The sequence below is a fragment of the Hypanus sabinus genome, chromosome 11 (assembly GCF_030144855.1).
Source record: "Hypanus sabinus isolate sHypSab1 chromosome 11, sHypSab1.hap1, whole genome shotgun sequence".
NCBI lineage: Eukaryota > Metazoa > Chordata > Chondrichthyes > Myliobatiformes > Dasyatidae > Hypanus > Hypanus sabinus.
This window is the reverse complement of record NC_082716.1, coordinates 112,797,679-112,869,767: the sequence shown is the minus strand read 5'-3', so window position 1 is coordinate 112,869,767 and position 72,089 is coordinate 112,797,679. Positions and strand designations below refer to the sequence as shown.

General features: G+C 44.3%; 1 protein-coding gene and 1 long non-coding RNA gene across 2 annotated transcripts; one reads left to right on the top strand and one right to left on the bottom strand.

Annotated features, from left to right (window-relative positions):
- Positions 1-12,372: 12,372 nt before the first annotated feature.
- Positions 12,373-15,539, bottom strand: LOC132402301 (uncharacterized). Its single transcript, XR_009514876.1, has 2 exons — positions 15,401-15,539; positions 12,373-13,911 (listed from the first exon to the last, which is right to left on the bottom strand). It is a non-coding gene; the product is annotated as an uncharacterized LOC132402301 (long non-coding RNA).
- Positions 15,540-15,559: 20 nt separating this feature from the next.
- LOC132402300 (NF-kappa-B inhibitor beta-like) lies at positions 15,560-67,516 on the top strand. Its single transcript, XM_059985164.1, has 6 exons — positions 15,560-16,072; positions 39,738-39,843; positions 40,030-40,270; positions 43,695-43,783; positions 46,154-46,399; positions 63,446-67,516. Exons 1-6 carry the CDS (start codon positions 15,702-15,704, stop codon positions 63,479-63,481), a joined length of 1,089 nt encoding a protein of 362 aa, XP_059841147.1. The 5' UTR covers positions 15,560-15,701; the 3' UTR covers positions 63,482-67,516.
- The last annotated feature ends 4,573 nt before the right edge of the window (positions 67,517-72,089 follow it).

The following is a 72,089-nucleotide window of genomic DNA, read 5'->3' as shown; positions in this document are numbered from 1 at the left end:
TTAAGATACAGTTAGATAGGTTTTTACTTAGTGGGAAAATTATGGGTTATGGGGAAAAGGCAGGTAGATGGAGCTGGGTTTACGGACAGATCAGCCATGATCTTATTGAATGGCAGAGCAGGCTTGATGGGCCAGATGGCCTACTCCTGCTCCTATTTCTTATGTTCTTATGTAGACAAACAACCCCCACAGAATGCTGGAGGAACTGAGCAGGTCAGGCAGCATCTACGGAGATAAATAAACAGTCGACCTTTCAAGCAGAGATCCTTCTTCAGGACTGAGAAGGAAGGGAGAATATGCAAGAATAAAAAGGGTAGGGGGAGGGGAAGAGGATGGCTGGAAGGTGATTGGTGAAGCCAGGTGAGTGGAAAAGGTCAAGGGCTGTAGAGGAAGGAATCTGATTGCATAGGAAAGTGGCCCTAGGAGAAAGAGGAGGTGGAGGGGACTGGGGGAGGTGATAGGCAGGTGAGAAAAAGTGAAAGGTCAGAGAGGAAAATAGGGGAGGGAGAAAGTGATGTTCATGCCCTCAAGTTGGAAGTTACCCAGACCGAATATAAGGTATTGCTTCTCCACCCTGAGGCTGGCCTCATCTTGGCACAAGAGGAGGTCACGGACCAACATACTGGGAGTGGGAATGGAAGGTACGATGTTTGGCCACCGGGAATTCCCGCTTGGGTGGATGGTGCGGAAGTGCTTGACAAAGCGGTTCCCCAACTTACGACAGTCTCACCAACGTAAAGGAGGCTGTACCTGTAGAACGGACACAATAGAGGATCCCAGCAGGTTCGCAGGTGAGGTGCTACAAACAACCAATGTGCAAAAGCAGACAAATCATGCAAATGTAAAAAGAATAATATTGAGAACATGAGTTGTTGAGTCCTTGAAAGTGAGTCTGTAGGTTGTGGGATCAGTTATGGGTTGGTCAGGCCGTATCTGTGCAGGGTTTCTCTGAAGGAGCTGCTGGAAATTCTAGCATTTTCAGCTTCTACCTCAGATTTCCAGTATTTGCAGATTAGTTTCAGCTGTCACATACATCAAAACAGACATTGTAATCGGTCATTTGAGTCAACGACTGACACAATCCAAGGATTGTTTTGGGGGAAGGCTGCAAGTGTTGTTACCCTTCCGACACCAACGTTGCGTGCCTGTAACCCATTCATCCAGTTCTCCGTGGAGCCTCACCAGTGCCTTAGAAAGGCCCAATATTACATCCTTGCTTTTACATCCTCGTCCTCCTGAAATGAAACCTTACTCTGCTTGTGCCGTCCTCACCACCAACTCAACCTACAAATTAATCCTTAGGGAATCCTGCACAAGCACTCCCAAGTCCCCTTGCACCCCAACTTTTAAAATTTTCTCTCCATTTAGAAAGTACTCTACACTTTTATTTTTTCTACCAAAGCGCATGACCATGCAAGTCCCAACACTAGTCCATCTGCCACTTCTTTGCCCTTTCTCCTAATCTGCCGATGTCCTTCTGTAGCCTCTGTTTCCTCTACACTACCTGCCCCGCCACCTATCCTTATATTGTCACAAAGCCATCAATTCCATCATCCAGATCATTGACATATAATGTAGAAAGAATCGGTCCCAACACAGACTCCTGTGTAACACCACTAGTCACCAGCAGACAAACAGAGGAATAAACAACCCGAGACTCTTTATCAGGTCCTGGCAAAGGTTCGAGACCCAAAATGTCAACTGTGTTCCTCCAGCACTTTTTGTGCATTACCCTGGATTTCCAGCATCTGCAGAATCTTTTGTGTTGATGTGTCAGGAGAGTATTTGCCAGTTTCCGTGATGAGACAATGTGGAAATAACACACATGGAAGAGCAAACCATGTGCTCGGATCAATATTATCTGGTGGAAAAAAAAACGCAAATGCTAGAAAGCTGAAATAAAATCAGAGAGTGCTGGAAATGCTCATCACGTCAGGCAGCATCTGTGGGAAGTGAAATGTTTTAGGTGTGGGAACGTTTCAGAGTGTATTCTCAACTTACCATCTGATAAAGGTTCTGAAAGTTGAGACAGTAACTGTTTCTTCTTCCTCCGATGCTGCCTGACCTTTATTTTTTTATTTAATATGGCTCACGGTAGCTGGTTAGCATGACACTATTACAGTGCCTGTGACCCAGGTTCGATCCTTGTCGCTGTCTGTAAGGAGTTTGTATAGATACATTCTCCCCATAACCAAAGTTTAAAGTACATTCACTATCAAAGTATGTGTGCAGTATACAAACCTGAGATATGTCTTCTCACAGACAGCCAGGAAACAAAGAAGACACATGGGTTTCCTCTCAGTTTCCAAAGACGTAGCCATTAGTAGGCTAACTGGTCACAAGGGTATAATTGGGAGGTATGGGCTCATTGGGCCAGCATGTTCTGTATCTCTAAATAAATAAAAATACTAAGTGACCACTTATGGTTGGAGTGAGGTGACTTGGTGCCTTTATCAAATTCTTATGTATTTATTGATTGAGATACAGCACAGGACAGACCCTTCCAGCCCGTGGAGCTGTGCTGCCAGCAATGCCCCGATTGAACCGGAGCCCATTCTGGTCTTTGGACAGAGGAAGGAAGTAGAATACCCGGAGGAAACCTATGCAGTCATGGGGGTCTAACAGGCAGTGGTGGGAATCGAACACCGGTCACCTATACTGTTCACCGTTGTGCCAACCACTAGGCTACTGTGCCACTCCTTAGTTCAGGGTTTGCTTTGTTGTCTACATTCAAAACATTAAACTCTTCAAATGAAGACACGGAAGTCCAAAATGAGGGTCCAACTGTGAGTTTACTTGAAGCGAGGTGCGAACGTGTCACGTGGTAGCCTGATGAAATATGCAATTCATGGGTACAACCTGTAATGAATTATTTAAACAAACAAAAATGTCATATACCCTTCGGGAGGATCACAACCCTGTTGTAGGGATTGGAGTCTTCCGTGCCTCAATTACCCAGAGTCAGAGGCTGGAGTCGGGGCTTTATGCTTTGGCTCTTGCTAGAGTCACCCATTCCAAACAGGTCAAAGGGTAGAGGCTAGACTACGAGGGGTCCACCGGTCCTCCAGGTTCGGGGGTTTAGCTCAGGGTCAACAACCCTGACTGATCAAACAAAATCGTTACAGAAACAGCAATGAAGCATCCTTCTACATCTGAGTGTGACGGTATTCCCAAGTCTCCACCCGGGACTCGCATGGCTGAAAACCGAGAGGAAGCGACTGACACGATGGAGGATCTTCACTGCTGCCAGAGGCATAATGGGCAGTTAGGTTTTATATCGATATACATAGGCACAAGATTACTCAGACATTACTTAAATATTTTAGTGACTTTCTATGAATAAAATCTCACAGTGTGGAGTTCGCATGTTCTCTCGGCTTTCCCAGAGTTTTACTTTCCTCCTACATCCTAAAGAGTTGTGTGCCTGAGTGTTAATCGGCAACTGTAGATGGTGCTGAGTGGGTGGGTGAGTGAGGGGTAGAACTGGGGAGGGGTTGATGGTGAGACCAGGTGAGGGAGAAGGTGGAAAGAGGGAAGTTTGCAGGTGAGAGGTGAGACCAGGTGAGGGGGAAGGTGGGAAGAGGGAAGTTTGCAGGTGAGAGGTGAGACCAGGTGAAGGGGAAGGTGGGAAGAGGGAAGTTTGCAGGTGAGAGGTGAGACCAGGTGAGGGGGAAGGTGGAAAGAGGGAAGTTTGCAGGTGAGAGGTGAGACCAGGTGAGGGGGAAGGTGGAAAGAGGGAAGTTTGCAGGTGAGAGGTGAGACCAGGTGAGGGGGAAGGTGGGAAGAGGGAAGTTTGCAGGTGAGAGGTGAGACCAGGTGAGGGAGAAGGTGGGAAGAGGGAAGTTTGCAGGTGAGAGGTGAGACCAGGTGAGGGAGAAGGTGGGAAGAGGGAAGTTTGCAGGTGAGAGGTGAGACCAGGTGAGGGAGAAGGTGGGAAGAGGGAAGTTTGCAGGTGAGAGGTGAGACCAGGTGAGGAGGAAGGAGGGAAGAGGGAAGTTTGCAGGTGAGAGGTGAGACCAGGTGAGGGAGAAGGTGGGAAGAGGGAAGTTTTCAGGTGAGAGGTGAGACCAGGTGAGGGAGAAGGTGGGAAGAGGGAAGTTTTCAGGTGAGAGGTGAGACCAGGTGAGGGAGAAGGTGGGAAGAGGGAAGTTTGCAGGTGAGAGGTGAGACCAGGTGAGGGAGAAGGTGGGAAGAGGGAAGTTTGCAGGTGAGAGGTGAGACCAGGTGAGGGAGAAGGTGGGAAGAGGGAAGTTTGCAGGTGAGAGGTGAGACCAGGTGAGGGAGAAGGTGGGAAGAGTGGTTTTCAGGTGAGAGGTGAGACCAGGTGAGGGAGAAGGTGGGAAGAGGGAAGTTTGCAGGTGAGAGGTGAGACCAGGTGAGGCAGAAGGTGGGAAGAGGGAAGTTTGCAGGTGGGAGGTGAGACCAGGTGAGGGGGAAGGTGGAAAGAGGGAAGTTTGCAGGTGAGAGGTGAGACCAGGTGAGGGAGAAGGTGGGAAGAGGGAAGTTTGCAGGTGAGAGGTGAGACCAGGTGAGGGGGAAGGTGGAAAGAGGGAAGTTTGCAGGTGAGAGGTGAGACCAGGTGAGGGAGAAGGTGGAAAGAGGGAAGTTTGCAGGTGAGAGGTGAGACCAGGTGAGGGAGAAGGTGGGAAGAGGGAAGTTTGCAGGTGAGAGGTGAGACCAGGTGAGGGAGAAGGTGGGAAGAGGGAAGTTTGCAAGTGAGCGGTGAGACCAGGTGAGCGAGAAGGTGGGAAGAGGGAAGTTTGCAGGTGAGAGGTGAGGGAGAAGGTGTGTGGATGGAGGACAGGGCTTTTTACTTAATTATTTATTTGAGATACAGCATGGAATTTGCCCTTCCAGCGTTGAAGCTGTGCCGCCAGCAATCACCCGGTTTAATCCTGGCCTAATCACAGGACAGCTTACAGTGACCATTTAACCTATTGGGGTGGAGGGTGGAGATACGTCTCCACCAAAGGAGGTGTAAGGTGCTCCTCCCCTTTGCTGGCCTGCAGGTCACCCTTGGGCAAGGTGTAGCTCCAGCTCCCCCACCCCCCGATCAGGATCACTTGAAACCATGGGAGCAGGTGGTGGATGGTCGTTTGGGCAGCCAGTGTATATCACGGGTCCTGGTTATGCAACTACTGATGCCAGACAGACAATCTTGAAGAGTATGAATTATGGCACCCGTTTTGTAAAGACTCTGCCCCGAAGGAGGCAATGGCCAACCACTTCTGTAGAAAGGTTTGCCAAGAACAATCGTGGTCGTGGAAAGAGCATGATCGTCCACATCATACGACATGGCACATACGAACAAACTGATTAACCTATCAACCAGCACACCTTTGGACAGTGGGAGCACCAGAGGAAACCCACACGGTCATGGGGAGAATGTACAGGCAACAGCAGGAACTGAGCCCACGTCGGCCGTCCTGTTGACCGTGAAATCAGAAGCTGGCAGGTGACAGGCGGAAGAGGTAGAGAGCTGAAGAGGAAGGAATGAATGAAGAATGAAGAAGAAGTGGATACAATGGGGTCTTTTAAGAGACTCTTAGAAAGATACATGGATCTTACTAAAATAGGGGGCTATGTGCTGGGGAAGTTCTAGGCAGTTTCTAGAGTAGGTTACAGGGTTGGCACAACATTTTGGGCCAAAGGGCCTGTAATGTGCTGTAGATTTCTACATTCTATGAATCTGAAAGGAGAGGAGAGTGGACCATGGGAGAAAGGGAAGGAGGAGGGGAACCAGAGGGAATTGATGAATAGGTGAGGAGAAAAGAAGGAGTGAGAGGGGGTCCAGAATGGACTTTGCTTGCTTGGGCTATACCAAGTGTGCTGTGTGATCTTTGACAGTTGCGGTCTTCCCCTTCGGCCCTCCCCCCCCCCACCTTCTTGTTCTGGCTTCTTCACCCTTTCTTTCTAGTCCTGATGAAGGGTGTAGGCACAGATCCTCAATTGTTCATTCCCCTTTACAGATGCTGCCTGACCTGCTGAGTTCCTCCAGCATTCTGCGTATGCTGTTAGTGTAAATGGACACACATTGCAGTGATGCAGAATCTCAACCTAAAACGTGTACTACCCTTCTACCTTTGGCCCAGCAGAAGAGGAGGCCATTTGGCCCATCAGAGCAAAGGCAGCCCTTTTGAAGGTGTTCTGCAACCAGTGCCACACCAGCTGTCCACTGCCTCAGTTCCTGTTTGAGGATTCTTGTTGAATCTGCTTTCAGACAGCACTCTCTTGATCACTGTAGCTCAGAGTCTTATCTTCTTTCACCCCATCACTGTAGCTTTTGCAGAAAACCGCTGAGCGACGTCGAGCATCCTGCCTCAACAGCAAAAAGACCCTCAAGTCTTTTTATATCTGAAGTACGTGGGTGCACAACATCCATTTTGAGCTCCTCGCCCACGCAAGCTGAGTGGAAAGCTGTGCACCGATTCACCCAGCACACAAGGTCTTTGATGCAGGTGCCACAGAACCATGGCTGGGTGTGGGTTGAGGCAATGCTGTCTGTTCCTAGCACACTGCCTCACTCTTCTACCCATCCCAAAACTGGACTCCCTGAGAATTCAGGCTTTAAAGATCAAAGCCTGAAATGTACAGAGTGATGCATCGTCCACATCAATGATCAACACAGTCTGAGGGTGTAGATTCCAGGCCTGCTTCATCGAGCACCTTTACCCTGTCCACCACAAAAGACAGGATCTCCCAGTGGCCACCTGTTTTGATTCTATTTCCCATTCCCATTCAGAATTGTCCATAGATTCTCTATTGCCAGAGTGAGGCCAAACTCAAGATGGAGGAGCAATACTTCATATTCTGTCCAGGTAGCCTCTAGCCTGATGGCATAAACATCAATTTCTCTCAATTCTGGTGATCTCTCCCTCTTTCTTTTTCCATTCCTCATTCTGGCTTAACCCTTCTCTTCTCAACTGCCCATCACCTCCCTCTGGTTACTCTCCTCCCTTCCTTTTCCACTCTCCCTTCCATAGTCCACTCTTTTCTTCTATCACATTCCTTCTTCTTCAGCCCTTTAGCTCTTCCACCTATCACCTGCCAGCTTCTGACTTCACCCTCCACCCCCACCCACCTTCCCCCTCACCGAGTCTCACTATAACCTTGTCCTCCTTCCCCTAACCCCCACCTTCATATTCTGGCTCCTCCCCCCTTCCTTTCCAGTCCTGGAGAAGGGTCTCAGATTGAAATGTTGACTGTTTATTCCTCTCTGTAGATGCTGCCTGACCTGCTGAGTTCCTCTGGTGTTTTGTGTGTGTTGCTTGCCACATCAGCCTGTAATTGAATCTCGGACTTCCTTTCTAATCATACCCATTTGGAGAAACGTGTCAATCCCTCCCCCCGACCCTGACACCAGTACTCTTCTCTACTCTCTCTTCACCTCTTCACTCCTGCTTGAGCATCAGATTTGCAGATGACACAACAGCTTTGGCCTAATTGCAAACAATAACAAGTGTAAACACAGAGAGGTGCTGAAACTGTCTGATTGGTGCAGGAACCACAACCCACCACTCAACATGAAGAAGACAAAAGAAATTACTCTCCATCTCATGTTGGAGCTTCTGGACAGAATTTGTTCGATCTCCAGCCATCAGGCAGGAGGCACAGAAACATCTCAGCCAAGACGATAAGACTGAGAAACAATTTCTTCCCCAGGGTTGTTGTGCAACTGAATAATGCTACACCCCGGCTTGCCAATCGCCTTTGAGTGTTACGGACTACTGAAGTCATTCAATGTTGCATGTAAATCTGGATTTTAATAAAAATAAGCCGTATTGCATGCATTGTGAATGTCTGTTTTGCATGGACTGGAGTTGCACCATCAAGACAGCATCCATCATTGAGGACCCCCATCACCCAGGACATGCCCTCTTCTCACTGCTACCATCAGAAAGGAGGTACAGGAGCCTGAAGGCACACACTTGCCGTGGTTTGGAGGCTTGTGTGCCTCAATGACCTAAGCTGGCTGGAGTTAGGGTCACTCATGCCAATCAGGTCTAAGGGTAGAGGCCAGACTAAGAATAGTTCACCAGTCCTCCAGGTTCAGGAGTTCAGCTCAGGGCTAATAACCCTAACAGGCAAAACAGAATCCTTATGGAAACAGCAATGAAGAATCCTTAAGACCATAAGATATAGGAGCAGAATCCGGCCATTTGGCCCATCATTTTATCATGGCTGAATGTTTTCCCTCTCAGCCTCAATCTCCAGTCTTCTCCCTGTATCCCTTCATGCCCTGACTAATCAAGAATCTATCAACCTCTGTCTTATATATACCCAATGACTTGGCCCCCACAGCCGCCTGTGGCAATGAGTTCCACAGATTCACCTCCCTCTGGCTGAAGAAATTCCTTCTCATCTCCGTTCTAAAAGGACACCCATCTATTCTGAGGCTGTGCCCTCTGGTGTTATACATTCCCACCATAAGAAACATCTTCTCCACATCCACTCTATTGAGGACTTCCAATATTTGATTGGCTTCAATTAGATAACCCCTCATTCTTCTGAATTCTACTTAGTACAAGCCCCGAGCCATCAGACACTCTTCATAAGATAAGCCTTTCAATCTCATAATAAGTTTCCTGAACCTCCTTTGAATCCTCTCCAATGTCAGCACATCTTGTCTTGGACAAGGAGCCCAAAAATGCTCACTATACTCCAAGTGAAGCCTCACCAGTGCCTTATGAATCCTACATCCTACAGTTTCTGAGTGGCCAGAGACAGACAAAGATGGAGGACTTCCGTTGCAGCCCTAAAATGTAGTATCGGCCAGTAAGTCCTATTTTGTTCGATACATGTGCGGGAGGAAGTTGGAGCAACAGAGGAAACCCAGTGCAATGGGGAGAATGTGCAAACTCCTCACAGAAATTAAATCCTAATTGCTGGCTGGTTGTGCCAAAGCAGTGCGCTAACCAACTCTTCTCAGGAAGGTATGCACCGTTGCGGCCTAATTCATCTCCTCAGCCCACCAGCACGCGCACACAAAATGCTGGAGCAATTCAGCAGCTCCTGCAGCATCCGTGGAAATGAACAAGCAGCCACGGTTTCAGGACTGAGAAGGGGGTACATACCCGAATAAAAAGGTGGGGGGTGAAGGAAGGAGGATAGCTGGAAGGTGATAGGTGAAACCAGGTGGTGGGAAAGGCCAAGGGCTGAAGAATAAGGAATCTGATAGGAGAGGAGGGTGGACCATAGGAGAAAGGGCAGGAGGAGGGAATTATTTTTTAAACCAAATGGAGAAATCAATATTCATGCTATCAGTTTGGAGGCCACCGAGACAGAATATAAGGTGTTGCTCCTCCACCTTCAAAAGGTGGCCTTATCTCAGCACAAGAGACCACGGACTGAGACATCAGAATGGGAATTACAATGTTCGGCCACCGGGAATTCCGCTCGTGGCAGATGGATCGGATAAAACACACTTCCGTTCAGAGTCTGGGTGCTATTTATCACTGGCATACATATCTGAATTTTGATGTTATTTAGCAGCAGCACAGTGCAAAGATGTAAATTAACTGTAAATAAATAGTGCAAAAAAAAGGAATACAAAGCCATGCTCAGAAATGGACTGTTTAGAAATCCCAAGGCAAAGGGGAGAAGCTGTTTCTGAACCTATGTGTGTGTGGGTCTTCAGGCCCCAGATGGTAGAGGGCATGTCCCAGTGGTGAGGGTCCTTAATGGTGGATGCCACCTTTGAAGATGTCCTCGACGGTGGGGAGTGTTGAGCCCTGATGGAGCTGGTGGAGTCTACAACCTTCTACACCCAGGGTTCCCTGGACCAATATCATTAAGCAAGAGATCTGTGGAGCCCAGGCTGGAAACCCCTGCACCGCAGCGTCTTGCGATCCTGTACGTCGGAGTCTGTGGTACAGTCAGAACCTGGCCTCACACCACTGGGTCAGGGACCGTTATTACCCCTCCACTAATGGGCTCTTGAACTACTTTCCCCATTTCTGAAATGTTCTCACAACTTATAGATTCACTTTCAAAGACTCTTCATCTTATATTCTCGATATTTATTGTGGATCTATTGTATACACCCACAAGTAATGAATCTTGGGGTTGCATATAGTGATGTATATGTACTTTGATATTTAATTTACTTTGAACTTTGCACTGTACCGTACCTGTAGAAATTTGTAAGAGTCCTGGTGACAGTGAATCTCATGCAGTATTGCCACTGGGATGCACAATAGATCCTCTAAGATGCTGACATCCAAGAACATGAAGCTGCTCACCCCTCCCACTGCTGACCCCTCGGTGAGCAACTCCCCTTCTCCCCTTCCTCCTCAGCATATTTACCCATTCCGATGCACCTTTGCTATGTCAGAATCAGAATCAGGTCTAATACCACCGGCATAGGTCATGAAATTCGTGTGGCAGCAGTACAGTGCGATACATGATGATCGAGAGAAAAAGAAAACTTCGAACTACAGTAAATAAATATGTATAGAAAACATGGTTGAATTAAATATATATAGTTAAATGAGTAGTGCAAGAAATTAGAAATAAAAAAGTTGTCAGTACCTCCAGTTGAACTTTGTCTTTTTGTGCTCCACCTATCATCTGCCTCTCTGGTTATTGCTCAGTGTATTTCAGTCCTGTGTGTACACCGGTTTGTAGCTAGATTGTGCCAGTGAGTTTTCCTGACCCTTTCCAGCATTCGTATCTGTACTCTGTCTGTCTAAATATCGACTCTGCCTGTTTCCCGATTCTGGGTTTTGGATTTCTCTGGATGTGTTGATCTCTGCCTAAACTTTGAGAGAGTGCAGAAGAGATTTACAAGGATGTTGCCCGCATTGGAGATTGTACCTTATGAGAATAGGTTGAGTGAACTCGGCCTTTTCTTCTTGGAGTGATGGAGGATGAGAAGTGACCTGATAGAGGTGTGTAAGATGATGAAAGATATTGATTGTGTGGACAGCCAGAGGATTTTTCCCAGGGCTGAAATGGCTAACATGAGGGGGCACAGTTTTAAGGTGCTTGGAAATGGGTACCAAGGGGATGTCAGGGGTAAGTTTTTCACACAGTGGGGGATGAATGGAATACACTGTCAGTGGCAGTGGTAGAAATGGATGCAATAGGGTCTTTTAAGAGCCTCTTAGATACGTACATGCAGCTTAGGAAAATAGAGGGCTATGCGCTAGGGAAATTCTAGGCAGTTTCTAGAGTAGGTTACATAGTCGGCACAACATCATGGGCTGAAGGACCTGTAATATGCTGTCGATGTCTGTTCTATGAATTGCTTGAGTGTGTGCCTTTAGGCTTCTGTATCTCCTTCCTGATGGTAGCAAAGAGAAGAGGGCACGTCCTAGGTGATGGGGGTCCTTAATGATGGCCTTTTTGAGTCTTTGCTCTTAAAGATGTCTCTGATACTACAGAGACCAGTGTCTGTGATGGAGCTGAGTAATCTTACAAATTTCTGCAACTTCTCTGCTGTGCAGCAGCCGCCCCCGTACCAGATAGTGATGTCGCTGGTCAGAATGCTCTCAATATTACGCTTACTGAAGTTTTCAAGTGTTTTAGGTGACTTGCCAAATCCCCTCAAAGTCCTAATGAAATATAACTGCTGTCCAGCCTTCTTGATAGCTGCATCGATACATTGGGAGCAGGTTAGATCTTCAAAGATCTTGACACCCAGGAACTTGAAATTGCTCACTCTCTCTACTTCTGATCCCTCTGAAGACTGGTGTGTGTTTCCTCTGAAGTCCACAATCAGTTCTTTGGTCTCACTGACATTGAGTGCAAGGTCGTTGCTGTGACACCACTCAACTAGCTGGTATATCTTGTTCCTGTACGCCCTCTCGTCACCACCTGAGATTCTACCAACAATGGTTGTATTGTCAGCAAATTTATAGATGGTATTTGAGCTATGCCTAGCCACAGTCATGGATATATAGAGTAGAGCAGTGGGCAAAGCACATACCCCTGAGGTGCCCCAGTGTTGATCATCTGAGAGGTAGATAATATTTCCAATCACTTCTCTCCCCCACCCCCAATCAGGAAGATCTAAAAAGCCTGGACAGGCTCAAGGACAGCTTCTATGCCACTGTTATCAGACTCTTGAATGGCCCTCTTGTATGACAAGATGGGCTCTTGACCTCACAATCTACCCATTTCTGAACTGCCCATTATCATTCACCTGCACAGTTAATGTTTGACCTTGTTCTACCTCAATGCACTGAGTAATGATCTGATCAGTATGCAGAGATAGCTTTGCCATGTATCTCGGTACATGTGACAATAGACCAATTCGAATACTGTGATGTTGGTGGAAAATTTCTGTAACTGTGACCCCAGCACATTATTCTGTTATTTATTTCCCTTGTCCAATCTACCTTGATGAACCAATGTGTTGACGTTTTCATCTGAAGAGTCAAAGTACATTTACTATTAAAGTATGTATGCAATATACAACTCTGAGATTCATCTTCTCACAGACAGCCACGAAACAAAGAAACCCATGGAACCACCTGTGGAAAGAAAAACATCAACACCTCCACATGCAAAAAAACACCAAATCATGCAAACATCAACAAAAAAAAGTGAAAAACACAAAATCAAAAGAGTCCAGGTATATTCAGTTCAGTGTTATCTGCAGACCTCCCTGATTCAAAATCACCCAACACCAGTGAAAAGTAGCAACTAGAAACATATCATAACGTGAACTGGAGTCTAATCCGTCATTTAAACCTTGCTCAAAGCCCAAGACTCGGACACCATCCACCGACCATCGCACGCAGCCACCTCCTCAGAAGCAGCAGGTGAAAGGCTGGCATATGGCACTGAACACCTGCTCCCCTCGATGCTTTCAATCTTCCTCAGTGCAGGAATTGGTGAGAAATGGCATCAATCGTGGGCTTGCAACCCATCTCAAGGCTCCTTGGCCTCGAGGCCGTATGCCTCACGTAAAGGAGACAGCAAAGTGCCAGATTGCTCAGTTGGTCTGAAAACACACCACCAAAGTTCTTATTTATTTATTGATTGAGACAGAGTGTGGAACAGGCCCTACTGGCCCTTCAAGCTGTGTTGCCCAGCAACCCCAATTTAATCCTAGCTTGATTACGGGACAATTTACACCGACCAATTAACCCACCAACAGATACGTCTTTAGACCATGGGATGAAACCCCTGGGATCACAGGGAGAACGTATAAACTCCTTACAGGCAGAGGGTGGGAAATTAACCCTGGTTCACAATCTGTATGGAGAGTCTAGAACCAGAGGACACAGCTTCGGGATAAAGGGCTGCCCTTTTTGAAATGAGGTGAGAAGGAATTCATTCGGCCAAGGGTGGTGAATCTGTGCCACGTAGTGAAGGCCAAATATTTTTGTCTTCTTTTGCATATTGGTTGTTTGTCAGTCTTAATGTATGGTTTTTGGTAGATTCTATTTGTATTTCTTTATGGTTGGTCCTCTGATCTTGGCAATCCATTTGCAAAAGTTTCATCAGCATAAGAGCAGACATCACCAGTGAGCTGTTGATTGTGGCATGTCCTCTGAATGCTTGGCTTTCATTTAACGTTCAGCTGATTGGTCCTCATTATGGAGACTCAGTTGTGATGTAGGGAGGTGGTCTCATCACTGATTGTTTGCATGGCAAACTCTGGGTGTTGCAGCCTGGAATTTTGCCCGCATTGGTTCATAAATAGGACCAAGGTCTATGTATCTGCTTACAGAATTGTTTGTGGAAAACCACACTTCTAGGAATTCCTTTGCATGCCGCGTGTTTACTTGCACCGCGACTTTCTCTGATGCCCAGTTGAATTTGTGCCCCTCTTGATCTTCATGGGTAGAGACGAGGAAGAGTTGTTCATGTCGCTTTACAGCCGGGTGATGTTCATGTATCCTTGTGGATAGTTTACTCTCAGTTCATCAGTTTCTTTATTTGTGATGCAAAATTTGTTAACTTAGCAGCAGCATCAGTTCAATACATTACATAATCGAGCAGAGAGAGAGAAAAAATAATTATAATAAATAAAACAATAATAAATAAACAAATAAATCAATTACATATATTGAACAGATTTTTAAAAAAATGTGCAAAAGCAGAAATACTGTATATTAAAAAAGTGAGGTAGTGTCCAAGCTTCAATGTCCATTTAGGAATCGGATGGCAGAGGGGAAAAAGCTGTTTCTGAATCACTGAGTTTGTGCCTTCAGGCTTCTGTATCTCCTACCTGATGGTAACAGTGAGAAAAGGGCATGCTCTGGGTGCTGGAGGAGGTCCTTAATAATGGATGCTGTATTTCTGAGACACCGCTCCCTGAAGATGTCCTGGGTACTTTGTAGGCTAGTACCCAAGATGGAGCCGACTAAATTTACAACCCTCTGCAGCTTCTTTCAGTCCTGTGCAGTAGCCCCTCCATACCAGACAATGATGCTCTCCATGGTACATCCAAAAAAGCTTTTGAGATACCAAATCTCTTGAAGCTCCTAATAAATATAGCCGCTGTCTTGCCTGCTTTATAGCTGCATCAATATATTGGAATCAGGTTAGATCCTCAGAGATCTTGATCCCCAGAAACTTGAAGCTGTTCACTCTCTCCACTTCTGACCCCTCTGTGAGGATTGGTATGTGTTCCTTTGTCTTACCCTTCCTGAAGCCCACAATCAGCTCTTTTGTCTTACTGACATTGAGTGCCAGGTTGTTGCTGTGGCACCACTCCACTAGTTGGCATATCTTACTCCTGTACGCCCTCTCGTCACCACCTGAGATTCTACCAACAATGGTTGTATAATCTGCAAATTTGTAGATGGTATTTGAGCTATGCCTAGCCACATAGTCATATGTACAGAGAGTAGAGCAGTGGGCTAAGCACACACCCCTGAGGTGTGCCAGCGTTGATTGTCAGTGAGGAGGATATGTTATCACCAATCAGCACAGACTGTGGTCTTCTGGTTAGGAAATCGAGGATCCAATTGCAGAGAGAGGTACAGGTTCTGCAATTTCTCAATCAGGATTGTGGGGATGATGGTATTAAATGCTGAGCTATAGTCGATAAACAGCATCTCGACATAAGTTTTTATGTTGTCCAGGTGGTCTGAAGCCATGTGGAGAGCCATTGAGATTGATGCAATATTTGCTGCAGTCCCCAGTCTCGATTTTGTATTTCTTTATTTTTTCCTGTAAATGCCTACAAGAAAATGTATCTCAAGGTAGTATACGGTACTATATACATCCTTTGACAGTCTGGGTCCCCTCTGTCATCAGGTATCTGAATGGACATTGATCCCATGAACAACAGCTCATTATTTTTTAATTTCCTATTTTGCACCGCTTATTTATATACTGTATATATATAATTCATGTTTTTTCCTATTATATATTGCATCGACATCGTATTGCTGCACGTAAAGACCTCACATTTCACGATTCTACGCCGGTGAGATTATACCTGATTCTGGATGGACATTCTGCCTCAGGTCTTCTCGCGTAAGACTACAATCACCATAAGGCACTACGCAGACATGCGCAGCAGGTCCACGCCGTGGACCGAAGAGCACTCAGTAGCAAGCCGCACGTTGATTGGTCACGGCCTGGACTGAGGGGGATTCCCGTCGGCCGGTAGGGTAAACAAGGCGCCGGCCATCTTCATCTGAGGGGCTTCGTCGGGGGAGGAGACGCCGCCGCCTTCTTCGCCTTTTGCTGGCGAAACGGAGGAAATAATGGGCGCTCCACCTCACCGATCCGGCTAGATGAGTTGGAAAAGCGGTGCTGGTCCGACTGTCGAAGCCGACATGGAGATGCTGGTCAACGAGGAGCGGCCGAAGCCGGACCCGGGCAAGACGGCTGTGGCTCCGTGGGGCGGCGAGGCCGAGGCCGACGACTGCTACGACAGCGGCATCAGCTCTCTGAGTGAGATGCCGAGCCGCCACTTCGACCCGTTCGACGAGGCCAAGGCGGCAGGCGAACCCGAGTCCCAGCCCGACGTGTGGCCGAGCAGCGAGCGGAGGCTGGAGGGCGGCGTCGGGCACATCACCCGCGGCCTGGAGCGGGTGGAGCTCCAGGACGGCGAGAAGAGCGACGTGATCTGGATGTTGGGCTACTGCACCGAGGACCTGGACTCGTGAGTGTGCACGTTCGTGCTCGGGAACACGGTCGCGCGCGCGCGCCTCCAGTGCTTGGGGGGGGGGGGCACGGTCGCGCGTGCGCGCATTCGTTCTCGGGATCCTGCGAGTGCGCGGGTACGCGTGCGCTCTTGGGCACACACACTCATGCACGTTTACCAACTTGTGCTCATAAACGCGTGCACAGTTGAGCTCTGGCTCATACACAAGAGTGCACAAGCACGGTAGTGCTCGAGCGCACGCTCACACGCATATGCAGTAGTGCTTGGTGAAACTTCAATGTGTGCAATTACATAGATTGCACACAAATGTGTAAGCTTGTACATTTATACACATGCCTTCTGTTGCACTCATTTGTTTACATGCACCTGAGTACACCTGTTGCTGCACACATCTGCTAGCACATCTGGAGTGCTTGTGTGCACACTGTAAATACTGTTTTTCCCAGATATCCTGGATCTCTGTTCTTATAATTTGGCTCCATTGGCATCTGTGCCTTCAGCTGACTCGGCCACATTCCCTTCATAAACCTGAACCTCTTTCCTCAAAGATCGCTCAAAGTATTGACTTCAACGAGGGTTTCTTGGCCAAAGTTTCATATTTCCTTGTGAGTGCCTTGATGTAAAGTATCCCTCTAATGTTGGAGTTGTTTTGTCAAAATGTCCATTTTTTGAATTGTAGATGTTTCTGCACAGTGCATAAGGTGAGACTCAAAATGCTAGAGGAACTCAGCAGGCCAGGCAGTGCTTCAAGTGTATGAGTTTGGAGTTAACTCCCTTTCTTTCCCCATAGATGTTACCTTTTGGTCTTTTCCACAATTTTGATAAAGAAAGTGTTTACAGGTGGTCCCCGTTTTTCGAACGTTGGCGCTTTATGACAGCTCGCTGTTATGAAAGAGCTGCATTAGTACCTGTTTTTGCTAACCAAAGAGGATTTTCGCTTTTACAAAAAAAAGATGCACGCTTTATACATCTGTTTACCCTGGGAAAGACACCATGACCGTGATGCCTTGTGTGCGCATGCGTGTGCGTGTTTACGCGTGTACATGCCGATTTATTTTCTCTCCAAATCCATTTTGGCTCGCTGTCTTCCCGATTTTGATAAGTGAAACTACACCGTACATACAATATTTCTACTTTATATAGCTGTGTCTTTATCATATCATTCCTGCTTTTAATACATGTTTGCATTATTATGTGCGCTATTTGGTATGATTTGGTAGGTTATTCTTTGGGTCTGGGAACGCTCAAAAATTTTCCCATATAAATTAATGGTAATTGAATGCTCTACCTTCGGATAGCGGGGGAAACCTGTTTATTGTTGCAATCGTAAACTTGGTACTTACAACAGAGTTGTATTTAGTCACATGTTGACTTGAACTTTAATGCTAGTGTCACCAGAGTGGGTTTTGAAGGCTTTGAAGAGGTAAGACTGTTGCATATAAGTGAGTGTTGGTGTTGTTGAGTGCACAAGCAGGCATTTCTGATGGCACACCTGTTATCAGAGGAAGCAGAGGCTTTGCAATTTTAACAGGCTAAGGGGAGGTTTTAATTGAGACGTTTATGTCTAGGCAGAGAAATAGAAGGTAAGATCTGTTTGCGGTAGAAACAAATTTACAACTAATGGACATAGGCTTGCTATTACCTATAACAGGAGTTCCCAAACTGGAGTGCACAGATCCTTCGCTTAATGGTTGAGGTCCATGGCATTTAAAAGGTTGAGAATCCCTGACCTAGAAGAATTGAAGGGGAGTTCGGGGAGTTCAAGGTTTTTTCGACTTAATATGGTGTTTGATCTGGAATTCTATGGATTTATTACACAATAGGAGGAAACCATTCGGCCCAGCAGAGCAATCCCTTCCTACCTGCAATCTCCATCCCTACCTCTATCAGGAAGGTCTTAAAACCCTGTTCTTTTTTTAACATTGGCAATCCAGTCAGTACTCGCCTGTCATCCCTCATCACTACCTCAGTCGTCTCAATCTCCTTTCTCACCACTCTGCCATCTCTTTATACTAGCCATCTCGACATTTCCTTTCCTTCCACTTGTGCTTCTCAGTCTGAGAAACCCTATCAGTTCCATTACTCCTTTAGCTCTGCTCTTTATTCACACTTTTGACACTTTGATTCTTTTATCCTTTGCCTATGCCGGAGAATAACGCTTGGACAACAACTTTTTTTGAACATGCTGCTGCCTCAAAAATTTTTTTTGTTTATAATGGACCACGAAGCTGAATACAAATATCATTTCAGACTGCTTGTATCACATGAGAATTTGGTGAAGCAAGAAATTTATGTTTATCGAATAAAATGTGCTTAATTGCATGAAGTTGCTGACGCTTTACAATAATTCAACTCAGCTAAAAATGTTTTGTTGATGATTTTCATTTGTGCTCAGTGTCTGAGGCTTCTCACTTAAGTGTCCAACAATAATCAGCCAGTATTGATGGATTCCAGTTGCCCTGATACCGTTTCTCCATGACCACAATGTCCTGGTGAAACCTTTCACCGTGCTCGTCACAGACAGTGCCAGGATTTGCAGGGAAGAAATCTTAAATGGGAATGCAGACAATAAGTCTTTAGTGACGTGTTGCTTTTCATGGTTTAGTATGATTGAAGCATGTTGTCAACCAGCTGCATGTAGTTTGATGCTCTGTAGTTGCCAAGAAAATTTTCAACAGCATCCTTGAATGCCTTCAATTCAGCTTTCTCCAGTCCCACTGGAAGTTGTTGGAATGGCCTGTCGTTGATGAACTGTTTGATTTGTGGACCAACAAAAGTGCCTTTCTTAACCTTAGCATCAGTTATTCTGAATTGAATTAAGAAATATAGGCGATTTAAGAAGATGCATGATAGGGAAATTTTATGTAATTTTCATGTTCAGACACAATGCTTGACACATACACTCAAAAGTATTCAGGAAGCAAAGTTTTTGTTATCCAATGAACACAATGACATTTCTTTGGGATGTTGGAGGAAATAAGGTGGACCCACCAGGTCATAAGGAGAATATGTGAACTCTACACAGAGAGCACTGGAGGCTAGGATTGGACCAAGCTCCCTGAAACACTGAAGCGGTGCCACTAATTGCTGCATGATTCTCTGTCTGTCTCTCCCTCATTCTGTCCCTCCCTCCCTCGCTCCCCACTCTTGCCCCTCTCTCTCCCCTCTCATCCTGCCCTCCCCCTCTCGTCTCTGCCCTCTCCCCTCCTCCCCTCTACCGCGCCCTCCCTCCCCCCCTCTTTCTCCCTCCTCTTCTCCCCCCCCATCCTTTAACAAATTTATCACAAGCATCGAAGAGTACACCACCAGACCTGGCCCTTCGGCCCATTATGTTGTGCCAAACCAGCTTGAAAATAAATCCAAAACTACCCAAAAAAGCTAATCCCTCCTACTCACGCAATTGCCATATCCCTCCATCTTCCTCACATTCTTGTGCCTATCTAAACATCTATTAAAAGCCTCTAACATATTTGCCTCTACCACCTTACCAGGCAACACATTCCAGGCATCCACCACTGAGTAAAAAAACTTGCTCCTCACATCCCCCCTGAACCTTTAATGCATGTTCGCTGGTATTAGACATTTCTCTTTAAAAGCCACTTTGACTCTGCCAATCCAATTATTTTTATTCTTCCTTAACAATAAGTTGCAGCTTTTTCCCTAGTACTGATGTCAAGATAACTGTTCTTTAGTTCTCTGTTTCTCCTCCCTTCTTTCTGGAATGGTGGGGTTACATTTACCATATTGGAGCCTCAAATCTTTAGACAATATTAATGCATCTATTGCCACCTCCTTCAAAGCTAGTTGCTAGTTCCAGGGAAAGTGGGTATTAATCAGTTCTTCTGCTTCTCTATTACTTTTTCATTACCGATTTATTTGTGTCTGTCATTTATTCTGGACCTTCACTACTTCAAAAAGATCTGTGTAACATTGTAGTCTCTTGGGCTTTATGGTTCCTTTTGATGTCTGCACTTGTGAGCAGCTGTTTGGTTCATTTTTACAGTAAACAGCATTTTTGCTGTACAAAATCTCAATCATTAGGTGCATGTACAGCAGTACATTGATGGATATATGTATCTACTTCCTACCCCTAATCACACATTTTGGAATGCCACACAATCATAGGGAGAATGTGCAAACTCCTTACAGACCACGATGGGGATCAAACCCAGGTCATCAATTTTTGCCGCTGTATAGTAATTGCGTAAACTGCAATGCCATGATTCTGCCAGTTAAACTTCATATATATAATTTAAAGGCCCTTTGAGTTGAGCTGCACCACTCAGCATTCGCCCCAATTTAACCCACGCCTAATCATGGGACCATTTACAATGACCAATTAACCTACAACCAGTACGTCTTTGAACTTGGAGGAAGCCCACAGGGTCATGGGGCGAATGCACAAACTCCTTACAGACGGTGCTTGGATTCGAACCCAGGTCACAGGTATGTTAAGTGTTATGCCTCTACGTCACCCCACAGTTTTATTATTATCAGTACAAGAAGAGGCTTTTGGCCTGTTGTGTAAGATATAATTCTTTGGAAGATCGATTCTAGCTGTTCCCTCAAAACTGTTGGAAAGAAATAAAATCCTGTAATTCTGCCATTTTAATATAAGGCATAGGAGCAGAATTAGGCCATCTGGCCCATCAAGTCTGTTCCGCCATTTAATCATGACTGGGCCTTTTTAAAAAAAAAAAAGCCTCCTCAACCCTAGTTCCCGGCCTTCTCTCTGTAATTTTGATACCATGTGCAATCAAGAACCGATTAATCTCTGCCTTAAATACACCCAATGATCTGGCCTCCACAGCTGCATGTGGCAACAAATTCGCCACCCTTTGGCTAAAGAAATTTCTTGGCATCTCTGTTTTGAAAGGGCGCCCCTCTATCCTGAAGCTGTGCCCCCTTGTCCTAGACTCTTCCACCATGGGAAACATCATTTCCACATCTACTCTGTCTAGGCCTTTCAACATTTGAAAGGTTTCAATGAGATCCCCCCTCCCCCTCCATCCTTCTGAATTCTAGCGAGATAGACCTGGAGAAATCAAATGTTCCTTGTATGATAACCCTTTTATTCCTGGAATCATCCTTGAGAACCTCCTCTGGACCCTCCCCAACGCCAGCGCATATTTTCTAAAATGAGGGGCCCAAAACTGTTCACAATACTCAAGGTGAGGCCTCACCAGTACCTTATAAAGCCTCAACATCACATTCTTGTTCTTGTATTCTAGACTTGAAATGAATGCTAACATGGCATTTGCCTTCCTCAACCCCAATCATAGAAAGGGTACAGAGGAGATTTACAAGGATGTTGCCTGGATGGGGAGCAGGCCTTATGAGAATAGGTTGAGTGAACTTGGCCTTTTCTCCTTGGAGTGGCGGAGGATGACAGGTGACCTGATAGAGGTGTATAAGATGACGAGAGGCGTTGATCATGTGGATTGTCAGAGGCTTTTCCCCAGGGCTGAAATGGCTAGCATGAGAGGGCACAGTTTTAAGGTGCTTGGAAGTAGGTCAGGGGTAAGTGTTTTTTTCACAGAGTGGTGAGTGCATGGAATAGGCTGCCGATGGCAGTGGTGGAGGCGGAAACAGTAGTGTCTTTTCAGAGACTCCTGGATGGCTACATGGGGCTTAGAAAAATAGAGGCCTATGGTTAAAGCCTTGGTAGTTCTAAGGTTGGGACATGTTTGGCACAGCTTTGTGGGCTGAAGGGCCTGTATTCTGCTGTAAGTTTTCTATGTTTCTATGACTTAACCTGCAAGTTAACCTTCAGGGTGTTCTGCACAAGAACTCCAAGGCCCTCTGCATCTCAGATTCCTGGATCTTCTTCCCAAAAATAGTCCACGCATTTATTTCTACTACTAAAGTGCATGACCACACATTTTCCAACATTATATTTCATTTGCCACTTTGTTGCCCATTCTCCTAATCTGCCTAAGTCCTTGTTCGTCCTACCTCTTTCCTCAACACTACCTGTCCCGCTGCCAATTTTTGTATCACTGCAAACTTGGCAACAAAGCCACCTATTCCATCATCTAAATCATTGATATACAGCATAAAAAGAAGAGGCTCTAACACTGACCCCAGAGGAAAACCACTAGTCACTGGCAGCCAACCAGAAAAGGATCCTTTTATTCCCACTCACTGCCTCCTACCAATCAGCCAATGCTCTAACCATATTAATAACTTTCCTGTAATACCATGGGCTCTTAACTTGGTAAGCAGCCCCATGTGTGGCACCTTGTCAAAGGCCTTCTGAAAGTCCAAATACACAACATCCACTGCATCCCCTTTATCTATCCTACTTGTAATCTCCTCAAGGAATTTCAGCAGGTTCGTCAGGTAGGATTTTCCTCGAAGGAAACCATGCTGACTTTGTACAATCTTGTCCTGTGTCACCAAGTACTCCATCATCTCATCCTTAAACAATTGACTCTAACCACTGAGGTCAGGCTAACTGGTCTATAATTTCCTTTCTGTTGCCTTCCTCCTTTCTAAAAGAGTGGAGTAACATTTAGAATATCTGTGATTACTGATCTGTTTGTCAAAAAATGGAACAAATTCAAAAAACTAAAAGCATTTCAAGACACATCTAGGCTCTCTATTTAACTTTTACTCTGAGGATTTCAATCCCAGCTTAGTCTTCCTATCTTGATTAATCGCTCACCTGAAACAGAGCCTTTCTGATACATGATGTCTAGCATTAAATATAATAATATTTCATGCAAAGCTTGACAGGATTGAAATGAGTTGCAGAAAGTTGTAAACTCAGTCAACTCTGTCATAGGCACTGGCCTTCGTAGTATCCAGGACATCTTCAAGGAGCAGTTCCTCAAAAAGGTGGTGTCAGTCATTAAGGTTATGTCCTCTTTTCATTGCTACCATCAGGGAGGAAGTACAGGAGTGTGAAGGCACACACTCAACAATTCAGGAACAGCTTCTCCCCTCTGCCATCTGAGTTCTGATTGGCCATTGAACCCATGAACACTACCTCACTACTTATTTAACTATATACACACATACATACAGTGGCATGCAAAAGTTTGGGCACCCTGAATAAAATTTCTGATACTGTGAATAGCTAAGCGAGTAAAAGATGACCTGATTTCCAAAAGGCATAAAGTTAAAGATGACACATTTCTTTAGTATTTTAAGCAAGGTTACTTTTTTATTTCTATCTTCTGTAGTTTCAAAATAACAAAAAAGCAAAAGGGCCTGAAGCAAAAGTTTGGGCACCCTGCATGGTCAGTACTTAGTAATACCCCCTTTAGCAAGTATCACAGCTTGTAAACACTTTCTGTAGCCAGCTAAAAGTCTTTCAATTCTTGTGTGAGGGATTTTTGCCCATTCTTCCTTGATAAAGGGCTCTAGTTCTATGAGATTCTTGGGCTGTCTTGCATGCACTGTTCTTTTGAGGTCTATCCACAGATTTTCGATAATGTTTAGGTCGGGGGACTGTGAAGGCCATGGCAAAACCTTCAGCTTGTGCCTCTTGAGGTAGTCCATTGTGGATTTTGAGGTGTGTTTAGGATCATTATCCTGTTGTAGAAGCCATCCTCGTTTCATCTTCAGCTTTTTTTTTTACAGATGGTGTGATGTTTGTTTCCAGAATTTGCTGGTATTTAATTGAATTAATTCTTCCCTCTAACAGTGAAATGTTCCCCGTGCCACTGGCTGCAAAACAAGCCCAAAGTATGATTGATCCACCCCCATGCTTAACAGTTGGAGGGGTGTTCTTCTCATGAAATTCTGCACCCTTTTTTCTCCAATCATAGCTTTGCTCATTGCAGTCAAAATGTTCTATTTTAATTTCATTGTTCCACAGAACTTGTTTCCAAAATGCATCAGGCTTGTTTAGATGTTCCTTTACAAAATTCTGTTGTTGTATTTTGTGGTAAGGACCCAGGAAAGGTTTTCTTCTGATGACTCTTCCATGAGGTCATATTTATGCAGGTGTCGCTGCACAGTAGAACAGTGCACCACCACTCCAGAGTCTGCTAAATCTTCCTGAAGGTCTTTTGCTGTGAAACGGGGGTTTTGATTTTCCTTTCTAGCAATCCTATGAGCAGTTCTCTCAGAAAGTTTTCTTGGTCTTCCAGACCTCAACTTGACCTCCACTGTTACTGTTAACTGCCATTTCTTAATTACATTACGAACTGAGGAAATAGCTACCTGAAAATGCTTAGCTATCTTATAGCTGTCTCCTGCTTTGTGGGCATCATTTATTTTATTTTCAGAGTGCTAGGCAGCTGCTTAGAGGTGTGATTGCTGGGACAAGGTTTGAGGAGTTGGGGTATTTATAAAGCTTTGAAATTTGCATAACCTGGCCTTTCCTAATGATGACTGTGAACAAGCCATAGCCTTAACAAGTTAATTAAGGTCTGAGGCCTTGGTAAAAGTTATCTGAGAGCTCAAATCTCTTGGGGTGCCCAAACTTTTGCATGGTGCTCCTTTCCTTTCTCACTCTAAAATTGTACAAAACAAAAATAATACACTAATCTTGCTTAAAGTGTTGAAAAGAATGTTTCATCTTTAACTTTATGACTTTTGGAGATCAGTTCATCTTCTACTCACTTAAATATTCACAGTAACAGAAATTTTGACCGGGGTGCCCAAACTTTTGCATGCTACTGTACATACTCTTCACATTTTTTTGTATTACTATGTATTGCATTGTACTGCTTCAGCAAAGAACAAATTTCACAACATATGCAGATGATGCTAGATTCTGATTCAAGCGAATAACAAAGGCTTAAGAGGACGTCGTTGCATTTTACACTCTGCACACAGATGTTTGACCCGCAAGGTTCCTTGGTCCTCCATAGAGCTCATGTAGACAAAGTCGCACAGTATCAGTGAGTGAAGGTGTAGTGGTAGGATTATGAAGGGGAAGGGGAATTATGAGGCTATCAGGCAGGATATTGGAGGTTTAAATTGGAAATAGATGTTCTCAGCGAAAAGTACGGAAGAAATGTGGCAAATATTCAGGGGATATTTGTGTAGAGTTCTGTATAGGTATGTTCCAATGAGACAGGGAAGTTATGGTAGGGTACAGGAACCGTGGTGTACAAAGGTTGTAATAAATCTAGTCAAGAAGAAAAGAAAAGATTACAAAAGGTTCAGAGAGCTAGGTAAGGTTAGAGATCTAGACGATTATAAGGCTACTAGGAAGGAGCTTAAGAAGGAAATTAGGAGAGCCAGAAGGGGCCATGAGAAGGCCTTGGCGGGCAGAATTAAGGAAAATCCCCAAGGCGTTCTACAAGTATGTGAAGAGCAAGAGGATAAGACGTGAAAGAATAGGACCTATCAAGTGTGACAGTAGGAAAGTGTGTTAGGAACCAGAGGAAATGGCAGAGGAACTTAATGAATACTTCAGTATTAACTATGGAAAAGGATCTTAGTGATTGTAGTGATGACTTGTAGCAGACTGAAAAGCTTGAGCATGAGGATATTAAGAAAGCTGGAGCTTTTGGAAAGCATCAAATTGGATAAGTCACTGGGACCAGTCAAAGTGTACCCCAGGCTACTGTGGGAGGCAAGGGAGGAGATTGCTGAGCCTCTGGCGATGATCTTTGCATCAGCAATGGGGACAGAAGAGGGTCTGGAGGATTGGAGGGTTATGGATGTTGTTCCTTTATTCAAGAAAGGGAGTAGAGATAGCCCAGGAAATTATAGACCAGGAAGTCTTACCTCAGTGGTTGGTAAGTTGATGGAGAAGATCCTGAGAGGCAGGATTTATGAACATTTGGAGAGGTATAATATGATCAGGAATAGTCAGCATGGCTTTGTCAAGGGCAGGTCATGCCTTACGAGCCTGATCGAAGATTTTGAGGATGTGACTAAACACATTGATGAGGGAAGAGCAGTAGATGTAGTGTATATGGATTTCAGCAAGACATTTGCTAAGATACCCCATGCAAGGTTTATTGAGAATGTAAGGAGGCATGGGATCCAAGGGGACATTGCTTTGTGGATCTAGAACTGGCTTGCCCACAGAAGGCAAAGAGTGGTTGTAGATGGGTCATGTTCTGCATGGAGGTCGGTCACCAGTGGAGTGCCTCAGGGATCTGTTCTGGGACCCTTACTCTTCATGATTTTTATAATTGACCTGGATAAGGAAATGAAGGGATGGGTTATTAAGTTTGCTGATGACACTAGAGTTGGGGGTGTTGTGAATAATGTCGAAGGCTGTCAGAGGTTACAGAGGGACATTGATAGGATGCAAAACTGGGCTGAGAAGTGGCAGATGGAGTTCAACCCAGATAAGTGTGAGGTGGTTCATTTTGGTAAGTCAAATATGATGGCAGAATATAATATTAATGGTAAGACTCTTGGCAGTGTGGAGGATCAGAGGGATCTTAGGGTCCGAGCCCATAGGATGCTCAAAGCAGCTGCGCAGGTTAACTCTGTGGTTAAGAAGGCCTTCATCAATCGTGGAATTGAATTTAGGATCTGAGAGGTAATGTTGCAGCTATATAGGACCCTGGTCAGACCCCACGGAGTACTGTGCTCAGTTCTGGCCGCCTCACTACAGGAAGGATGTGGAAGCCATGGAAAGGGTGCAGAGGAGATTTACAAGGATGTTGCCTGGATTGGGGAGCATGCCTTATGAGAATAGGTTGAGTGACCTTGGAAGGAGGATGAGAGGTGACCTGATAGAAGTGTACAAGATGATAAGAGGCATTGATCATGTGGATAGTCAGAGGCTTTTTCCCAGGGCTGAAGTGGTTGCCACAAGAGGACACAGGTTTAAGGTGCTGAGGAGTAGGTACAGAGGAGATGTCAGGGGTAAGTTTTTTACTTGGAGAGTGGTGAGTGTGTGGAATGGTCTGCCAGCAACGGTGGTGGAGGCAGATACAATAGGGTCCTTTAAGAGGCTTTTAGATAGGTACATGGAGTTTAGTAAAATAGAGGGCTATGGGTATGCCTAGTAATTTCTGAGGTAGGGACATGTTCGGCACAACTTTGTGGGCTGAAGGGCCTGTATTGTGCTGTAGCTTTTCTATGATTGGTTAGAATTATCCTATCCAGTGATTCCATCTGTTGTTGTCACACTGCTTGTATGTGTTTATAGTTTAATACTGTTTTCCTTGTAAAGGGAACACGAGAGACAGTAAGATTACAGGACAAGAACAACTGTTTTAAAATTTTAATCATTGAGATGCAGCGTGGAGTAGTCCATTTGAGCCATGCTGTCCAGCAATTCCTCGATTTAATCCTTGACAGTTTATAGTGACCAATTATCCTACCAACTGGTGTGTCTTTAGTCTGTGGGAGGAAGCTGGAGCACCCGGAGGAAACCCACACAGCCATGGGGAGAACATACAAACTCGTTATAGTCAGCAGCAGGAACTGGACCCGGGTTGCCTGTACTGACTGCTTCACTTCCTTGTCACCCCACAGTATGTTATGTATTGGGTGCAAAATGTTTTTCTCCCAGCTGCAGCTTTGAGGAAATAAACCTATAACGTTCACTCATTCTGTCAGTATATTTTTAGAAACCCAGAAAGTCCCTTGTTGTAATCACCTGTGGTGCACATCACGTACCAGTGCACCACAACTACAATGGGCATTCAGTTTGTGATGGCGAAAGGTCAGCCAGCATCCAGTTGCTGAGAGCTCAGGTTGCCTTTTATTTTTCAGTTGTAATTCTTATATGCCGTTTACTAGTTCTTATCTAAAACAGATAGTCAAAATGTTTGTCCCCTTTTCGAAATTATCCCACATTCCAATGTCGCAGCAACTTGGACTTCTTTAACTGTGTATTAAAGAAGGGCCTCAGCCTGAAATGGCAACTTTTTTCATTTTTTCATTTCCTGACCTGCTGTTCCTCCAGCATTTTGTGTGTGTTACTCTGTCCATAGACACTGTCTGACCTGCTGAGTTCCTACAGCATTTTGTGTGTGTTACTCTGTCCATAGACACTGTCTGACCTGCTGAGTTCCTCCAGCATTTTGTGTGTGTTACTCTGACCATAAACACTGTCTGACCTGCTGAGTTCCTCCAGCATTTTGTGTGTGTTACTCTGTCCATAGACACTGTCTGACCTGCTGAGTTCCTCCAGCATTTTGTGTGTGTTACTCTGACCATAAACACTGTCTGACCTGCTGAGTTTCTCCTGCACTTTGTGTGTCTTCTTTATTGCTTCTTTAACTGGAAGCAGTTTATAGGTTATATTTGCTGTTGATTGATCTGGCATATTGAAATTTGGTGAAGGTAAAATGTAGAAGGATGGAGAAGCCTCTGCCAAAGGAGGTGTAAGGCGGCTCCTTCCCTCCGACAGCCTGCAGACCACCCTAGGGCAAGTTGTCACACCTGCTTAAGCCCCACCCCGATCTGGGTCACATGAATCCATGGGAGCAGGTGATGGATGTTGTACAGGCAGCCGGTGCATAGCACAAGTCCTGGTTATGTGACTGCTGATGCAGGGCAGACAATCTCTGAAGAGTATTGATAATGGCTGGGGTCACCCGACTTGTAAAGACACTGCCCCGAAGAAGGCAATAACAAACCACTTGTGTAGAAAACTTGGCTAAGAACACTCATAATCATGAATAAAGAAAAGAATAAGAACAGTGTGAAGTGGGTCTTCCCCACAGGATTTGGACTTCTCAGATTAGAGACAGATGGAAGACCGCGATTGGGGAAATGGAAAGCTCATTCTGGCTTTGGCTTTGAAGAGAAAATATCTGTACACGCAGTTGGACAATATTGTAGTTTCTCAGCTTCGTGTTATCTTGTGCAGTCTGTGCAACAGACGCAGGCCAGTCAGTGTGAGGCCCCTAGGTCAGTCAATGCTCAACATATATCATGGGAAGGAAACCACTCGGCACTTGCCTGTCATAAACTTTGCTCTTCTCTTTCCGCTGCCTTCCCTACACCCCTTCAACCTATTTTTGTTTCTTGCAAGATAAGCAAATTAACATATTGGGTTTCTGCTGGTGTCTATTGATTCCCACTGAGAATGTGGGTTTGTCCTCCTGACTTTCTGCCTGTTAACGCCACTGGCATTTAGGGCAGAAATGAAGGCCCTCCTTTTGCAAAGTTTGTGTCACTAGCTTCCCCTCATCATTTTCACTACTGTCAGTCATGTAAGTCCCAGGTGGAGACTCAGGAATACTGTCGTATTTAGATTCTTCATTGCTGTTTCCATAATAGTTTAGTTTGACCAGTCAGGGTTGTTAGCCCTTAGCTGAACCTCCAAACCTGGAGGATAGATGGCCTACTCTTAGTTTGGCCTCTACCCTTTGATTTGTTTGGCATGCATGACCTTACCTAGAGCCAAAGTGTAAAAAACCCTGAACTCAGCTAACATAGCTCTCAGGTCATTGAGACACACAAGCCTTCAAACCATGACAAGCTTGGGTCCTCCTAGAGGTTGCCTTCCTGAAGAAAAGGCAAATTGAATTGAATTGACTTTATTTCTTACATCTTCACATACACCCTGCCCTCGTTATATGTGGGGGATACGTTCCTTGCAGTCGACGCATAATGTGAATGATTACTTAAATGGAGAAAATAGGGATGTGTGTCAGAGGGCTTCCTAAATGTGTTCTATCTGTAATTTATTCACATTTTTATACCAATACAACACAAAAACAGTACCACAAGGCAACATTCGTATTATATTTCATCAATTTAAGGTAGTATTCAGTGTAATAAATCATAGCAAGTTAACATACTAGGGTGTACCGTACTCACCAACAGTGGCAGCTGTGTTCACTCCGGGAGATGTGTGGTTGTTGTGTCAGGATCATATCAAGCACAGTAAGGGGTGAAGGAAGACTCACAGAATTCTTAGAGCTCCCGGCAGTAGGAGGTGACACTGGTTTGAAGAAAGTGGTGAGGGTTGTTTGCTTGGCAGCATTTTGTTTTTCACCATAAATTTACTTGTAGGGAAGAAGGGTTGACAGCAGGGAACGACTGAAGTGCTGATTCCGCTCTAATCTTGGGTCCATGTCCATCCCCATTTGTGCCAAGTGTTCCGACTTCCACCATTCCCTCAGCGTTGGTAAACTCCCGGGATTTTCAAAATCGTCTGTTGCTTGCAGCATCTGAGAGATAGTTCACCATAAAAAAATACGCCTTGAATGTGACTGAAGCATCAATATTGTGTTAGGCAGCAGGAAACGCACTGTTATGATAGGATGAATGCTGTCCAAATGTTTAGGATGGGCTGGCGTATTGTCAAGCAACAAAAGAACTTTAAAGGCAAGATTCTGTTTCCAGCAGTAGCACCCCAGAGCTGTGTTGCCTTCAGTTGATTTCCAACTTTTTTTCAAGTGTTAAAGCCGTTCTCTGCTGCTCGGCTAATGGCCTAGGACATGACATCGGAAGTTTAGGAGGCACAGTTAAATATTTCAAGCACAAAATCACTGTACCGCAGGTAAAACCAACAAAAGTTTAAGAGTGCAAGATCACACGTCCACACCTTGCCAAAACCGATGTGAGACTGGCGGGAGTGAGATTGTGAGGTGCATGCACCTGACTTGTATTGGCAGGAAAGCGGTGCTTCTCATCCCAATAGTGAGACTAAGGCGTGGGCACCTGACCTGTATTGGTGGGAAAGCAGTGCTCCATGCATAATTCTGAGTTTTGGACACATATGAGGAGACATTGGTAGAAATAGGTTCCTCGCATAGTTGTGAATTTGCATAGTCTGAAGACTCATATAACGAGGATAGGGTGTACATGAGGAGTAAAAATCTTTACATTAAGTCTCCATCTAAATGTGCAATCATAGTAATTTATAATAATTTGTAATAAATAGAACAGTCAATGTAATATAGAGTACACTCAAGTCAGCGTGAGTTCATCAGTCTGATGGCCTGGTGGAAGAAGCTGTCCCGGAGCCTGTTGGTCCTGGCTTTTATGCTGCGGTACAGCTTCCCTGATGGTAGCAGCTGGTATACAACATGGTCGATTTGGAAGAGGTCCCAGAACATTGGTGGAGCAGTAGCTAAGCTAGGTGCCAGTCCTATCAAAAAAGAAATTTGGGTAGAAGGAATAGGGAGAGAATCTTGGCGTGCATTGTGATACTTCTGGTTAACTGGAAAGTGATAACCATCCTTAAAGCTACAAGTACTCAGAAAATTAATGAAGTGTTGGGAAATTCCAGGAGTAACGTTGGGTCCTGGACAGCTATTGCAATAAACAAGTCAAAATTTCCATCTGCTTCACCAAATAACCCCTCTAGAGTCCCATTGTTGTATTCCTCTTGTTTACATTTGTAATCTTGTCCCATTATCTCATGTACAACAGTCAACAAAGATCTTTTGTTCCCATCATTGGGAACATTCCCTTTAGCTGCTTATCTCCAAAGATCTGAATCTTGCTTTTCGACCTTTAAGACTTGGCTTTAAAATCCAACTCTTTATGAATACTCAAGTCATTGCCCAGCGCATTGTCACTTTTTTTTATTAATGCTTCTGTGAAGGACTCAAGGATGTTTTACTTTAAAGTGACACATGAGATGAGCTGCTTTCAGGGCTGGTTTGTAGATGAACTGTAATGCTTGGGCTGAAAGCAAGCTGGATATGCTTCTGGAGTCGATGTTCCCAGAGTCCATAAGATGCTGTAACACTGATAAGTCAAATAGGTCTGAGGTGGTTTGTGCCTCTATTGTTCAGTGAATGCTTACGGAATGCTTGCTTTTGTTAGTTGAGGCACTGAGTTCAAAAGTCAGATGGTTCAGTTAAATATCAGAGAATACATACAGTATATACCTGAAATTCTTACTCTTTACAGACATCCAAAAAACAAAAAAGCCCAAAGAATGAATGACAGAAATGGCTTTAAGGTAAGGGGAGGGAAGTTCAAGGGAGATATTAGAGGAAGGTTTTTCACTCAGAGAGTGGTTTGTGTGTGGAATGCACTGCCTGAGTCAGTGGTGGAGGCAGATACACTAGTGAAGTTTAAGAGACTACTAGACAGGTATATGGAGGAATTCAAGGTGGGGGGTTATATGGGAGGCAGGGTTTGAGGGTTGGCACAACATTGTGGGCCAAAGGGCCTGTAATGTGCTGTACTATTCTATGTTCTATGTTGTATGAAACGTTAGAACCCCTAAGCCCCTCTCACCCCTCCCATACACAAGCAGCAGCAAAAGTAGTAACTCCCCTCCCCCCCCCCAACTCCTCCAGAGGTTATGTTGCAACTTCGTAAAACTGATTAGGCCTCATCTGGGTATCGCATACAGTTCTGGTTGCCCCACTATAGAAAGATGTTAGGGCTTTCGAGAAGGTGCAGAAGACATTTACTAGTATGCTGCCTATTTCAGACGGCACAGGCTATCATGAAAAACTGAATAAACTCAGGTTGTTTACTCTGTAGCATTGGAGCCTGAGGGGAGATTTGATCGAGGTTTATAAGATTATGAGAAATATAGACAGCGGACAGAGATGTTCTTTTTCCCAGGGTAGAAATGCCTAATATCAGTGGACATGCATTGAAGATGACAGGGGGTAGGTTCAAGGGGGATGTAAGGGGTAGATTTTTTACACAGTAGTTGGTGCCTGGAATGAACTGCCTGGTATGACAGTAGAGACAAATACTTTAGGGGCTTTTAAGAGATGTTGGGATTGGCACATGAATATGAGGAAAATGGAGGGATATAGATATTGTATAGGTTGGAAGGATTAGTTTTGATGGATTTAGCTGGTTCACCACAACATTGTGGACTGAAGGGCCTGTTCCTGTGTTGTACTCTTCTGTGTTGGATAGTCTAGTTTCTATTTAGCATAATCTATGTCAATTAAAAGATTAGTACCAAAAATATCTAGTGTTCTGTGATTGAAACAGGACCAGGAAGTATTGGGGCTGCAGATACAGGAGGCTGTATGTTGGCTACAGTCTACTGGTATTGTGAATCCCCAGGTTTGACCTCTTGTGCTTTGCTTATCTTACAGAATTCATTCAGAGTTCTGAATCAGAATTCTTCAAAAATGTAATTGTCCACTTGGAGGCTGAATTGCCCAGTTATCTTGTTCTCATTGAACTTGCTATGTCTTAGGCTCATTATATATAGCAAGGTTTTGTAGCATGGTTTGGGAGGGTTTAAACTAATTTGCAAGGGGGGTGGGACCCGGAGCGATAGAGCAGTGAAAGAAGTGCATGGAGTAAAGCCAGATCTAACATATAAAGAGGCTTTGAGGAAGGAGAAGCAGATTAAAGGGTGTAAAGGTAGTAAGGTAGAAGGGCTAAAGAGCGTGTACTTCAATGCAAGAAGCATCAAGAACAAAGGTGATGAACTGAGAGCTTGAATACATACATAGAATTATGATGTAGTGACCATTATGGAGACTTGGCTGGCACCAGGGTAGGAGTGGATTCTCAATATTCCTGGATTTCAGTGCTTTAAAAGGGATCGGGGGGGGGGGAGCGAAGGAGGGGTGGCATTACTGGTTAGGGATGCTAATACAGCTACAGAAAGGGTGGGTAATGTAGCAGGATCCTCTTTTGAGTCAGTGTAGGTAGAAGTCAGGAACAGGAAGGGAGCAGATACTCTATTGGGAGTATTCTATAGGCTTCCTGGTAGCAGCAGAGATACCGAGGAGCAGATTGGGAGGCAGATTTTGGAAAGGTGCAAAAATAACAGGGTTGTTATAATGGGTGACTTTTAACTTCCCTAATATTGATTGGCACCTGATTAGTTTCAGTGGTTTAGATGGGGCAGAGTTTTAAATGTTACATTAGGACGGATAAATCCCTGGGTCCTGGTGGAATATTCCCCAGGCTGCTCCACGAGGCAAGGGAAGAGATTGCTGAGCCTCTGGCTAGGATCTTTATGTCTTCATTGTCCACGGGAATGGTACCGGAGGATTGGAGGGAGGCGAATGTTGTCCCCTTGTTCAAAAAAGGTAGTAGGGATAGTCCGGGTAATTACAGACCAGTGAGCCTTACGTCTGTGGTGGGAAAGCTGTTGGAAGAGATTCTTAGAGATAGAATCTATGGGCATTTAGAGAATCATGGTCTGATCAGGGACAGTCAGCATGGCTTTGTGAAGGGCAGATCATGTCTAACAAACCTGATAGAGTTCTTTGAGGAGGTGACCAGGCATATAGATGAGGGTAGTGCAGTGAATGTGATCTACATGGATTTTAGTAAGGCATTTGACAAGGTTCCACATGGTAGGTTTATTGAGTAAGTCAGAAGGCATGGGATCCAGGGAAGTTTGGCCAGGTGGAGGAGGGAGTACATTTGGATTGGAGGGTTGTGACTAGTGGTGTCCCACAAATCTCGGTTCTGGGACCTATACTTTTTGTGATTTTTATTAACAACCTGGATGTGGTGGTAGAAGGGTGTGTTGGCAATTTTGCAGACGACACAAAGGTTGGTGGTGGTGTAGATAGTGTAGAGGATTGTCAAAGATTGCAGAAAGACATTTATAGGATGCAGAAGTGGGCTGAGAAGTGGCAGATGGAGTTTAACCCAGAGAAGTGTGAGGTGGTACACTTTGGAAGAACAAACTCCAAGGCAGAGTACAAAGTAAATGGCAGGATACTTGGTAGTGTGGAGGAGCAGAGGGATCTGGGGGTACATGTCCATAGATCCCTGTAAATTGCCTCACAGGTTGATAGGGTAGCTAGGAAAGCTTATGAGGTGTTAGCTTTCATAAGTCGAGGGATAGAGTTTAAGAGTCACAAGGTAATGATGCAGTTCTATAAAATACAGGTTAGGCCACACTTGGAGTACTGTGTCCAGTTCTGGTTGCTTCACTATAGGAAGGATGTGGAAGCATTGGAAGGGGTACAGAGGAGATATACCAGGATGCTGCCTGGTTTAGAGAGTATGGATTATGATCAGAGATTAAGGGAGCTAGTGCTTTACTCTCTAGAGAGAAGGAGGATGAGAGGAGACATGATAGAGGTATACAAGATATTAAGAGATAGAGTGGGCAGCCAGCACCTCTTCCCCAGGACCCTACTGCTCAATACAAGAGGACATGGCTTTAAGGTAAGGGGTGGGAAGTTCAAGAGGAAGGTTTTTTACTCAGAGAGTGGTTGGTGCGTAGAATGAACTGCCTGAGTCAGTGGTGGAGGCAGATACACTAGTGAAGTTTAAGAGACTACTAGACAAGTCAAGTCAAGTCACTTTTATTGTCATTTCAACCATAACTGCTGGTACAGTACATAATAAAATTAAGACAACGTTTTTCAAGATCATGGTGTTACATGACACAGTACAAAAACTAGACTGAACTATGTAAAAAAAACAGAGAAAAAAAAACAACAACACTAGACTACAGACCTACCCAGGACTGCATAAAGTGCACAAAACAGTGCAGGCATTACAATAAATAATAAACAGGACAATAGGGCAGTAAGGTGTCAGTCCAGGTTCTGGGTATTGAGGAGTCTGATAGCTTGGGGGAAGAAACTGTTACATTGTCTGGTCGTGAGAGCCCGAACGCTTCGGTGCCTTTTCCCAGATGGCAGGAGGGAGAAGAGTTTGTATGAGGGGTGCAAGGGGCCCTTCATAATGCTGTTTGTTTTTGGATGCAGCGTGTAGTGTAAATATCCGTGATGGCGGGAAGAGAGACCCCGATGATCTTCTCAGCTGACCTCACTATTTGCTGAAGGGTCTTGCAATCCGAGATAGTGCAATTTCTAAACCAGGCAACCAGGCAGTGATGCAGCTGCTCAGGATGCTGTCAATACAACCCCTGTAGATTGCGATGAGGATGGGGGGTGGGAGATGCCTCAGCCTTCAGAAAGTAGAGACTCTGCTGGGCTTTCTTTGCTATGGAGCTGCTGTTGAGGGACCCGGTGAGATTCTCTGCCAGGTGAACACCAAGTAATTTGGTGCTCTTAATGATCTCTACTGAGGAGCCATCGATGTTCAGCGGGGAGTGATCGCTCCGTGCCCTCCTGAAGACAACAACCATCTCTTTTTGTTTTGTTCACATTCAGAGACAGGTTGTTGGCTCTGCACCAGTCTGTTAGCCACTGTACCTCCTCTCTATAAGCTGATTCATCGTTCTTGCTGATGAGACCCACCACGGTCGTGTCATCGGCGAACTTGATGATGTGGTTCGAGCTGTGTGTTGCAATACAGTCGTGGGTCAGCAGAGTGAACAGCAGTGGACTAAGCACACAGCTCTGGAGGGCCCCTATGCTCAGTGTGATGGTGTTGGAGATGCTGTTCCTGATCTGGACTGACTGAGGTCTCCCAGTCAGGAAGTCTAGGATCCAGTTGCAGAGGGAGGTGTTCAGGCCCAGTAGGCTCAGCTTTCCAGTCAGTTTCTGAGGGATGATTGTGTTGAATGCTGAACTGAAGTCTATGAACAGCATCCCAAAGTATGTTTCTTTTTTGTCCAGGTGAGTTAGGGCCAGGTGGAGGGTGGTGGCAATGGCATCGTCTGTTGAGTGGTTGGGACGGTACGCAAATTGCAGGGGATCCAGACAGGTATATGGAGGAATTTAAAGTGGTGAGTTATATGAGAGGCAGGGTTTAAGGGTTGGCACAACATTGTGGGTTGAAGGGCCTGTACTGTGCTGTACTATTCTATGTGCTGTGTTAAAAAAGCATACGGTGCATTGGCCTTCATCAATCATGGGATTGCGTTTAAGAGACGAGAGGTAATATTGCAGCTATATAGGACCCTGTTGAGACCCCACTTGGAGTACTGTGCTCAATTCTGGTCGCCTCACTATAGGAAGGACGTGGAAACCATAGAAAGGGTGCAAAGGAGATTAACAAGGATGTTGTCTGGATTGGGGAGCATGCCTTATGAGAATAGGTCGAGTGAACTTAGCCTTTTCTCCTTGGAGTGAAGGAGGATGAGAGATGACTTGATAGAGGTGTTCAAGATAATGAGTGGCATTGATCATGTGGATAGTCAGAGGCTTTTTCCCAGGGCTGAAATAGCTAGCATGAGAGGGGTTTTAAGGCACTTGGAAGTAGGTACAGAGATGTCAGGGCTAAGTTTTTTACGCAGAGAGTGGTGAGTGCGTGGAATGGGCTGACGGTGGCAGCAGCGGAAACAGTAGCATCTTTTCAGAGACTCCTAGATGGCTACATGGAAAATAGAAAAATAGAGGGCTGTGGGTAAAGCCTAGGTAGTTCTAAGGTAGGGACTTGTTTGGCGCAGCTTTGTGGGCCGAAGGGCCTGTATTGTGCTGTATGTTTTCTGTTTCATTCCCCTCAGAAACTGCATGACTTGTTGAGTTTTTAGCATTTTGTTGCTCAAGATGCATTTTGTGCATCTTCAGAATCTCACATGTTTATGAAGTCCCTTAATTCTGTTTTCTCTTCCTTTACTTTTCAGAATAGGTGTCCTTGTGAATTATTGTGCTAAGTTGTCTGTCATGGGCCCTGTGCAAATAGAAGTTGTAGTAAATATGGCTTTTACTGTTGACTGTGCAGATTATGACTTAAAGTACTTCCTTCAAGTGCACTGAAGGACAGGAGTTAACCTTTATACAGCTTCTGATTGTGGTATTAAGTCCATGTGATTGATCTAGATGAAGACAAAAGACTGCAGCTCAGGGATTCCCAGTCTGGGATCCACAGACCCGTCTGTTAATGGGTGGGTTCCATGGTAACCCCTGCTGCAGATGGGCCTCTTCCTTCCACACCCCCCCCCCCCACCCTGACATAACTGAAACACTTTTACCTTAAGTAGAGATTTCTAAGAGCATTGATTAAATCTGATTCAAAAAGGATTAAATACCAGCTTCATCCTCAAAAGGCATCTGCCCTACTTTATTCTGCTGCCGTAGTTTCCAAATCAGTCATGTTATTCACCAGATGTCTAAGAAGAGGGAGTTCAGAAACTTAGACATGAATCTGTACTTTCTTTTTCTTCACGAGTTTTACAGCATTTAATTTGCTTGACTGCTGCCCTGTTTTAACAACAATGTGCATGAATTGACTTTGTTCTGTAGTTTGTGCTTTTTGATTTGGTGACTTTTTCTGGAGAGATACGGACTGCCAATTCCATTTGACTTCAAGGCAAGTGGTCCTAGGCTTGAATCTAGCTGGCTCCTTGCATGCTTTCCATCCGTACTGAGTTGAGCATCAAGTGAGCAACTCAGCATTGTGCCACCCAATTAACAAGTTGCAGAGAGGAATAATCTGTTAGTTTGGTGCAGAAATTCTAGTAATGAACTATCTACAAGAGTTGAGCCCGCTCCCCCCCTCTCTCTCTCTCTCTCTCTCTCTCTCTCTCTCTCTCTCTCTCTCCCTCTCTCTCTCTCCCTCTCCCTCTCCCTCTCCCTCTCCCTCTCCCTCTCCCTCTCCCTCTCCCTCTCCCTCTCTCTCTCTCTCTCTCTCTCTCCCTCTCCCTCTCCCTCTCCCTCTCCCTCTCCCTCTCCCTCTCCCTCTCCCTCTCCCTCTCCCTCTCCCTCCCTCTCCCTCTCCCTCTCCCTCTCCCTCTCCCTCTCCCTCTCCCTCTCCCTCTCCCTCTCCCTCTCCCTCTCCCTCTCCCTCTCCCTCTCCCTCTCCCTCTCCCTCTCCCTCTCCCTCTCCCTCTCCCTCTCCCTCTCCCTCTCCCTCTCCCTCTCCCTCTCCCTCTCCCTCTCCCTCTCCCTCTCCCTCTCCCTCTCCCTCTCCCTCTCCCTCTCCCTCTCCCTCTCCCTCTCCCTCTCCCTCTCCCTCTCCCTCTCCCTCTCCCTCTCCCTCTCCCTCTCCCTCTCCCTCTCCCTCTCCCCCCCCCCCCCCCCCCAGCATCTTTCTCACTTTTCACTGTGTATAAGGTGTCTGCAACTTGGGGAGCAGTTTTAAGCTTCACTCAGGCACATTCTGCCTATATTTTCTCTGTTCTCTGCTTCTCTCCCACTGGCTCTTTCTACCATTCTCTGCTCTCTCTTCCCCCCCCCCCCCCCACCCATCCTTGATCTCTTGCTGTCTCGCACACTATCCACACTGATCTTTATTTAATTGCCACCACTGACGTTCAGGGCAGCAACGAAGGTCCTCCATCTCTGGTGGTATTCAGGGCTTCCTTCATCATGTTAGTAGCCTCCTTTGTCTTTACTATCAATTATACAATTTCTTGCTGGAGACACAGGAATATTGTCACACTCAGATGTAGAAGAGTGCTTCATTGCTGTTTCCATAACAGTTTTGTTTGATCAGTCACGGTTGTTAGCCCTGAGCTGAACTCCTGAACCTGTAGAACCAGTGGACGACTCAGTCAGTCCTCTAACTTTGACCAGCTTGGCATGGGTGACTTTACCAAGAGCCAAAGCATAAAGTCTTGACTCGAGCCAGCATAGCTCTCCGGGTCATTGAGGCGCGCAAGCCTCCAAACCCTGTGACAAGGTTGTGGTCCTCTGGAGATGAGCCTCTCTCATCCTCTGCTCCTTTCCTTTCTCCCATGGTCCACTCTCCTCTCTAGCCCTTTACCTTTCCCACGCACCTGGCTTTACCCATCACCTTCCAGCTAACTCTCAGTCAGTAACTCAGTCAGCTAACTGTTAGTAACTCTCTCTCTCTCTCTCTCTCGCTCTCTCTCTCAGTCTGGCAAGTCCCAAGTGGACTTGAACCAAAGTATATAGCCCTGACTCCAGTTAGCTTGGCTCTCCAGGTCATTGAGGTGCGCAAGCCTCCAAACCCTATGCCAAGGTTGTGGTCCTCTGGAGATGAGCTGTATGTAACCATTCTCAAACTATGACCACCAAAGGATGATCAGCTGATGTCTGGAATTTTGTTTTAAAAGGATACTGCACCTGACCATCATTCATGAAGAAGATTGCTTGCTGGAGCGCCTTCTCTACTATATCAAGGGTACGGATTTTCTCAACCTGCAAAACAACATGAAGCAGGTACTGAGAGTGCAGACGGAAATAATTACTTTGGTTTTGTGTCATTCAGAAATTTACTTAGAAGTTTCCTTGTCGCCAGCAGATCAGTTGTTTTTCTCAATGAAAGTGCAAACTCTCCTTCCATTTCCCATTCAGTAGTTAAAAAAAAACTCTCTCCTTCGTTCCCACACCTCTCATCTCTTTCAGACCGCACTGCACTTGGCAGTGATCCTCGAGCGACCAGATTTTATAAAGAAGCTGACAGCGGCTGGAGCGAGCCTCTTGCTTCAAGAGAAGGATGGGAACACTGCCTTACACCTCGCTTGCAAGGAAATGGCACTTGCCTGTGTCCAGGCACTCCTGTTTCACCATTCCAGTGACCTACACTATTCCAATTTGGTGGACCCTTCACAATTCAAACAGCAGCTACATTTCTATAACTACCAAGGTAAAGATCCTGAGATTTAATGTTTACTTTCAAAAAATTCTGACTAGTATTCACCAATTTAGTTACCAGGCAGGAAAACTGGTGTCTGACGAGGTTCTAATTTCTAATTAAATCCAACCTTAACAATAGTGTTCTACTTGTTGGTTTATCGTTTAAATAAAATTAAAGTCTATAGGTCACCACTGTCCTTCCCACATTGCAGGGTGAGGTGTAAGCTGTTGATGACTGTGCATTTAACTAGTGCAGAGAAACCCAAACCTGTTACCAGATCTCTGTTTATTTTCTGATCCTCTGGGTTCTTCCAGGAGTCGGGACTGATGAGGAGTCTTAATTCCACGATTTCAGCTTATTTTAGAGTACAAGCAAGCATACAAATACTGAGCAAACTAAATAAAGAGCTGAGAAACAATACTAAGAGGAATATGGATGTGAAGACAAAACAATAAAGAAAGAAAAGATGGCGCTTCTGAAAAATCTATTGCTTTTATAGATAACCCTCTCACCAGGCTTGTATACGAACTTGGCTCGTTAGTCAGCTCTGCTAACAGCCATATGACTGCGGCAAGAAGACCATCTTTCATAAACAAGATACATCTAGGGTCGGTATGATTTGGAGTTCAACCAAACAGGAACGTTGTGATGTTCTGATTAAAGCACCTCGATTTGAGCGAATGCTGTGTAAATGCTGCCCATACATAATTGTCAGTCAGCCAGAAATAACATAGTGCACAGCAAAAAATTATAAAGGAAATATATTTACAAATTTCGACATTATCAGTTAGTAGGAAAAGGAAAAGAAAAAAAATAATATAAGGGCCCATTACAGTTAAATCAGTCCAATGTATACAGTTTGTTCGATGCCTTTCTGGTATTGACCCTTCCTCCTTGGAGCCATTCATCTTCACAAAGCATTTGTAACTGGGACTCTCCTTCCCAAGGCACTCTGCGGGACTTTCGCTCCTGTCCTCTCCACAGCTCCCACCAAAAAAGGCTACTGTCCCTCACAAAAATTTCTCTCTGTCCCACTCTCTCCAGAACTTACTCCCAATTCCACTATCCTGTTTGGCTGACACAACATTCCTAATTTGAGCGGTAGGCTTTTGGCCGAAATGAAAACATTCTACCAGCAGGACATGCAGTGTTTGCAGAAACTTCTAAAGTGAAGTACCTACACCATAGCATTTGAAATCTTAACCAGGGCATTTCATATAGATAAGATAAAGGTTCCTTAGATAGGAAGCTAGTTAATAGATTACATAATTAAAACAGTTATATCACTTGGGTAATGTGCTAATACTTTGCTGATGAAAAATGAGAAAGGCGATAAACTGTTATTTTAGCTGCCATACCGCTTTCTGCCAGTGAGTGTGAAAAATACACAGTCTTAAAAAATACAAATTTTAAATAAAAAGTATTATTTTTAAAATAAACAGTGGTTTCCCACACAATTAGATTAGGTGAGATTACCTTTATTTGTCACATATATATTGAAGTGTACAGTGAAATGCATTGTGTCAGTAGGTAACATAGTACATTCTTGTGCTGGGGGTGGTTTGCAAGTTTTGTCGTATGTCCTGTGCCAATATTACATGCCTACAGCTTACAGTCCTAACCTGGAATGTGGGAGGAAACTGGAGCACCTGGAGGAAACACGTACATGGTCACAGGGAGAATGCACAAATTTTTTGTAGACAGAGTGGCAAGAATTGAAGCTGAGTTGCTAGCACTGTAATAGTGTCACACTAACTGCTATGTTACCTTGCAAGCAATATTTATGAACTACTATAGGAAGATTCTTCAATTACTGCTAGACTTGCATAGTATAAAGCAATTATCCACCTCCTTCAAGCCACAGATTTTACTGCTTTGATTAAATAGCTCACACACATAAATTTCAGACCATCTTGACCTCAGTCACTCTCACTCTTGGAGTAGATAGTCATCAAAAGTCAAGGTACCCCAATGACCTATTCTTAAAGTTGCAAACAATACCAAGCATTGTCCAAATGGTTTAATTCTCCTCCACCCAACTCAACCCCATTCTCTTGCTTTCCCCCTGTAACTTTTGATGCCCTTACTTATCAACCTCTGTTTTAAAAATCACCAAGGACTTTCCCTCCACAGCCATCTGTGGCACTGAATTGACCAACCTCTGCCTAAAGAAGTTACTCCTCATACCCAAAGTTTCATTTCCAAGCTTATTGTCTGTTATGCTCCTGGTGTTTAGGGCAGCGATGAAGTTTTTTTTATTGCTGTTTTAGTAACAGTTTTGTTTTAACAATCAGGGTTGTTGCCCTGAGCTGAAGCCCCAAACCTGGAGGACCAGCAGCTCACTCAGTCTGGGGTCTACCCTTTGATCTTTTTGGCCTGGTTGACCAAGAACCAAAGCACAAGGCCCTTACACAGCCAACATTGCTCTCCAGGTCACTGAGACACACAAGCCTCCAAACCCTGCGACAGGGTTGAGATCCTCTTGGGACATTTCCAAATTGAATTACATTAATTAACTCAGCACGTGGACTGAATTAGATCCTGCAGGCCTTGCCGCTGTCTGTAAGTTGCTTGTACGTTCTCCTTTTGACTACATGATTTCCTCCGTATGCTCCAGTTTTCTCCCACAGTCCAAAGAAATTGTGCTGCGACCAGACTAGGATTAAATTGGTGGTTGCTCGAAGGATCTTATCCGCACTGTATTCAATGTGGGCGGCAAGGTAGTGTGGTTAGCACAACGCTTTGCAGTACAAATGGCCCAAGTTCAATAAGGAGTTTGTTCATTTTCTTCGTGACTACGTGGGTTTCCTCCAGGTGCTCCGGTTTCCTCCCACATCCCAAAGATATATGGGTTGGTACGATCATTCTAAATTGTTCTGTGGTTAGGCTGGGGTTAAATCAAGGGTTACTGGGCGACATGGCACAAAGGGCCAGAAGGACCTATACTGCAGTGTATCAGAAATCACAATAAAGGTCGAGGTGTGACCTGATAGATGTATGACTATGATAGGGTAAATCTTTAACTCCCCACCCCCCACTCCCGCCATGCCACTGATAAGGATATCAAAAAGCTAGAAATAAGTAGGAACTTTGGTCCATGGTAAAGTGTTTGGGGTTCCTTTTCATCAGATCTCCAGTACGTATCATTGGATATGAACGGAGAGAATGGTTTGCAACCCTCCCATTGGATTGCTCACTTGGGAACATTCACACCTGACCTCAGGACATAACCCCGTTAGGAAGTGGTGCCTCCAGGAAAGCTGAAGAAAATCGAACTGAAAAGGAAAAGTTGATGTGTGCAACAACCAGGCAGAAAAGCATGTCCTAAATGTAATTGGGGAACAGAGGTGAAAGGCCATCTGCTGATTGGGACCAAATGGCTTATTGCTGATATCTGTTTATTGTATTTTAATGCTTCTCCCTTTTCCCTCAGGTTTAACACCCCTCCACTTGGCAGTAATACTTAATGATGTTAAGATTGTGGAGTATCTTCTGCAGTTTGAACTGGACATAAATGCAAAGGCAAGTTCTTTAAAATCTCTGAAACAGTTTAAGATACAAGGCACTGCATGGTCAATGAGGGTGGGGAGGGTGATCAAATAATCTTTATTGCTTTTGCTGTAGTCCGAGGGAGAGGGGACTGGCCCTTTTTTTTTTGGAATGAGTTTGTCTTTTATCTAGGTTTCTCCCCTCTCACAGATCTCCTTTCTCAGCTGTGAGTGTGAGTGGGCTGTTCACTCCAGCACTGCGTTGTCCCGTGAACAGTTTGCAGAGTGCGAGTCTGGATCAGAACATGTCCCCCTCTGAGACTAACTGTCGAGGCTGTGTATGCCAGACATTACATACCCCATCTCGTTTCACAAAGGAGAGCACAGGTGTCCATGCTTTGGGCAGTGTTCCTTGCAATTGCAATAGACATTAATGTTTTTCCAAATTGGATCTTCTGACCTCAGAACTGTTTGCCTTCAGAGTCAAAGTGAAGTTTATTATCAGAGTACTTGTACATCACCACATACCACTCTGAGATTCGTTTTCTTGTGGGCTTACTCATCAAACCTATAGAATAGTAACAATAACAGGATCAATGAGAGATCAACTGGAGTGTAGAAGACAACAAACTGTTCAAGTGAAAATATAAATAAATAGCAGTAAATAACGAGAATATGAAATAACAGGATAAAAACTCCTTAAAGTGAGATCGTTGGTGTGGGATTCAGGGTAATTAACAGTTCTCAGTAGCTGTTACCGCTAGCACAATATTTAATAGATTTTTTTTCACTTGTGCTTTGTTCCTATACCCCATCCTCAGCTTAACTCCTGGAAATGCCCAAAAAGTAGCAGCAGTACTTGCTCAAACATGCCTCCTAATGGTCAAAGGTAGTCCAGAAACTGTTAGTTATTCTCCAGTGTTTAGGATTTTCAACGCACTAAATATTGACTGTTTCTGGCTACAGGAGCGCCACGCTAAAGTATTGGTTAGTAAGATGCTATTACAGCTCGGGGCAGCAGAGTTCAGTTCCAGTGTAAGGAGTGTGGACATTCCATGATTGTGTGGGTTTCCTCCCACAGTCTGAAGACCTACTAGTGGTGCAATTAGCAATTGGTCAGTATGACGTTGTGGGCATCACTGAGTTGTGGCTGAAAGAAGATCATAGGTGGGAGCTTAATATTAAAAGATACACTTTGCATGGAAAGGACCGGCAAGAAGGCATAGGTGGTGGTATGGCTCTGTTGGTAAAGAGATCATGCTGAGGGTTATAAGACACTAGTCACGGAGTATTGTCAACAGTTTTTGGTGCCCCATATCTCAGAGAGGATGTGTTGCCATTGGAGAGAGTCCAGAGGAGGTTCATGAGGCTGATTGTAGGAATAATGGGGTTAACATATGAGGAGAGTTTGGCAGCTTTAGACCTGTACTCACTGGAATTTAGTAAAAAAATGTGGGGGGGTGCAGGGTATCTCATTGAAACCTGAATATTGAAAGGACTAGATAAAGTGGATGTGGAGAGGATCTTTCCTTTGGTGGGGGTGCTCAGATCTAGAGGGCACAGCCCCAAAATTGAGGGGCAACCCTTAGAGATAAGGAGGCTTTTTCTTTAGCGAGAGAGTACTGAATTTGTGGAATGGTCTGTCATAGACAGCTGTGGAGGCCAAAACCATGGATATATTTAAAGCAAAAATTGTTTCCTGATTGGTCAAGGCAGCAAAGGTTATGGCAAGATGGCAGGCTGAGTTGGATCAGGGATTAGCCACGATGGAATGGCGGAGCAGACTTGATAGGCTGAATGGCCTAATTCTGCTCCTGCATCTTGTGGTCTTATAGTTGTTAGGTTAATTGGTCATTGTGAATTGTCCTGTGCCTAGGTTATGTTTACATAGGCGGGTTTATGAACAGCATGGCTCATTGGGCTGGAAGGGCCTGATCCGTGCTGTATCTCTAAATAAATATCAGTTAGGATGGCTTGTAGCTTCCCTGTATCACTCTGTTTTTGGGGTGTGATGCATGAACAGAAATGATCATCTAACTGATGAAATTAAAGGTTCAAAGGTTCATTTTATTATCAAAGTATGTATGTAGAATACAACTCTGAGATTCGTCTTCTCTAAATAGCCATCCAATACAGAAAAACCATGGAGTCATTGAAAGACAACCCCTTTCCCCCATCACACAAAAGGGGAAAAAAAACAAGAGCTATCAAACCCCAACCCACTCGCCCCCAAACTCCTCCCTCGCACAAAAATTAACTGAATGCCTACCCAGAAAACAGTGCTGGAACATCAAATCCCCAACCCCTCCCCGCAAAAAAACAGTGACAATAATATGGTCAGAAGGTGTTTTTTTTTTGTAAAGGGAAACCTATGGGATATTTAAACTTCAATTTCTGTCTGTAGGAGAAGTGTGCAGGTCGGACTGCATTACATTTGGGAGTAGAAAAGCAGAATCTTCACATCGTCAGACTCTTACTAAAGAGGGGAGCAGATGTTCATGCCCAGATGTACAATGGCTACACACCAATTTGTCTGGCGGTGTTCTTGCCCGATTCTGGAATAACCCAAATGCTCAGAGACTATGGCTCTTCAGAACCAATTACAGATGATGAGTCAGATGAAGATGAAGGAATAGATGAAGATGGTGTGGTACGTAAAACTGTTTAACTGAACTCCAAATACTCATGGGTGGGTACAACTCAACTATGATATTAGAAGAGAGTTTCTGTACTTGAACAGTCCCAAGGAGGAAGGATATTTCCACATTAGACAGATACTTTCAAGGTGAAGATGAGCATTCCACAATGGAGTTTTTTTTCCTTTCCACCTGCAACTGAGTCACAGTTTGATGATTCCTTGTACTTCCTTAATTCCAGTGTTGTTAATGTGGTGCCCCAATCTGTAACCTCTGGAACTGGGACAAGTTGATTGCTCTTGCACTAATCAGGAGACATAAATCTAGCTTTTTTTTAAACTCTTAAGAACTACTTGTTTACACTTGACACCATAAAAAAGAGCTGGAGTGTGAGCTCCCTTGTTTACTTGGCATATCACACACTGAAGTATACCAGTTGGCCTATGACACCTCTGCCAGCTGTTTCAAAGTGTTCCACTCCCTGATTCTTTCACCTTAGCTTTGTGACTTTTTCCTTTATATTAATATTTCATTTTTGGTTTTTCTTTGCATTTTTTTGAGGAATAGAGAGCATGTCAGTAGGTTAGTATTTGCTCAGGGTGTCAGATGTGCGAATCCTGGAAATCTTCCAGTCTCCCAGATGGCCACATCTGCACCAGGTGCACCGATACAGCTCCTGAGAGACTGTGTTAGGGATCTGGAACTGCGGTTCGATGACCTACAGCTTATTAGGGAGAGTGAACAGGAGATAGGGAGGAGCTCCAGGAAGTTAGTCACGCCAAGGCTGCAGGAATTGGAGAAGTGGGTGACGGTCAGATAGTACAGAGCACCACAAGTTGGTAACAATGACATGGGTAGAAAAAGGGAGGAAATCCTGAATAGAGAATTCAGGGAGTTAGGTAGGATGCTGAAAAGCAGGACCTCTAGGATAGTAATGTTAGGATTGCTGCCTGTGCCATGTGCTAGCTAGCGCACGAATAGCATGATCAGGCATATTAATGTGTGTGGCTGAGAGACTGGTGTAGGGGACAGGGCTTCAGTTTCCTGAATCATTGGGCCCTCTTCTGGGGGGAGGGGCGACCTCTACAAAAAAGGACAGGTTACACCATAACTCAAAGGGGTCCAATATCCTAGCTGGTACATTAGGGAGGGTTTAAACTAATTTGGCAGGGGGATGGGAACCGAAATGATAGGGTTGAGGGAGGGAAAAACAGAAATAAATCAAAGCATGCAACAGAGATTATAGAAAGAACAGGCAGGAGATGAGGTTTAATCACAACCAGTGGAATGAGTTCCAGGCAATAGAGGCGTGGTGCAGTTAAAACAGAAAGCAACAAATATTGGACTGAAAGTGTTATATTTGAATGCACACGGCTTAAGGAATAAAATAGATGATCTTGAAATTCAGCTGCAGATTGGCAAATATGACATTGTGGCCATCTCTGAAATTTGGCTAAAGGATGGCTGCCTTTGGGAGCCGAACGTCCAAGGATATGCGGTGTATCGGAAAGATAGTTTAGTAGGTAGAGGGGGTGGTGTGGCTCTGTGTATAAGAAATAATATTAAATCATTAAAGGTGACATAGGATTATGGTGTAAGGTGTAAGGTCTCTATGGGTTAAGTTAAGAAATGGCAAGGGTAAAAAGACCCTAAAGGCAATTGTATACAGGCTTCCAAACAGCAGCCAGGATGTAGATTACAAATTACAACAGGAGATAGGAAAGGTGTGTCAGAAAGGCAGTGTCATTATAATCATTGGGGATTTTAACGTGAAAGTGGATTAGGAAAACCAGGTCAGTACCAGAGAGAGAATTTGTAGAATGTCTAAGGGATGGTGTTTTAGAACAACTTGTTGTTGAGCCCACTAGGGGCTGTGCTGGATTGGGTGTTGTGCAATGATCTGGAGGTGATAAGAGAGTTTAAGGTTAAGGAACCCTTAGGGAACAGTGATTACAATATGATCGAGTTCACTTTGAAATTCGAGAAGGAGGAACAAAATTCCAGTGTGTCAGTGGATTAAGGAAATTACAATGGCATGAGAGGGGAACTGGCCAAAATTGACTGGAAAGGGACATTTACAGGAAGGGCAGTGGAGCAGCAATGACTGGAGTTCCTGCGAAAAATGAGGGAAGTGCAAGACAGATAAGTTCCAAGTAAGAAATTTTCAAACGGAAGAAGGACACTACCATGGCTGACAAGAGAAGTCGGAGCCAAAGTAAAAGCAAAAGAGGACATACAAGGAAGCCAGAGCTAGTGGGAAGATAGAGGATTGGGGAGCTTTTAAAAACTTGCAGAAGGAAACTATGAAGGTCATTAGGAAGGAAAAGATGAATTATGAAAAGAAACTGACGACTAATATCAAAGAAGATACTAAAAGCTTTTTTAAGTATATAAAGGGTAAAAGAGAGTCTAGGGTAGATATAGGACCATTACAAAATGATGCTGGAGCTACTGTAATGAGAAGTGAAGAGATGGCAGAGGAACTGAATGTGTATTTTGCATCAGTCTTCACAGTGGAAGAGGCCTGCAGTATACTGGACATTCAGGAGTGTCAGGGAAGTGAAGTTTGTGCAGTGAAAATTACAGCTGAGAAGGTGCTCAGGAAGCTTAATGGTCTGAGGGTGGATAAATCTCCTGGACCTGATGGAATGCACCCTCGGGTTCTGAAGGAAGTAGCTGGAGAGATTGCGGAGGCATTAATGATGATCTTTCAAGAATCAATTGATTCTGTCATTGTACCAGATGACTGGAAAATTGCAAATGTTACTCTGCTATTTAAGAAGGATGGGAGGCAGCAGAAAGGAAACTATAGCCTGACATCAGTGGTTGGGAAGTTGTTGGAATCGATTGTTAGGGATGAGTTTATGGAGTACTTGAAAGCACATGACAAGATAGGCCAAAGCCAGCATGGTTTCCTGAAAGGAAAATCCTGCCTGACAAACCTACTGCAATTCTTTGAGGTAATTACAAGCAGGGTGGATAACGGAGATGCAGTAGGTGTGATGCACTTGGATTTTCAGAAGGCCTTTGACAAGGTGCCACACATGAGGCTGCTTAGCAAGGTAAGAGCCCATGAAATTACAGGGAAGTTATTAGCACAGGTGGAGCATTGGCTGGTTGGCAGAAAATGGAGAGTGGGAATAAAGGGATCCTATTCTGGCTGGCTGCCAGTTACCAGTGGAGTTCCACAAGGGTCAGTGTTGGGACCGCTGCTTTTTACGATGTATGTCAATGACTTGGATTACGGTATTAATGCAGTAGAACAGAGTGTTCTAGTAATAATGGTGCATACTTCCCTGAAGGTGGAATCTCATGTGGATAGGGTGGTGAAGAAAGCTTTTGGTATGCTGGCCTTTATAACTCAGAGCATTGAGTATAGGAGTTGCAAAGTAATGTTAGAATTGTACAAGGCATTGGTAAGGCGGAATTTGGAGTATTGTTTACAGTTCTGGTCACCTAATTATAGGGAAGATATCAACAAAATAGAGAGAGTACAGAGAAGATTTACTAGAATGTTACCTGGGTTTCAGCACCTAAGTTACAGGGAAAGGTTGAACAAGTTAGGTCTTTATTCTTTGGAGCATAGAAGGTTGAGGGGGGACTTGATAGAGGTATTTAAAATTATGAGGGGGATAGATCGAGTTGACGTGGATAGGCTTTTTCCATTGAGAGTAGGGGAGATTCAAACAAGAGGACGAGTTGAGAGTTAGGGGGCAACAATTTAAGGGTAACACGAGGGGGAATTTCTTTACTCAGAGAGTGGTAGCTGTGTGGAATGAGCTTCCAGTAGAAGTGGTAGAGGCAGGTTTGGTATTGTCATTTAAAGTAAAACTGGATAGGTATATGGATAGGAAAGGAATGGAGGGTTATGGGCTGAGCGCGTGCCAGTGGGACTAGGTGATAGTAAGCGTCGGCACAGACTAGAAGGGCCGAGATGGCTTGTTTCCGTGCTGTAATTGTTATATGGTTAATGGATTTTTGGTTATATTTGCAGGTGTTACAAAGATAGGTGGAGGAGCGGGTAGTGTTGAGGAAACAGACTTAGATAGTTTAGGGGAATGGGCAAAGAAGTGGCAAATGAAATACAATATTGGAAAGTGTATGTTCATGCACTTTGGTGAAAGAAATTAACAGGCAGACTATAGATGGTGAGAGAGTTCAAAATGCAGAGTTGCAAAGAGATTCAGGGGTCCCTGAGCAAGATACCCTAAAGGTTAACTTCCAGGTTGAGTCAGTTGTGAAGAAGGTGAATGCAATGTTGGCATTCATTTCTAGAAGTATAGCATATAAGAGCAGGGATGTGATGTTGGGGCTCTGTAAGGTATTCATGAGATCACGTTTGGAGTATTGGGTGCAGTTTTGGGCTCCTTATTTTAGAAAGGATATACTGACATTGGAGAGGGTTCAGAGAAGGTTCACAAGAATGATTCCAGGAATGAAAGGGTTACTGTATGAGAAACGTCTGGCAGCTCTTGGGCAGTATTCCCTGGAGTTCAGGAGAATGAGGGGGGGGGGAATCATATAAAAACATTCTGAATGTTAAAATGCACATACAACAGGCAGTGAAGAAAGCTAATGGCGTTAGCTTTCATAACAAGAGGAATTGAGTATAGGAGTGAAGAGTTCCTTCTGCAGTTGTACAGAGCCCTGTTGAGACCACACCTGGAGTATTGTGTTCAGTTTTGGTCTCCAAATTTAAGGAAGGACATTCTTGCTATTGAGGGAGTGCAGCATAGGTTCATGAGGTTGATTCCCGGGATGGCGGAACTGTCATATGTTGAAAGATTGGAGCGACTGGGCTTGTATACACTGGAATTTAGAAAATTGAGAGGGGATCTGCTTGAGACAAATAAGATTATTAAGGGATTGGACACGCTAGAGGCAGGAAGCATGTTCCCAATGTTTGGGGAGTCCAGAACCAGAGGTCACAGTTTAAGAATAAGATGTAGGCCATTTAGAACGAAGTTCAGGAAAAACTTTTTTCACCCAGAGAGTTGTGGATCTATGGAATACTCTGCCTCAGAAGGCAGTGGAGGCCAATTCTCTGGATGCTTTCAAGAAAGACTTAGATACAGCTCTTAAAGATAGCGGAGTCAAGGGATATGGGGAGAGGGCAGGAACAGGGTACTGTTTGTGGATGATCAGCCATGATCACATTGAATGGCGGTGCTGGCTCGAAGGGCTGAATGACCTACTCCTGCACCTACTGTCTATAAGGCCTGAACAGTTTCGATATGGCAAAATTATTTCCCATATTAGGGGAATCCAGGACAAGAGGGCACGATTTCAGGATTGAAGGACATCCATTTAGAACTGTGATGTGGAGAAGTTACTTTAGTCAGAGGGTGGTAAATCTTTGGAATTTGTTGCCACGAGCGGCTTAGGAGGCCAGGTCATTGGGTATATTTAAGGCGGAGATTAATGGATTCTTGATTAGCCAGGGCATCAAAGGGTATGGGGTGAAGGCACGGTTGTGGGGATGACTGGAAGAATTGGATTAGCCCTTGATTGAATGCCGGAGCAGACTTAGAAGGGCTGAATGGCCTACTTCTGCTGCTATATCTTATGGTCTTAATATACATGGCATTTACTTTAACAATTTTAATACAGCACTATATAAATCAGTTACAGTTATGGGCAGAGAAATGGCAGATGGTGTTTAGCCCAGATATATGTGAGGTGTTGCACCTTGGTAAGGCAGATGCAAGGAGACAGTACCCTGTTAAGTGTTGCTGAGCAGAGAGATCTTGAGGTCCAAGGCCATAGCTCTTTGAAAGAAACTACACAGATTGATAACGTCATTAAGAAGGCTTATGGAATGCTTGCTTTTATTAGTGGAGGCATTCAAGTCAAGAGATGAAGGGGTTAGGCTATGAGGAGAGATCAAGTCCCCTCGAACTCTACTCACTGGAATTCAGAAGAATGAGAGGAGATCTTATGGAAACATATAAAATTAAGAAAGGTATAAATAAAGTTAGAGGCAGAAAAGTTGTTTCCACCGGTAGGTGAGACTAGAAGTAGGGGACAGATCCTCAAGATTTGGGGGAGTAAATTTAAGATGGAGATGAGAAGGAGCTACTTTTCCCAAAGAGTGGTGAATCTGTGGAATTCTCTGTCCGGTCAAGCAGTGGAGGCTAGCTAAGTAAATATATTTAAGACAAAGTTAGATAGATCTTTGCATAGTTGGGGAATTATGGGTTATGGGGAAAAGGCAGGTAGGTGGAGACATTATTGAATGGCGAAGCAGGCTGAACGGGCCTGATGGCCTACTTCTGCTCCTATTTCTTATGTTCTTATATTACTAGACTTGCACCAGTCACCCTTTGCTATGAAGTTTGCTGATCAATTTTGCTTTCAGAAATGTTTTCATTTTAAAATTCTTACTCTTTACTAACAAATGCTTCTAGATTGTCTTCATTCAATCGCCAGTATTAAGACTGCTACTTTTCACACTATTTGTCAGTGATTTAGATTGTGGAATTGATGGCTTTGTGGCAAAGTTTGCAGATGATACAAAGATAGGTGGAGGGGTAGGTAGTGCTGAGGAAGTAACGCAATTGCAGTAGGACTTGGACAAATTGAAAGAATGAGCAAAAAATTTTGGTGTCTTGAACTACCAGTTTGTCGAAGGGTGCAATCATCTGGTTAGGGTTCAAAGGGGCAGTTCACATTCGCTTGTATACTACAGTATGTATCTTAACAATGGAATGTAACCTCAACCAGCTGTAAATGGTGAAAATTCAACTGGTGATTGGTGGGACTACAAAAAAAGTGAATTCCATTAGTCACCATGGAATAAGAAGTTAAAAAAGGCTGCAATCAGTTAATTGAGAGAGTTTGCAGGAGGTGATGCTAATTAGCAATAAGTAGAAGGGTGCAATGAAATGGATATTAAGATTCTAACATGTTAACTTGTTAATGAGGATATGTATACATATCATTCACTTTTATATTTAAAAATAGCTAGTGAAGAAAGTCTTAAGGGTGCATCTTTGCTGGTGTTAACATTTTTCCTGTTTGTTACTTACATAATGTCCATTACACCACTGGTGTTTAAGGCAGCAATAATGGCTTTCTTCATTGCTGTTTCCTTAACAATCTTTTTTTTACCAGTCAAGGTTGTTAGCCCTGAGCTGAACCTGGCAGACCAATGGACTACTCTTACTCTGGGCTCTACCCTTTGACCTGTTTGGCACAGGTGACCCTACCAAGAGCCAAAGCATAAAGGCCCTGACTGCAGCCAACAGTCAGCCCTTGGGGTCATTGAGGCGCACAAGCTACGACAAGGTTGTGGTCCTCCTGGAGACGTGTTGTGTTAACTTTACTCCAAATGCTGCAAGGAGGACACATTCCAATATTGAAGGCGAGGGAACTTAGCCTCAACTGTTATACATCCTCACTTTATCCCTCTGAGGAAGCCAGACACTGTTTCAGTGTAAGCATCTACTGGATGATTTGGAAACCTTGGCAGCTGTTGACCTAGTTCTTTTTCCTCTTGGGCCCTTAGTTCCCAGTGGCACATAAGCCATTGAAGATCTCCTGTCTTCCATTGTCCAAAGTGAATAGCATGATTGGAGTTCATCAATATTTCTGTAATCCGTTGTATACAGCTTCACCATCTCCCTGTTTGCCAGCCTTACCCATTCCACCTCTCACGACGACGGACATAGGTTTGGGCTTTGGCCTTGTTAGCTTAGTGCTTAAAGGTGCTGGTTATGTGTTACGAGCCGGCAAACCCCAGATCTTGTTTCAGTAAATGCTGATGCAGTGCTCTTGGCTGGGATGACCAAATAGTTCCCTCAAAGTGAATCACCCTGAGATCCAGCAACATCCTGCTAAACAGAGTATGCACATGGCTGGTGAGAAAATTAGCTTGAGGTTGAGCTTGTGCAGTCAAATGGATGAACGTTACTCATCTACAAGCAAGAATGGTCACTTTAGAGAGTACTACAGCACTGAGTGAGCCAGCAGTTAACCTTTATGGCAGGGGTTCTCAACCTACAGTCCACAGACCCTTCAGCTAATGGTGAAGGTTGGGAAGCCGTGGTCTACGTGTAATTTTAGTTTTTGATGGGTCTATCACAGTTGGGGCTGCAGGGAACAATAATGACGACATGGTAGCATTGTGGTTAGCGCAGCGCTTTACAGTACAGGCAACCTGGGTTCAATTCCACCTGGTGCCTGTAAAGAGTTTGTATGTTCTCATGATCACTTGGGTTTCTTCCCACAGTCCAAAGATATACTGGTTGGTAGGTTAATTAGTCATTATAAATTGTACTATCTTAGTTGTAAGATTAAATGGGGGGATTGTGCGACATGGTTCACGGAACCGGAAGGGCCTGTTCCACACTGTATCTCAATCATCAATAAAGATACAAGGAAAGGATTTTTTAATTATCTAATTACTCTGGAGGACAGGGAAAGGTATTCCAGATACTTGCCAGACTTCATTGTGGCTTTTGACCCGACACTGTCAAGGTGTTGCCCCATGATATCAGCTGCTTAGTTTCTAATTTGACACATTTTTAATTTGGTCTCTCTCTCCTTCCCTCTCACCAACCCACCACACCACCCCCCTCCTTCAACTGTGAGTATTTTGTGATGATTATGCCCTTCTGCACCCCACTGCTGAAATTCCTGCTCCGTGCATTACTTTGAAGCTGAGTTGTGACCATAATTCAGTAATGAGAATGAAATTACACCTGGGCTATCTGACTGCATTTTACATAACTGCTTCCAGCGGAAGAATCTGGAGTATAATCAGGAACATGTTCCTCCTTGTTCGTGTGCCATCATTCATCAACCCCTGCCAATGAGTATGAAGGTCTGTCATGCATAACGCTTGTCAACTTGGTTAGGTTGAAGCCGGTCACGTTTTTGTTCAGTGTATTTACTTGCTAAGACTAGCTCCTCATCTGCAATTGTTGGGATGAAGAACTCTGAAAAAGACCCTTTTTTAAAAAAAAAACTACAACGGCGCACCCACGAGACTATCATACACACATTTAGCACACATAAGCCAGAGAACTGACCAAGATGTTTGTGTATATCAAGCAGTTGCTTGGCACTTATCTTCTGTCAGGAGTTTATAGTTCCTCTTTCAGTTCAACAGCAAATCTTGTTAACAAATCATTAAAATTAGTTGATTGTCTCAACAGTTTCTTCCACTTTTACAATCAGCTGGTGGTGTTATCATGGCAAGCCAGTAAAAATCTGAGGGAAACATTGTAAGCATCTGCATTAGTTATTGAGATGGCCACAGGTCGATAAGGTGGCGAAGAAGGCTTTTGGAACGTGTGCATTTGATAGTCAAGGCATTGAGTTAAAAAGTCAAGTTACGTTGCAACATTATAGAACTCTGGTTAGGCCACATCTGAAATATTGCATACAGCTCTGGTTGCCCCGCTATAGGAAGGACATTGAGACTTTGGAGAAGGTGCAGAAGAGGTTTACAAGAATGCTGCTTGGCTATCACAAGAGGCTGGATAAACTTGGGTTGTTTTCTCTAGAGCGGTGGAGGCTGAGGGGAGATCTGAGAGTTTTGTAAGACTATGAGAGGCATAGATAGAGTGAACAAGGGAGTATCTGTTTCCCAGGGTTCAAATGTCTTAACACCAGAGAGTATGCATTGAAGGTGAGGTCGGGTGGGGGGGGGGTGTAGGTTCAAGACAGTAAGGTAGGAGCAGAATTAGGCCATTTTATCACGGCTGATCCAGTTTTCCTCTCAGTCCCAATCTCCTGCTTTAGACCATAAGACTATAAGTCATAGGAGTGGAATTAGGCCATTCAGCCCATCAGATCTACTGTGCCATTTCATCATGGCTGACCCCGGATCCCATTCGGCCCCATACACCTACCTTCACACCATATCCTTTGAAGCCCAGACCGGTCAGGAATCTATCAACTTCCTCTTTGAATATATCCACAGATTTGGCCACCACCTCTGTCTGTGGCAGAGCATTCCAAGGATTCACCACTCTTTGGCTAAAAAAAATTCCTCCTTACTTCTGTTCTAAAAGGTGACCCTCAGTTTTGAAGCTGTACCCTCTAGTTCTGGATTCCCCCTCTCCACATCTACTTTTCACATTCTTCTGAACGCTAGTGAGTACAGGCTCATATGTTAACCCCTTCATTTCCAGAATTATCCTTGTGAGTCTCCCCTGGGCTCAAAGCTATTGACGATACTCTTCATGTGCCTTCTCCCCGTATCCCTCATAACTTGACCAGTCAAGAAGCTATCGATCTCTGCCTTAAACATACATAAAGATTTTGTCTCCGCAGCTGCCTATGGCAAAGAATTCCACAGATTCACCACTCCTTGGCTAAAGTAATTCCTCATCTCTTTTCTAAAAGGATGCCCCTCTATTCTGAAGCTGTGTCTCTCCCATCATAGGAAACATCCTCTACACATTCACTCTATCAAAGCTTTTCAGCATTTGATAGTTTTCAATGAGCTAATTTTTTCTGAATTCCAGTGAATATAGGCCCAGAGCCATCAAACACTCTTCATATGAGAAACCATTTCAATCCTGGAATCATTTTCGTGAACCTCTTTTGAATCTTCTCCAGTTTGAGATAAAGGGCCCAGGACTGCTCACAATGCTCCCAAGTGAGGCCACACCAGTGCTTTATTACACCCTTGCTTCTATGTTCTAATCCTCTTAAACTGAATCAACAAAATGCTGGAGGAATTCAGAAGACCAGGCAGCATCTGTGGAAGAGTACAGTCGAAGTTTTGGACTGAGACCCATAGAGTCCTGCCGAAGGGTCTTGGCCCAAATTGTCAACTGTTTTCTTTTCCATAGACACTGCCTGGCCTGCTGAGTTCCTCCAGCAGTTTGTGTGCGTTGCTTGGATTTCCAGCATCTGCAGATTTGTTTTTTAAAATGAATGCTAACGTTGCATTTGCCTTTCTCACAACACTCAACCGGCAAATTAACATAAAATGTAGAAATCTACAGCACATTACAGATCCTCAGCCCACAATGTTGTCCCAACCTACTCTAGAAACTGCCTGGAATTTCCCTACTGCATAGCCCTCTATTTTTCTAAGCTCTGTGTACCTATCTAAGAGGCTCTTAAAAGATCCTATTGTATCTGTTCCCACCAGCGCCGCTGGCAGTGCATTCCACACACCCACCACTCTCTGTGTGGAAAAACTTACCCCTGGCATTCCCTGGGTACCTATTTCCATGCAACTTAAAACTATGCTCTCTCATGTTAGCCATTTCAGCCCTGTGAAAAAGCCTCTGGTTATCCACATGATCAATGCTCCTCATCATCTTATACACACCTATCATGTCACCTCTCATCCTCCGTCGCTCCAAGGAGAAAAGGCCAAGTTCACTCAACCTATTCTCATAAGGTACACCCTCTAATTCAGGCAACATCCTTGTAAATCTCCACTGTGCACTCTCTAGAGTATCCACATCCTTCCTGAAGTGACACAACCAGAACTGAACACTGTACTCCAAGTGGGGTCTGACCAAGGTCTTGTATAGCTGTAACCTCAGTCCTGTGGTCGATGAAGGCCAACACACCATACGCCTTCTTAGCAACACTGTCAACATACACAGCAGGTTCGAGTGTCCTATGTACATGGACCCCAAGTTCTCTCAGATCCTTCACACTACCAAGTGTCTTATCATTGATATTATATTCTGTCTATAAATTTGACCTACCAAAATGAACCACTTCACACTTATCTGGGTTGAAGTCCATCTGCCACTTCTCTTTTTTTAATATACAAAATATCTTTATTACAGATTCAGTGCTATATATACAAACCAGTGACTAACGCAGTTAATAGGCTACAAATAGACAATACACATTAAACTAAAAATGTTTCCATCTCTGTCAGTGATGGCAATAGCTCCCCCCCCCCCCCCCCCCCCCGCAGAGCCCAGCGGTCCTGGAATGCTCTGTGGTCGCCGTGGACAGTGCGTATTCCTTCTCAATATTTACCCGGGTATGAACATACCCGCTAAACATTGCTAGGCAGTCTGCCTGGGCAAAACCTCCCACCACCCATTTTCAAGACCCACAGATGGCTGATTTCATCAGTCCCAGAAGCAAGTTGACAAGGACATCCTCATCCCTCCATGCCCCCCTCCTTACTGGAAGACTGCGTATAAATAGGGTGGGGCTAAAATGTAACCAGAAGGCGAGAAGCAGCCCACACACTTACACAAAAAGGGGCTGCAGCCTCACACACTCCATGTACATGTGGTACACGGTCTCAGCCCGCAGAGGTTACATGTGGCTGGGAAGTCCGTGTACAAACTAAAGAACTTATTGCAGGGCTCCGCTCTGTGCAGCAGCCTCCACCCCAGATCCCCCAGGTGCATGGGAAGAACTCCCTCGTAAAGGGACCTCCAGATGAAAAGACACACCGCCATGGCGTGTCGGGACAGTGGACAAGGGCAAGGAAGTGGAGGATGTGGAGCAGCAGCCCATACAGGTACCTCCTACTTGCATTCCCTGAATGGGATTGTGGGTGCCTGCAAGAGACTGTTCAAGTTGTGTAGACTCAGCTCTTGGATAAGATGGCGTGGCCTGGGCCCGACTAGCAGCTTAGCCTGAGTTGTTCCACACACCTGAGCTGCACCGACATCCATTGATGCAGGGCAAGGGTCACAGAAACGTAGGTTACTCATAGCCTTCTATTTTTCTGAGCTCCAGGAGTCTCTTTAAAAATTCCTATCCTATACTCCTTCACCACCGTTGCTGGCAGCCCATTCCACACACTCACCACTCTGTGTTTTTAAAAAAAAAACAACTTACCCCGATTTCTCCTTTGAAGCTACTTCCAAACACCTTAGAACTGTGTCCTTTCGTGCTAGCCATTTCAGCCCTGGGGGAAAATGACTATCCACACGATCAGTGTCTTTCATCATCTTATACACCTCTATCAGGTCACCTCTAATCCTCTGTCATTCCAAGGAGAAAAGGCCAAGTTCACTCAACCTATTCTCATAAGGCAACATCCTTGTAAATCTCCCCTGCACCCTTTTTATGGTTTCTACATCCTTCCTGTAGTGAGGTGACGAGAACTGAGCACAGTACTCCAAGTGGGGTCTGACCAGGGTCCTATATAGCTGCAACATCACCTCCCGGCTCTTAAACTCAATCCCACAATTGATGAAGGCCAATGCACCGTACGCCTTCTTAACCACAGAATCAACCTGCACAGCAGCTTTGAGTGTCCTGTGGACTCAGACCCCAAGATCCCTCTGATCCTCCACACTGCCTAGAGTCTTACCATTAATGCTATATGCTGCCATCATATTTGACCTACCAAAATGAACCACCTCACACTTCTCTGGGCTGAACTCCATCTGCCACTTCTCAGCCCAGTTTTGCATCCTATCAATGTCCCGCTGTAACCTCTGACAGCCCTCCACACTGTCCACAACACCTCCAACCTTTGTTTCATCAGCAAACTTACTAACTCACTCTTCTACTTCTTCATCCAGGTAATTTATAAAAATCACTAAGAGGATGGGTTCCAGAACACACCTGTGTGGAACACTACTGGTCACTGTCCTCCATGCAGAATATGAACCATCTGCAGCCACCCTTTGCCTTCTGTGGACAAACCTATTCTGGATCCACAAAGCAAGGCCTCCTTGGATCCCATGCCTCCTTACTTTCTGAATGAGCCTTGCATGGGGTACCTTATCAAATTCCTTACTAAAATCCATATGCACTACATCCACTGGTTCTCCCATCATCAATGTGTTTTGTTACATCCTCAAAGAATTCAATCAGGCTCGTAAGGTAAGACCTGTCCTTGACAAGGCCATGCTGACTATCCTTAATCAGATTATGTCTCCAAATGCTCATATATCTTGCCTCTCAGGATCTTCTCCAACAACTTGCCCACCACTGAAATAAGACTCACTGGTTTATACTTTCCTGGGTTATCTCTACTCCCTGTCTTGAACAAGGGAACAACATTTGCAACCCTCCAATCCTCTAGTACATCTCCGTCCCTATTGATGACACAAAGATCATCGCTAGAAGCTCAGCAATCTTATCCCTCAATTCCCACAGTAGTCTGACGTATACCTCATCAGGTCCTGGTGACTTATCTATCTTAATGCTTTTCAAAACCTCCAGCACATCCTCTTTCTTAATGCCTATATACTCAAGCGTTTCAGTCCACTGTAAGTCATCCCCACAATTGCCAAGTTCCTTTTCGCTGGTGAATACTGAAGTTAAAGTATTCACTAAGTACCTGAGCTACCTCCTGTGGCTCCATGCATACATTTCCACTATTACACCTGATTGGTCCTATAGTTGTAGAATGCTTTGGGGTTTTCCATAATCCTCCTCTCCAAGGCCTTCTCATGGCCCCCCTGGCTCTCTTAGTTCCATTTTTAAGCTCCTTGCTAGCAACCTTGTAATTTTCTAGAGCCCTAACTTCCTAGTTTCTTGAACCTTGCGTGTTTTTCTTTTCTTCTCAACTAAATTTTCTACATCCTTTGTACACCATGTTTTTTAACCCTATCATCCTTTTCTTGCCTCAATGGAACATACCTATGCAGAACTCCATGAAAATGTCCCTTGAACTTTTGCTATATTTCTGCCACGCATTTCCCTTAGAACATCTTCTCCCAATTTGTGCTCCCAAGTTCCTGCCTAATAGCATCATATTTCCCCCTACACCAATTAAATGTTTTCCCAAATTGTCTGCTGCTATCCCTCTGCAGCGCTATGGTGAAGGAGATGTGGTCACTACATCCAAAATGCTGTCCCACCGAGAGATCAGACACCTGACCAGGTTCATTTCCCATACCAGATCAAGTACGGCCTGTCCTCTAGTTGTCTTATCTACATATTATGTCAGGAAACCTTCCTAGGGAATCCTGCACAAGGTCTCCCAAGTCCCTTTGAACCTCAGTTTTTTTTGTGTTTTTCTAGAAAATAGTCTATCCTTTCTTCTACCAAGTGCATGACCATTCACTTCAGATACTGTATCCATCTGCCATTTCTTTGTCCTTTCTCCTAATCTGTCCAAGTCCATCTGTAACCTCTCTACTTCCTCAAAACTACCTGACCCTTCATCCCGACAAAGGGTCTCAGCCTGAAACGTTGACTGCTTGTTTCAACGGATGCTGCCTGACCTGCTGAGTTCATCCAGCTTGTTTGTACGTGTTGATTTGACCATAGTATCTGTAGTGTATTGTGTTTACTGACCTTTCATCTATCTTCCTATTGTATGCAAACTTTACAACAAAGCCATCAATTCCATCATCCAAATAATGACATAATATAAAAAGAATCTGTCCCAACACAGACCCCTGTGGAACACTACTAGTCACTGGCAGCCTGACAGAAAAGGCCCCCTTTATTCCCACTCTTTTCCCAATCAGCCTCTGCTTTATCCATACTGAAATCTTACTTGTAATATTGTGGGCTTGTAGTTTGTTAAGCATGTGTGGCACCTTGTCAAAGGCCTTCTGAAAATCCAAGTACACAACATCAACCAATTGTCTAGTTTGCTTGTTATTTCTTCAAAGAATTCCAACAAATTTGTCAGGCAATATTTTCTTTTGGGAAAACTACAGTCTATTTTATCATGTGCCTCCAAGTACTCTGAAACCTCATCTTTAATAATTGACTCCAACACCTTCCCAACCAGTGAGCTCAGACTAACTGGCTTATAATTTTCCATCTTCTGCCACTCTCCCTTCTTGAAGGGTGATGTGAGGGGTAGGTTGTTTACTCAGTGGTGGATGCCTGGTGTGGTGGTAGAGGCAAACACATTAGAAGCTTTTAAAGGATGTTTGGATAGGCACATGGATGTAAGGAAGATGATGAAGGGTCAGTGGTGTAGGTCGGAGTGTTTAGTGTTTGGGTATATTTGATTTGCTTCGTAGCCGGTTCAGCTCAATATTGTGGGCTGAATGGCCTGTTCCTGTGCTGTACTCTTCTATGTTCTAACAAAGTACCAACTTCGAGCAACCACAAAGATCTAATGGGCAGATCAGCAAGCTCTCCCTGTGTACAGTGGGTGATTAGCATGTGGCACTCTTGTGCTGAGCATTACATTAGGGAGGACCAAAACTTTCCTTGGGCAGATCTTATAGATGACACTGAAGGAGTAACATTAAAAGTTATGGACAGCGATTGAACTGAGTGCTGCAAAATACATTTGTTACGAGGAAGCAGATACACAGATTTGAGAAGTGAGACAGAAGAGACTGATTAGGACTAAGCACATGAATCATTATTTATTGACATACAGTACAGAGTAAGCCTATTCGGCCCTTCGAGTCACACCACTCTGACCAATTTAAACCTAGCCTAATCATGAGACAATTTAGAACAATGAACCTACGAACCACTGTGGGAGGAAACGGGAGCACCTGGAGAAACCCATGTGGTCACAGGGAGAACGTACAAACTCCATACAGACACCTGGAGAAACCCATGTGGTCACAGGGAGTACGTACAAACTCCATACAGACACCTGGAGAAACCCATGTGGTCACAGGGAGAACGTACGAACTCCATACAGACACCTGGAGAAACCCATGTGGTCACGGGGCGAACGTACATGCTCCATTCAGGCAGTGGCGGGAATTTAACCTGGATTGCGTGTACTATAAAGTGTTGTGCTGACTATGCCACTCCAATTTATTTATGGACAGGTAAACATTTTGCCAAACATCTAAGTTACACAAGCTTAGGATACCTAAACATTCAGTAACACCTAACTCAACAACTACCTCATTAAGTCTCCCCACATTACACAACTAGAAAACCAAACATTCAATAAACAGGTACTTTGCTAAGAATGCATCTGGAGCACAACTTCCCAATGGCAAGTGCCCAGAGACAAAGGTAAGCCCCTGAGGTGCCTGAAACCGAACACAGGTGCTGTGGCACACAAGGCAACCAAAGGGAAAGAGCTGCTGCACACTTCAAACAGGCCAGTCGATGACCAGCATGATGGAAGTGGCATTCGATCAACAAGTAAACTGACCCTTCATGTTACAAAATTTTCCAAATGTTCTGTTCTATTAACTTTTTTTTCCTCTTTTTGCATTTAGGGAGAGTATGATGACTTTGTGGTGCACGGATATTAATGGAAGATCAGAAAACCCTGCAGTGTCATATTTAAAGATTAAAATTAGCATTAAAGTGGTTCATTCGGACTGCTGTGAAGAACCTTTAGTCCCTTTTTAATTGTCGTGTAACTTTTGCATTGAAGCAATATCTTGCATTTGGAGTAGTTTTTATATCCTTGTGTTTGCAAGTATGGATATGTGGTTTGAAGGTATCTGGCTGTTGTCCGAAAAGGATGATCGAAAACTCGAGCAGTTCATGCAGCGAGCAGACTCTGGGCTTTGGCAGCACGGAGATGTGTTTTGAGGTGGAGCGCAAACTTGGACAAACAGATCTTAGTGTTAATTGCTTAAATTGAAAGATGGGGGAATGGAGTTACATGGATGGGTTTGGGGTTGCAGTGAAGCAGAGAGGCTGTATGTGAGAAGGGAGGGTAAAGTTGATGTTTTTAAAATGTGCTGCTGTTCCCAGTGTTTTGCTCGGTGGCATTGCCACCCTTCAGTCGCGGCTTCATCAACAATGTTCTCAGCCGGAGCCCCAGAAGTGAATCTGACACCAAGTTTTGAAGAAGTAACTCTGTATTTCTGCTCTGCCACACCTGCCTCCTTGGCACCAAATGAAGAACAGTTTGTGTATGTGGACTTGTGCAAACTTGTCAGTTTTGTTACTGTGTGAATGCTGACCGAGTTTTCTTTTTGCTGCTGGAACTTCCCAGCAATAGTTTACCAAATGTGCAAGAAATTAGAGTCAGCATTTAAGAATTTAGGATGCAATGCGTTTGAATGTGCTGTAGCAGCTTCTGTAACTCAGTGCGATTTGATTCCTCCCTCTTGGTCAGATAAAGATAATAGATATGTCACTGCACATTTAGAGACTACTGATAGACATAGAATCAGCTCATTCACAATGTTTAGAGAAAGCATTTACAACTTAGTAATTCAAAATACTCTCATTTTTCTTTTTAACTTTCCCTTGGCTGGAATATGCAAACATATGTTATGAGGTTAACATAGTCTTCATTAGGACAAGGAAGAGAACTGAATAAAAAAAATTGTACATCAAAATGAGTTTCCTCATTTCATAAAATTATAGAAAGTCCATATGTTAAGACGAATATAATTTTTGATATTTAAATAAGTCTTAGAGCCTAAATAGTTTGGTTGCCTTCGTTACACTGGTGTGTTTGGTGAGACTCCTTTTGAAAGCCCGGAAGTGTAAGGGGTGGGGGATGTACTTACTGCCACTTCCCCCTCTGCCCTTCGCTCGGACATTTCACACGTTGTAAACACTTACCTTTTGGAGAGCCACGGTCAGTGACAGTTATGTCCCTGCACACTGTTCATTCTTTGCCCTTCATCGAAGGCTTGAGCTTGGGGTTATCCCTTTAATTACCGCAGGTGTGATTTGGAAATCCCTCCTAAAGCTAGTCTCTTACCGCAAGGAGTGTTATCATGAAAACGTGTTTAAAAAGATAGGTTTTCCAATCAGAAAGATTTTTTTTTGCCTCCAATCTGGATTCAGAAGAGATCAGAAGGTCAAAGTGCAAGCCTGTGTCACTATTCAGTGAGGTCAAAATTGACCCTTAGCTACCTATGCCACACACACAAATTTCTACAAATTGTTCTAAATTTATTACAATTATTAAACACAAAATAATTACATAATTACTCACCCCCTGCAAGTCAGTATTTAGTAGAAGCACCTTTGGCAGCAATTGCAGCCTTGAATCCGTGTGGATAGGTCTCTCGGCTTTGTGCAATTTTTACCCCATTCTTCTCTACAGAAACATGGAAAACCTGCTGCTCAAGCCCTGTCAGATTACATGGGGATCATGAGTGAACAGCCCTTTTCAAGTCCAACCACACATTCTCAATTGGATTGATGCAGGGTTCTGACCTGGCCATTCCGGGGCATTAACTTTGTTGTTTTAAAGCCATTCCTGTGTAGCTTTGGCATAATGTTTGGGGTGATTATCCTGCTGGAAAACAAATCTACAGACTGCATTGGGTTTTCCTTCAGGATTTCCCTGTATTTTACTGCATTCATTTTACCCTGTACCTTCACAAGTCTTCCAGGGCCTGCTGCAGTGAAGCATCCCTACAGAATGATGCAGCCACTATGCTAGGGATGGTGTGTTTCTGATGATGTGCAATATTTATGCCAAACAAAGCATTTAGTGTGATGGCCAAAATGCTCAATTTTGGTTTCATCAGATCATAGAGCCCTCTTCCAGTTGACTTCAGAGTCTTCCACATGACTTCTGGCAAACTTCAGCCGAGATTTCATGTGAGTTTTTTATTTCTGCAGTGGCTTTCTCTTTGCCACTCTCCCATAAAGCTGTGACTGGTGAAGCACCCGGGCAACAATTGTATGCGTAGTCTCTCCCATCTCAGCCACTGAAGCTTGTAATTCCTCCAGAGTTGTCATGGGCCTCCCTCACTAGTCCTCTTGCATGGTCACTCGGTTTTTGAGGGCGGTCTGCTCTAGGCAGGTTTCCAGCTGTGCTTTATTCATTCCATTTGTTGATAATTCACTTAACTGTACTCAAGGGATATTCAGTGACTTGGAAATTTTTTTCATATCCATCTCCTGACGTGCTTTCCAATAACCTTTTTGTGGAGTTGTTTGGAGTGTCCTTTTGTCATCTTGGTGTAGTTTTTGCCAGGATACTGACTCACCCACAGTTGGACCTTCCAGATACAGTTAAATTTTTTACTACAATTGAAACACCTTAACTGCACACGCGTTCATATATAGCTAGGACACTTTAATCCAATTTGCTGCACCAGTGATGATTTGGTTTGTCATATTAAAGAGAGTGAATATTTGCACAATCAATTATTTTTTATTTGTAAATAATTTGGCTCACTTTGTAGAGATCTGTTTTCATTTAGACATGAAATACTTTTTCTGTTAATCAGTGTTTTTAAAAAAAGTCAAATTAAATCCTCTGTGATTCAGTCTTGTAGAACAATAAAATATGACAACTTCCATGGGGGTTGAAACTTAATTCCAATCACCCCATTCCTGGAAATTCCAAGACAATATCCTGGTTTGTGTAGCATCTCCTGTTTTTAACATTAAAGATCCTAGTTTCATTCCTGAACTTCCACCAGGACAGACATATCCTACTGAAGATGAAAAGCGATTCTTCCATTGCTTTTTATCTCCTGTACACCAAAGCCTCTGCTTTGCCATCATCTAACCATAATTGCTAAGAGCATTTCTAATGGATTTAGTTATCTTAGCCTGTACTGGACTTTAGCATGTCCTCCGGCAAGAGTTGGATGTGAAGACTGTCAGCTGATTGATGTGCCCCAACTTAGCTTCAGACTGAAAGCAGTTATTAGTTGTGGGGTGGAGGGTTGGGGTGGAAACACAATTCACATTCCCAGTAGAACAAATAAACAAAATCTAACCGGCTCAGCAGCTTTACTTGTAGAATTCACTTGAACCTAAGTGGAGTCATGCCAAGATAGGAATGGACACATTTGATCACACACGATAGCATATACTTTTCTTCCAAATTTAGTTAGTAATTTTTCAATACGCATTTCCTCCTGAATTTGGCATACGTATGCGGAATGGAACCATGCTTATAAATGTCACTAGTAGTTGCAAATTCTGACCTGTGGGATATGCTGAAGTACGTCAACATTTTCTTTTTGTCGATGTGAATAGTTTTACTAGTGACTTGTCTTTAAAGAGACTACAAAGTTTAGGTAATTTTGTTCCTATTTTGTACTTCTATTTCATACTTCACCCTGTTTGCACGTGCACAGAATGTTCCATTCAGTGAAGCTGATCCAGAGAAGCTGTTAGAGCACAATTTGCCTAATTTTATTGAGGTTGGGCAGTGTTTGGTGTACAGCCATGCCTTTATGTTAAGGAGTTTGACTTGTACTTTAAAATTGTCTTATTTCCCAGCTTCACTGTAAACACACACCAGGACTGAACTAGTGTGTTGCTTGCCTTAGAGTCAGATGTAACCACTTAGGATATTGAGCACTTGTTTTTTAAAGAACTGACAAATAAATGTTGCAAATATTATGGGCTCTCTTGGTACTGTTGAGTACAGTCTTTGGTTTCAAAGTTGTTGTCATTCGTCAATACATTTGTTACTTCAGATCTGACAGGGTTTAAAACATTGCATGAAGAATGCATAAAACACAATAAATATATATACATATTGATTTTATGTGCATAAAGTGATAAGACAGGAGTACCTTTTCATAAGTTGACTGAATAAAAGTGTAGTGGGGAGTGTGCATCTGTCAGCCTGCTATACTTGTGGGTTCAAGCCTCACCTACACCTCATCATCCACTCTCCTGCTTTGAAAGAGCGTAGCAGCAGTTTGCCAGTCTGGAAGTATTTTTTTACATTGCGTGCTCCTGTTCAGAAAATGAACATCTGATGCCATGTTGAGGGAATGCTGTGGGTAAACGAGGCAATAATCAATCCCATGACAGGCAAGTTTACCTGAAGTCCTCAACTAGCCTGTGTTCAATATTATATTTCTGTTAATGCACATAAACATCCTGTGTTTTCCGTGGCGCCTTTGATCTTCACACTGACATGCAATAAACGTGCAAACTTTGTTGCTGGTGACTTCAACAATGCTAAATTGGTTTCTCTCAGCACTTACTGTTATGTTAATTCCTGCATACCACTCACTGATTAAATGTGTCAACATAAACCAATAGTGCACAGTACAGGCCAATCGGCCCACAATGTTGTGCCGACCCTTAAACCCTGTGTCCCATATAACCCTCCACCTTAAATTCCTCCGTATACCTGTCTAGTAGTCTCTTAAATTTCACTAGTGTATCTGACTCAGGCAGTGCATTCCATGCACCAACCACTCTCTGAGTAAAAAACCTTCCTCTGATACCCTCCTTGAACTTCCCACCCCTTACCTTAAAGCCATGTCTTCTTGTATTGAGCAGTGGTGCCCTGGGGAAGAGGCACTGGCTGTCCACTCTATCTATTCCTCTTAATATCTCATGTACCTCTATCATGTCTCCTCTCCGGAGAGTAAAGTCCTAGCTCCCTTAATCTCTGATCATAATGTATACTCTCTAAACCAGGCAGCATCCTGGTAAATCTCTGTACCCTTTCCAATGCTTCCACATCCTTCCTATAGTGAGGCAACCAGAACTGGACCCAGTACTCCCAAGTGTGGCCTAACTAGAGTTTTATAGAGCTGCATCATTACATCGCGTCTCTTAAACTCTGTCCCTCGATTTATGAAAGCTAACACTTCATAAGCTTTCTTAACTACCCTATCTACCTGTGAGACAACCTTCAGGGATCTGTGGACATGTACCCCCAGATCCCTCTGCTCCTCCACACTCCCAAGTATCCTGCTGTTTACTTTGTACTCTGCCTTGGAGTTTGTCCTTCCAAAGTGTACCACCTCACACTTCTCCGGGTTGAACTCCCATCTCCCACTTCTGCATCCTATCAATGTCTCTCTGCAATCTTTGACAATCCTCTACACTATCCACAACACCACCAACCTTTGTGTCGTCTGCAAACTTGCCAACCCACCCTTCTACCCCCACATCCAGGTTGTTAATAAAAATCACGAAAAGTAGAGGTCCCAGAACCGATATTTGTGGGACACCACTAGTCACAACCCTCCAATCCGAATGTACTCCCTCCACCACGACCTTCTGCTTTCTGCAGGCAAGCCGATTCTGAATCCACCTGGCCAAACTTCCCTGGATCCCATGCTTTCTGACTTACTCAATAAGCCTACTGTGTGGAACCTTGTCAAGTGCCTTACTAAAATCCATGTAGATCACATCCACTGCATTACCCTCATCTATATGCCTGGTCACCTCCTCAAAGAACTCTATCAGGCTTTTTAGACACAATCTGCCCTTCACAAAGCCATGCTGACTGTCCCTGATCAGACCATGATACTCTAAATGCCCATAGATCCTATCTCTACGAATCTCTTCCAACAGCTTTCCCACCACAGACATAAGGCTCACTGCTCTATAATTACCCAGACTATCCCTACTACCTTTTCTGAACAAGGGGACAACATTCACCTCCCTCCAATCCTCCGGTACCATTCCCGTGGACAACAGGGACATAAAGATCCTAGCCAGAGGCTCAGCAATCTCTTCCTTTGCCTCCCGGAACAGCCTGGGGAATATTCCGTCAGGCCCCGGGGACTTACCCATCCTAATGTACTTTAACAACTCCAACACCTCCTCTCCCTTAATATCAACATGCTCCAGAACATCAACCTCACTCATATTGTCCTCAGCGTCATCAAGTTCCCTCTCATTGGTGAATACCGAAGAGAAGTATTCATTGAGGACCTCGCTCACTTCCACAGCCTCCAGGCACATCTTCCCACTTTTATCTCTAATCGGTCCTACCTTCACTCCTGTCAACCTTTTGGTCTTCACATAATTGAAGAATGCCTTGGGGTTTTCCTTTACCCTACTCACCAAGGCCTTCTCATGCTCCCTTCTTGCTCTTCTCAGCCCCTTCTTAAGCTCCTTTCTTGCTACCCTATATTCCTCAATAGACCCATCTGATCCTTGCTTCCTAAACCTCATGTACGCTGCCTTCAGCCACCTGACTAGATTTTTCACTTCACTTGTCACCCACGGATCCTTCAACCTACCATTCTTTATCTTCCTCACCGGGACAAATTTATCCCTAACATCCTGCAAGAGATCCCTAAATGTCGACCACATGTACATAGTACATTTCCCTGCAAAAACATCATCCCAATTCACACCGGCAAGTTCTAGCCTTATAGCCTCATAATTTGCCCTTCCCCAATTAAAAATTTTCCTGTCCTCTCTGATTCTATCCTTTTTCATGATAATGTTAAAGGTCAGGGAGCGGTGATCACTGTCCCCCAGATGCTCACCCACTGAGAGATCTGTGACCTGACCTGGTTCATTACCTAATACTAGATCTAGTATGGCATTCCCTCTAGTTGGCCTGTCAACATACTGTGTCAGGAATCCATTCTGGACAACTTAACAAACTCTGCCTCGTCTAAACCATTGGAACTAATCAGGTGCCAATGAATATTAGGGAAGTTAAAGTCACCCATGTTAACAACCCTGTTTTTTTTTGCACCTTTCCAAATTCTGCCTCCCAATCTGCTCCTTGGTATCACTGCTGCTACCAGGGGGCCTATAGAATACCCCCAGTAGAGTAACTGCTCCCTTCAAACCAGTTCAAAGGGAGATAAAGACCTGGCCAGAAGAAGCAACCTCAGTGTAACAGGACCGTTTTGAAAACACAGATGGGAACATGTTCAGGGAGACAACTACCTGTGACCATCAGAATCAGGTTTAATATCACCGGCATATGTCATGGAATTTATTAACTCTGCAGCAGTACAATGCAATAAATAATAAATATAAAAGAAAATAATTACAGTAAGTATATATGTATATTAAATTGTTAAAATAAGTGCAAAAAGAAATAAATAAAAAGTAGTGAGGTAATGTTCAGGGGTTCAGTGTTCATTCAGAAATCAGATGGCAGAGGGGAAGAAGCTGTTCCTGAATCGCTGAGTGTGGGTCTTCAGGCTCCTGTACCTCCTCCCTGATGGCAGAGGGGAAGAAGCTGTTCCTGAATCGCTGTGTGCCTTCGGGATTCTGTGCTTCCTTCCTGATGGTACCAATGAGAAGAGAGCATGGCCTGGGTGATGAGGTTCCCGGGTGATGGATGCTGCCTTCCTGTGAGACCACTTTCTGAAGATGTCTTGGATGCTATGGGGGCAAGTACCCATGTTGGAGCTGACTAATTTTACAGTTCTCTGCAAGTTACTTTGATCCTGTGCTAAAACACCCCCCTCTCCCCACCTCATACCAGACAGTGATGCAGCCAGTCAGACCGCTCTCCACAGTACAGTTTCCAAATGACAAGCTAAATCTCCTCAAGCTGGTAATGAAATATAGTCATTAGTTGCATTCTTTGTAGTGTCACGTGAACATTGTTGAATAACATCAATCATCTGTGACTGACAACATGCAGACATGCATAGAAGACATCACTGTTATTAAGCACATCTATGGGGGGGGTATAACAGAGGTCATGGTTGACATTAGGGGTCCAGGCAAGGGTAAGAGATCGGGGTGCTCCCTTCTTTATTCCCATGCTCGTGCTGGAGAAGCTCTACAGGAGCTTGACAGCGACTCAAAGCCACTCACCCTGATGCTGCCTTCATTGCTGCTGGTGGCTTCAATTGTGCCAACTTAAAAACAGATCAGCTGAAATTCTCACAAAATGTCGATGGAGCACAACAGGACAGGCAGCATCTATAGGGAGCAGCACTGTCGATGTTTCAGGCCGAGACCCTTCGTCAGAACTAACTGAAAGGGAAGATAGTTAGTCCTGACGAAGGGTCTCAGCCCGAAACGTCGACAGTGCTTCTCCCTATAGATGCTGCCTGGCCTGCTGTGTTCCACCAGCATTTTGTGTGTGTTGCTTGAATTTCCAGCATCTGCAGATTTCCTCGTGTTCACTGAAATTCTACCAGCTTATCAACTTTGCAATCAGAAGAGACAATATATTAGAAACAAGAAAGTACGCAGATGCTGAAAATCTGCGCAACACACACAAAATGCTGGAGGAACTCAGCA

Bases quoted from the DNA above. Each gene is read 5' to 3' on its own strand.
- LOC132402300 (XM_059985164.1), top strand. From the start codon at position 15,702: ATGAGTTGGAAAAGCGGTGCTGGTCCGACTGTCGAAGCCGACATGGAG. The intron at 39,844-40,029 runs GTACTGAGAGTG...CATCTCTTTCAG, and splicing joins TGCAAAACAACATGAAGCAG to ACCGCACTGCACTTGGCAGT. The intron at 40,271-43,694 runs GTAAAGATCCTG...CTTTTCCCTCAG, and splicing joins ACATTTCTATAACTACCAAG to GTTTAACACCCCTCCACTTG.